At 38.2% G+C, this 72089-nt stretch overlaps 2 long non-coding RNA genes across 2 annotated transcripts; one reads left to right on the top strand and one right to left on the bottom strand.

Annotated features, from left to right (window-relative positions):
* Positions 1–7932: 7932 nt before the first annotated feature.
* Positions 7933–11333, bottom strand: LOC148223754 (uncharacterized). Its single transcript, XR_015804092.1, has 2 exons — positions 10883–11333; positions 7933–10210 (listed from the first exon to the last, which is right to left on the bottom strand). It is a non-coding gene; the product is annotated as an uncharacterized LOC148223754 (long non-coding RNA).
* A 24956-nt stretch (positions 11334–36289) lies between these two features.
* LOC148223753 (uncharacterized) lies at positions 36290–52730 on the top strand. Its single transcript, XR_015804203.1, has 4 exons — positions 36290–36469; positions 50738–50831; positions 51369–51468; positions 52363–52730. It is a non-coding gene; the product is annotated as an uncharacterized LOC148223753 (long non-coding RNA).
* Positions 52731–72089: the final 19359 nt, after the last annotated feature.

Here is a 72089-nt window from a genome sequence, read left to right as displayed (position 1 = left end):
TTCCTTATCTTCTCTAGCAGAATTTTTGCACCCTTTACTAAAATTGTAGGTCACTGAGACTGAGCATGTTCAGGTGTCACTGGGAATAACCATGTTCATGTGTAGGAAGTGATTAGAGAGGTTCAAAGTTGTGCTGGAATGTGTTTGTTCCCTTCAGGGCTTGGTTTTTTGTTTTTTTTGTGTTTTCTGCTAAAAGTTACAGATCCTTTAAGTCATAACTTGACCAAGTATAACCTCCAGGATATGGAAAGTCAGACTTGTTTTGGGGGCTATATCAAGCCTGTTTATGACAGAGGATGAAAAGGACTGAAAGCAGTGGTAGCCATTTGAGACCCTCTGAGAGCCCCCCTGACCTCCAGCTGATGCTCTAGAAGGACATGGTCCTTCTAGAGGTCTGTTATATCTACTGGCTCTCACCAAAATTCCTGCACATTTCCATATAAAGCAGAAATAAATGGATGCTTGTGTTTGCATAATGGAAGTCTGTCTTAGGTGTCTGCTTCTATGATCTGAAATGTTCCCTAGGCCCCAATTAGATTACATTAATTAGATTTACATCAGCTACAATGGAGCTTAAATAGTCTGCTTGTGTAATGACAACTGCAGATAGACACTTAAATTATGTGTCTAACCTTTCACCAAATCCAACCCCAAATCAGTCATCACTAGGAGTGAAAACAAGAAGTCATCTATGGTCAGGGGAGAGCTGTACAAATACTTTTTCAGTCTTTTTTACCATAATATTTTTAAGTTTGATATGTTAGTTGTCCTAGCTTTTACTCTAACAGAGCCTGTTTTTTAAAAAAAATTTTAAAATATAATAATTTAAAAATCTTGAATTTTTTTAAACTCCTTATTGAAGACCATTTAGACTGTTGCCAACATTAGATCCACTGTATATGTGAAATGTGTTTGTGGCAATGGACTATGACTCTGGTGTTCTCATCTTCCCAGGAGTCTGACTTCCATGAGAGCACATCAGGTAGATATAATTTCAAAGAAAAGAGGCTGGGATTGAGGCATTTCCTATCCACAGACCCTGTCTTGGGAGCAGTGGGATCTTTGGCTCTTCTAGCTGACATTGGCTTTTGGATCCTCTCTGGTTCATCCCACTAACTAGAGTTCCAGCTTTTTGACTGATCCCAGTTCTTACAGCCACTAGCTCCTGCAGTAGTGAGGCTGAGTACGAGCATAGATTTTCAGGAAATAAGTCTTCACATTGCCACTTGATATCCAGATAAAAATATTCTTACAGCCTTTAGAGTCTCATACAGACTTATAACTCTTTTATCCACTTATCTTCAGTCTACTGACTGAAATTCATGGGAGGTTGCCTGGTTTCAAGCTCTCTAACCCTTTGACAGAGGATAATCTTCAGTATGTGGCACTGATTCATAAGCTGTGTTACCTCTCAAATGCATGTTGGTCGAGCAAAACTCCTTGCTGAGCAGGGTACAACTCAATGCAAGTGTGGTGGGGCTAGAATGAGACTCTTCAAATGTAATTATTACAGATACAAACCAGGGTGCCAAATAAGATTGAAGAGCCCCTATTACAAAACTAGATAACCTACTTAAATAAAATATATCCACTTTGGTGCTTAAGTAGGTAAAAATTCCCTACTTGATTGCTGTTACTGTTAATACTGTGTTACACTATTATGGGCTGTGTTGCCCTATTATGGACTAGCCAAGAAAGCAAACACAGATTTTCCTGGTTGATAAATCACCTAGAGACAGACTACAGAGTAACTAGTTGCTGAAGTTCACCCCATAGAGGTAAGGAAGAGTAAGAGACAGCAGGTAGGATTCCCCCCAGAATGGTACTCACAGCCCCATGCATGCTCCAGTCAGACTTCAGAGGATTAATTCAGCACCTGTGTTGGTGTCAGAGATCAATAGCTCTTGGACTTTTATTTATGATCTCTTTAGTGAAAAGCTCTGTGGCTCAGCCCGTGTTGTGCTGATTCCTATTCTCTTGTTCCTGTGAACTCCAGATAAGAAATGCAGGTAGACAACATGCTCTAGAGAGATGATGTACCTTGAAACTCAGGATATTTAGATACTGATTCTAAGCAGTAGTACCCTATTGCTTTTTCCTTTTTAGTTTGTTTATTGCATTGGATCCATGGGGAACTGATCTACATTGCCTGTAAGCTAGAAAAAGTATGTTGGCGTGTGTACAAAAATGATTACAGGTGGGTGCAATGTTTTGCAGCCAAATGAATTCCCTGACACAGCTGAAGAGGGGACAGGCATGCCCCAGGACCAAGAGTAAATGCTATGGTGAAAGGAAGGAGAAACTCCTTTAGGCAGTGCTGTTGCTGCACCTTCTGTGTTTTAAATAATTTTGAAATTCTTTATTCAGGCACAGTGGTAAATATGAGAGATCTAAAGATTATTTTTAAAATAAATACAATATACATGCAAAGAGTCTGCATTACTTGTTTGCTAACCAGCTACAAGTTATGCTTTGGGATTTGACACACACACATCTGTGCCAATATCTGTACTGTTAGCATGGCATCCTCGCCATGCTTGGATTTATTCTGACTTACAAATTGCTTTCTGAAGTAGATTTTATAGTAGATTTTTCCCCCTTAAATTGAAGTTGGGGCAGTTAACCTGCAAGTCCTTTGTTCTTAATTTGATGTTACAGATAATCTAATATTTATTTAGTCTTACCCATCTAAAACCAAATCTGCTGGAGCAACTGAGGACTCCTCTGTAAGTTGTTTCATATAGTTTTTATGCTTGCTGGTTTTGGCTGTGGTAGAGTTAATTTTCTTCACAGTAGCTGTTATGGGGCTATGGTTTGGATTTGTGCTGAAAACCCTATTGACAATTGAAGGATGTTTTTGTTACTACTGAGCAGGGCTTACACACAGTCTAGTTCTGCTCCTCACCCCAACCTGCCAGCAAGGAGGCTGGGACTGCACAAGGATTTGGGCAGGGACACAGACAGGACAGCTGACCCCAGCTGAAGTAAGGGATATCCAGACCATATCATGTCATACTCAGAATACAAAGCTGGGGAAAGCAGCAGGAAGAGGAGACCATTAAGTGTGATGATATTTGTCTTCTGTTATGCATGATGGAGACCTGCTTTCCTGATGATGGCTGAACACCTGCCTACCCAGGGGAAGTGGTGAATGAATTCCTTGTTTTGCTTTGCTTTTCTCTACCTATTAAACTGTCTTTATCTCCACCCATGAATTTTCTCATCCTTACCTTTCCGATTATCTTCCTGTTCCCACAGGGGCAGGGCTGGAGGGAGCAGCTCTGTGGGACTGAGTTGCCAGCTGGGGTTAAACCAGGACTGTTTTTATATTATTTGTAGTTGTGTGATGAAAAAAGACGGCAAGTAGTAGTTGCTGGATATGAAATGTGCCCTAAAACTGTCTGGCAAAAAACCACTAGATACTATCCAAACGTATTTGGCATTACAGAGGAGGCTACTGACAGAGGCTCTACCAATCCTATTCAAGGCCTATATAGGATTTGTTCTTTGCAGAGGCTGCATGATAAACTCTTGACTCTGCAAAGTCAAGATCAGGAATAGCTCCTTAGTCTCAAGGTAGGCTCTGTTATTAGATGGTTTTCAGCTACTTTAATTAAGCTATCTGCAAAGGAATGCTTAAAAAAGCATGTTGATGAACAGCACGATTATTTACAACATACTTAACAAACAGAGCAAGCACAGATCTTTAGAGTGAGTGCAAAGTGGGATCCTGTACAGCCTTCTATGGGCCAAAATCGTTTATTCATTTATCCAAAAGCAGAGGAAAAATTCAGGCTGTGTAAAACAGGCAGAACTGAATTTCCATTGATTACAGTGTAAAACAACTTTCATCTCAGGTGAGTGTCCAGCTGCAAAATTTATATAAAAGAATTTTAAAAAGAAATATAAAAGAAATTTAAAAGAAATTTTAAAAGAAATTTTAAAAAGAACCAAACAAAAACAAACCTCTGCTTTCCTAAAGTAATGGAAATTGTTCTATTAGAAATCACAGAAACACTGCTCTCCAAGACAGTCTGGCTTTCAAGTAAAACAAGTGGTCCAAAAGTTTCATTTAAAAACTGAAACACAAAGAGTAAAACAGATAAGTAGTAGAAATGAGTTCCCATTTAGTTTAGTTTTGTGAAGAGCTGGGCACAAAAGCAAGGAAGAGAAAGAGTAATTTTACTAATGAAATGTGCTCACCTCTCAGGATGGGTGCATGGCATGATAAATGATTTCAATCTATAACCTTTTCAGTTCTCAGTAAAATTGTTCTTCCCAGACAAATCATCCACCACTGAACTGAATTTCCCAAAGTTCTCTGAATCGGTGATGAGGGTCCAAAAATCAGGCTCTGAGCACATGCCCAGAGAGTTCAGTCTAGTACTGGATTATTCGAGGTTATCATGACAAAGTATGTATTCCGTTAATATTAAGACATTAAAAAACATTATACAAAGCTAAAAGAGAACGGGTTAGACCCTAAATATACCCTAAATACCCCAAAGGCACATTTGTATAAATAGTTTACAAATAGTATCACTCTCTTACTGGGGAGTTTGCGTGGTTAGTGGGTGTCTCTATTCTGTACAGTGCATTCATTAGAGAGTGTTGAGAGATAATTATAAGTAAATTATAGATACCTGAAGATGCAAGTATTTTACAGCATACCTCTCTGTGTAACTGCTCTTCACTGGTGACTGAGTATGTGAGGTGGCTTTTCATAACTCAATACTGAGCTCAGCCTGGAGTCCAATGGTGGCCAGCAACACTTTAAACCAGTTTACCAGGTGTGTCTTGTGAGCTGTGCTGAACTTACTATCATTGGACTCACACTGTTCTCTAAATCAGTTAATTTTACATGTCATTGTTTTAGCTACACAAGCTCTAATCGCATAAATTATGGCAATGTAACCTTTTATACAGTGATACAATCACAGTGACCAAAACAACTTGTGGCTTTATTATTGCTTTCCCAGCTGAGTTGCATCCATAAATTTGAGGCATCCTGCTTCTCTGTGACTGTTTCAGAAGTAAAAAAAAGAGTTCTGAGACAAAAGAAGTGCTTATATTCAGTCTTCTCATTTTTTGGAGGGTGTTAAAAAGTAATCACAGATAAGTCAGCTTGTTCTTTCAGCTGAAAGGGAAGGAATTCTTTAGTTTGCAAACAAACTCTTTCCCACTGTCTTTTGTGCCTCAAAATGTTCATACTAATAAAAATAAAGATGATTTTATAGGTGCAGTGTTTCTTGATGACTTTTTGTACACAGCAAATCTTTCCTATGAGTCCTTTCATGTGACTATGGTGTGAAGATAGACAGCACAAAGGTAACTCATTTAATTAGAGTTTATTTATTTCCTCTTTTAGCTAGAGATAACCTAGAAAATCAGCATCATGTTTCTAACTAGCAGGAAGTATAGGCAAAGTTGGTCAGCCAATTGCAGCTCTACATTTAATTTTCCTTTCTCAAGCACAAGAAAATCCAATGAAGAAAAACATAGAAAAAGCAATGAGGAGAGTGGGGAGCTGCCTTCTAAATCATATTCTGAGGAAGAAAGCAGGAGGGAGAGTGAAATAAGAGGATGCAGGCAGAAATCTGAGAATACTTGAGAAGACACCAAGCCCCGTGCACAATCTGTCCCTTGTCATTCACTCAGTGTGGGCCAGATTACTTTTTGTATGGAAATATATTACACTACTTTAAAAAGGGGCTCCATATAAATAATTTCTAGGTCCAGGAGGTATTTTTTGACAAACTTCAATAGCACTGTTCTTGCTATCCACATTCACTCCTAAGAGGATGGATTACGTTGCTGTTTGAACTCATAGTTCAACACAGGAATGGCATTTTTTGAAATATACACAGAGTTTGCTTGTTACAGCAATTCCTTTTGTTTCTCATTTCACACAGTAACTTGTATATCCATTAGTGGTAAGATGTTCCAAGGGAAAAAATTGTAATTGCACATATTTAAAGGGTACATCATTTACCTTTATTACAACTCTAGTTGCAGCTGTGGTCTCAAAAAATTATCCCAGCGTGCACTATGCTGGTGCAATTAGGAGAAACTGGTTCTTTGTCTTTATAATCCCTCTCAGGATGAGAAATAAAAACACTGATGAACAGAGAAAGCATTGTACTGTCTTATAACTCAGTAAGTCAGCCTGGCCCCACGACAGTTCCTGGAGTAGTAAATCAGACTTGGAGAATATTTTGGGAAGGAAAACCTAGTTAGAGTGTTTGCAGTAAATATAAGAGCTGATGCGTGGGTGTTTCAGTCACAAATCCTGTTATATGCTAATATGATTTATGCACGACACCAAAATATAATTATCAGAGTTAACCCCTGTGTACCTGCTGTATTTAAAATTAAAATGAAGTTATGCTATTTGCACTTTCAGAACAGTTGATCTATATTACACATGAGCATTTAATAATTTAGCTTATTTTTGCTGACTGAATACGCTGTGCCAGTCCACAATTCTTTCATTTGAGCAGTGATTGACATTCTTCTTGAACCTGAAGAATCTTGAATTCAAATGAACTAGCTTAATTGCAATTTCATTTAAAAATTATAAGTTTTAATGGAGATATTCCTTACGTATTCCTTAGCTAGGGAGTGAAGGGTATCATAGCAGATAGTTCGATACATTGTGCTGTGTGAAACTGATGTTTAGCCACAATTTTTCAACACAAGCTAAATTCTGGGGTGAATTTGTAGTAAGTGGACAAGAAACACTCAACACAACTAAGTAAATTAGCATCTTCCAGTGTAGAGCTCTCTTCAGGATCTTGATGTTAATTTGTGTGTCATTCTCTGCTCCAGGAGAAACACTATTTATGTTCTGGACCTCTTTCTGCAGACCTGTTTGCACCCTTTATGGTTATTGGCTTTGTCCTCTCTGGATAGCCTTTAGGGCAGTCCTGGATTTGATCACTCCCAGACCATTTTTCACTCAGTAAGTTTTTTCACTCAGTAAGTAACAAAGCTGTGCCCAGCTTTGTTTAGGAAAAACCTTGCTGATCTGCAGCAGAGAAAAACCCTGACTGATAAAGTTGTGGACAAGCAGGAGAACAGAGAGTGATCCAGCTGCTGAAGTTGACATACTCATCTTCAACAGTGTCCTGGTTTAGGACAAACAGTCATGTTTAGGCTTTGGTGTAGCCAAGCACTCCTGCTCCATTTTTATTTAATACAATGACTACTTCTCTTAACTGGGGACTAACCTTCCTTCCTGCAAACTTCTAGGTGCTTATAAGAGATCTGTTAGTGCAAAAATGGAAAAATTATGCCTACATTTTTGAAGACTAATGGATTCTGGAATGTAAATCCATCTACACACACCCTGAGAGCAGAAATTGTGGCATTGCATATGTCTTCTGTGCAATACTCAATCCAAAAAGCTGCAGCCTTCTACACTTGCAAGTGATGGCAGATATAACTCTATTTTGACCAGCAAACCAAAAAATGTATTGACTTAAGAAAACAGCATTTTTCATTTTGAAAATATCAAAACAAACTGTCTGCAATTTTGAAAGAAAAGTCCCTCAGACCTGTTTGTTTGCCTCTTTTGACTGGCAAAAAGACTTACAAAAACTTGCTGTGAGAAAGTTCATTGTTTTGTTAAATCATTATTTTCTGAGAAGAAAAAAAAAAATTCAAAATCTTCTCAGCCATCCTGCTAATTCCTGATTTTTGCTGCTCTAATTTCCATGGGTAAAGAAGCATGAGCTAGTGATTCCTGGAATTACATATGAGTATTTTAGTTTGTCATCTTGAACTCAGATCAGATTAAAATTCTATGACCTTCAATAGTCAGCATCTTTCTGTGAACGGATTTATTCCTTTCAGTTTGATTTGTGCTCTTAACTTTGATACAGGTTTCTGCTTTCATGAAAGGTTTTCTGTAGTAACTCCTTGTTAACCAAGTTAAATATGGATTTGTAGAGTTTATTATTATATGCAATTCAGTTTGAAAACTCCCATAGTAACTAGACATTTATTCCACATCTCTGTCTTGATCAAAATACTAGAAGTTTATGAGGTGCTGGAAACCTACTCCTTTAATGCATAATCTTGTACTTGGTACTGGACCCATTAGAAGAAAACTGTGCTGGAATCCCATTAAAATGGTCAAAACTGCAGCTTAGCATCTCACAGAACACCAAAGAGAAGACTATAGTGGTTTCACACAGGAACAGGCTGTTTTTCCAAGACCTAGTCCAACACACCTGGCCTGGCTTGCATTGGCAGCACAGGTTATGGCCTGTCCTTAGCATGGCCATCCCTGTAGCCATGCATGGAAACACTTTTCATACAACAGCTTACTGAGCAAACTCTGCCAAGTGCTGCATGCACTAGAGCCTGATGCATTGGTTTCACCACAAAATGTAGAGAGTTCATCAGCCTCATCTTAAAAATGGTAGCTCCAGCCTGCAGGGTGGTTTCTGCAATATTCAATCCCTTCCCCAAGCTCAGCTGGGTGGATAGCAACAAAAGTAGTTGATGAAAGCCTGTGAAAGACACATAAAACAATCTGGAAACCAATTAACAATTTAATTGGCAAATAAACCTATTCTTTACCCCCAAATGTTTCTGAGGATTGTGCAAGTAATGAGGTGGAAACTATTAGCATCAAATAAAATTCCAAAAATAGGACAGCAAAAAAAAAAGTACAAGTAAAAGGTCAAGCTCAAGGAACATGAAAAGCAACATTAAACCTTGACTTGTCTGGCTGAGAGATATGTATGGTTTGAAATCTTTATCTCTGACTAACATACAGCATAAGGCCTGAAGTTTTTGCAGTGAGATTGCTCCTATTTACAAAAAAATTAAAAAACATTCGATAGAATATCCTTTTTTAATTGCAAATAATAACCCCTCAAGCTCACTAGCACAAAATTTTACATGGGCATTAACAGGATACTGATTAAGATTAGTCCTCCCCAGGAAAAGCAACAGCTATTTTACAGAGAATGGAAGTGATAAAGCTTTAAGGTCCTTTCTTCAGGCCATAAACCAACTGCAGAACAGGAAGTTGAGAACCAACTTCTCCCTATGAGCTGATTATTATTTAATGAGCCATCATCATTTTAGTAATGAATTAATGATTAGAAAATTTATTTATTTATTTTCTTGTGTTATCATACTAGCTTGAAGAAAAGAAGTCCACAGGAATCAATGGCTAATTTTTTGAAGATCTAGGCACTAGTCTGCTGCCTGTCAGGGCTGGAATTAAAACAAATTTGCTTCCTTGCAAGTTATATGATGCCATAATAACATGAAATGTGTGAAAAACTTCCAATTGTGATACAATGACAAAGTCATGCAAACATATACAGTTTTTAACTATTGCATATCTCTGGTTTTGTGTACTTTTACATGGTTCAGGTTGAAAAATCACAACTGTGTGGAGTGATATTACCTCCAGGGAACCAGCATATTCAGAGCCATTGAGGGGATTCCCAGGAAAAGTATCATCCAGTTGGTCTTAAAGAAATAGTAAAAGCTGCATTTTTTTCTCCAGAAATACATATGGATATTGAATACCAAGGAGCAATATGAGTTGCTTTTTCTGTAGGCTCAGAAGGAACTGACCGATAAATCTCATTATTTCCACACTTAGGACAGTTGAGTCTGCAGAAAGAATTAATATGAAACTGGATTATAAAAAATTATGTGATATGTCTAGACCAAGCCAGAAAAACAGATTATTTGAGATTGCAGATTGCTTCCACCCAGCAGAACAATACTGGAATCAAGCAAAGAACAAATTCTGAAAACCAGATTAAGAGCTTCTAGCTCTTCAGTCTATCAGATTTTGCTAATACAGAGAGAAGCAGAAGAGCAAAGACAAGTCCCCAGAAAGCCATAGGAGAAAGTTTGGTTCCTGTTTGGTTCCATTTTAAGACTCTTAAAAAAGGACTTCAAAACAAATAATTTACCTTGCACTCAGAGATCTACACAGAATCAGAAAAAGTTAAGTCTCCTTCTCCAGCCTGTTGGTTCTGGTTTTACCTCTGAGGTCCTGTTCTCCACTATGACAATTTCCAGTGATATGTGGGAAATTACTTCTGCCTCTTGATTGTGAGGTTTTGAGGGACAGCAAGTATCACTTTCCTTTCATAAAATTTGCTTCTGCTTTCATTCATCAAAGTGAAAGACTTTCTTCAGACTATGTTCTCTGGCTTCTCCACTCTCTATAGCTCTAGGAAAGACAAGGGAATTAGAAGAGAGAACTCAGTCCCATGAAGTAACAAAAAGTGAGAGGATGATGAATACCACCAATCTTCCCCAAAGAAGGAGAATGACAGACTGGAGAAAAGTCTTGAGGAAATATAAAGTGGATGCTGGACAGCCCAGGGCTTCCAGAACTCTTGGCTCTGATCAGGTTCACTACAAATGGCAAGATGTTCAGGGACTAAAACACAGGATAAGCCTTTTACAGTCAGTTTCAAAATAATCAGTTGTGTTATTCCTATTACAAATGCATAAGAGATCAAATAAAATGGAGAAGTACTTCACCAGGTAGAGCTATCTTTCTCCAAAGCACACTGCAGCCCCACATCCTAGCAAAATATAAGGTCTAAGTTAGCAGGTAATATATTAATAGATTATAAACTAATATATTTCATTAGAAATACACTTGAATCTAGAAGTTTCAAATGAAACAGGACGATTCACCCAGCAGGCTGCAAATGAATCCAAACTCAGCAGTAGGTGCTGTCTCTCACAAGTACAGTCTGTCTTCAGAGTATGAAAAACAAAAATTCCAGCTCTACTGCTCCAGGGCTGCAGTGCAGGCAGCTGTGTCAGCAGCCTCAGCCTGGAGTCTTGAGAGGTTCTCCCTGTTATGAAGTTTGAAAAATATGAGGATCACCTGGTCAGAGCTTCCAGCCACAGGGGTGTAGTTTGGATGTCTGCAGGACTACCATGGAATTAGTCCAAACTCTGCTTCTGAGTTATGCAGCTCTTACCTGGAGCTCCATCAGTCTTCCAGGGCTAATCCAGCTGTCATGTCTGAGGTTTGACTTCCCAGACTTAAATTACATTCTTTACAATTTTTTACAAAAGTCCTTATTGAAGTTACTTTATTTTTTCTTCCCTATAGGAAAGAATTGAAATGACTGGTTTATTATTTATTTTAAACCCTCAGAAACAGAGCAGTTTTCCTATCTAGAGTTCACTATAAAATCTAAAGTTACGCAATTAAACATGTCTACACTTAAAAACATTTCTTCCTCCATCACCTCTGGGTTTCTTTTTGCTCTCCTTAATTTTGTTTTGTCATTGTCCTTCCTTCCTCCCTTCCTCCCTTCCTCCCTTCCTCCCTTCCTTCCTTCCTTCCTCCCTTCCTCCCTCCCTCCCTTCCTTCCTTCCTTCCTTCCTTCCTTCCTTCCTTCCTTCCTTCCTTCCTTCCTTCCTTCCTTCCTTCCTTCCTTCCTTCCTTCCTTCCTTCCTTCCTTCCTTCCTTCCTTCCTTCCTTCCTTCCTTCCTTCCTTCCTTCCTTCCTTCCTTCCTTCCTTCCTTCCTTCCTTCCTTCCTTCCTTCCTTCCTTCCTTCCTTCCTTCCTTCCTTCCTTCCTTCCTTCCTCCCTTCCTTCCTTCCTTCCTTCCTCCCTTCCTCCCTTCCTCCCTTCCTCCCTTCCTCCCTTCCTCCCTTCCTCCCTTCCTCCCTTCCCTCCTCATATAAATGGCTGAGACAAAGGCCTATTAGTTTCCTCTGACTTCTCTTTTCATGCATGTCAGTGAAGGTGTGTTTCCATGGCACAAAGGAATACTATTCAATTTTCAAAACATTTCATTATGTATTTGAAATACAACAAGGTATTTGGGACATCTACCCTCTGCAGCAGCAACTGGAAGCCGTGTGAGATATTATAAGACATCTAACATGGAATAAGATACTTAATTCTGGGCAATTGAATCCTGATCCAGATCATCTTTCTGCAAATTCAGAGATTGCTCTGACACAAATGCTGTGATCGTCTCGATTCAACCACCTGCATCCAATGGCTCAGTCATCAGACCTGACCCTCTGGTGTTTTCTTGCTAAATGCTGATATATTTTAATATCTATGCTTGTGGTACTAGAATAAAGTTGGTTTTGGCCTTTGTCACTTTTAGTTCACAGAAGTAATCAAAACAGCACTCTGTAAATTCTTTGGAGCCTTTCCTGCTACAGGCAATAAGAGATTTGCCACTAACTTCAGCAGAACCACTTATGAGTGCCACGTTTAATTAACACATAATTCAGAGTGTCTAATAGGATTGATGTGTATCTGAATTAAAACAGCAAATAAAATGGTGCTAAGGGATAGAAGCAGAGAACAGACTTTAAATCTCATTTCAGGACTTGAGCGGGAATGGCAGAAAATACCATGGGCTTCACAGAGAGGGAAGAACTTGGCATGAGATAAAAGGCTTAAGCCAGGATTCATTCAACTTCCAGTGCTGCTCAAAGGATGAAACCATCTGAGATTTATATATTCATTGCTTGACTTGCCCATACAAGGCTTTGAATGCCACTTTGGAATTTCATTTTTAGAGGAGATCAGAAAAACTGACACAAAATGTTGGATGAAGGGTCTGCAGGAGGCTTCTGGCTGGTCCACCAGGCTTCTGAGCAGTCAGACATTTTGGGATTGAGAGTGGTTCTCTTCCAGATTCACATAATCTCATTTTGAGCTTTCCCTCTGATAGAATGCAGTGTGAGACAGGCTTTCAAGCCCTTTCCTCTGGTGCTAATCCTCCAGTGAATATTGACTCAGGGTTTTGAAGAACTACTGAAAAAATGGTAAGTCAATGAGCATTGCTCCTTTCCCTGCCCGTCTGCTCAAGTGAGCCCACTGGGGCTAGGAGAAGGAGAAATAAAGGAAAAGAATAAACAAAATACCCCTAAACCAGAAGCACTGTATTTCTGTTTAAATTAGGAAGATCAAGTCAACAGGAGGATAGGCTATTTGTGACAGTTTAAGAAATCCTATTGTTCTTGCTGTCACTGTTACTTTGCTGTCTAGACCAAAGCAAGGGGCTGCTTTACTCTGTAACACGTCTCTCCTCCATGCTCTAATGTCAGGGTAGGATAGTGCCACACTCATTTTTTAAAGAATTGAATGTTGGCATAACAACCCTCCCTTCTCCTCTTGCCTGTGTTTGGAGGGAAGCAGCTGCATTCACCCTGCAGAGGTGTACAGCGAGCCAGAAGCCTCATGCTGCTGGGAGAAGCAGCTGCTTCTGCTTTCTTGGGAGGGGTGCTGAGAATATCTGGAAGCCACATTGCCTCTTGAAGAGGTAAAATGCTCAGTTTGCCAGTTCTGTCCTAGTGGGTGAGAGACAGAAGGAGCTCCCTGTCACAGGACCATGACACAAACTGGCAGCCAGAGCTCCCAGATGGGAGCCAAGGAAGCAAAGAGCTGCATAAGCTCAGCCTTGGTGTCTTGCCTGTGTTTAGGTCCCAAATAGCCATTTGGGCTATTCACATAGCCAAGGCTATGTTTCAAGGTTCAAATTCACATTCCCACTTTCTTTCCCTCCTGCCAGTTTTGTCTCTGCTTGAGTCTTTTCTGTTGATGTTGGGTTAGGAATCTCCACCCTCTCTTTAGCAAGTGTTATCTGGAAAATTGCAGAATTCGCAGCCCTGGGAATTAAGATTTTCAGTACACTCACAGGCCAAGCAATAAGGGCTTCTTTATGTGTGTCACAGGGCAATGTTGTGTGGAGGATCTAAATTTCCTGTGTTGTCTCCTTGATTCCCTGATTGCTCAGCAGGGGTATCATTACTGGGAGGCATTAATATCTGATATTTAGACTAGGCAAGAGCCAGAATTGTTCTGTGTACTAAGAAGAGGATGCTAACTACTGACAGTCTTAGCAGCCAGCTTTGATTCACACTGACATACTCTCCATCCTTTCCTCCCTCCAGCCCTCCTCTCACTTTCTTCCACTTTCACTTGATTTCTGTTTCACTTTTTTTTTTGTCTTTTAGGATTAAAGATGTAAAAACTTTTCTCAATTTCTCTCTCTTGTAGAAAATATCCTGAAAGCACAGATTTTAGTCAATATGTCATCAATTCCTAGTGCTGAGCAAGAGATTAATATTCCAAGTATAATATACAGTTTGTTACTTTGGGTTAAAGAGGTTATTACAGGTTGCATATAATTACTATTGCTTAGCAATTTTATCTAATATTTGGTGCAAAAGTGTAGTAAAGATTAATTAAGGAAGCAAAGGAAAATCCAGCAGGAATGACGTCTGAAGCAACAGTATTTGTTTTATGTGAGGCACAAATTCTGGAAAAGAATGTTCTGCTCTTCATCATAAAATGGAAATAAGTATCAGGGAAGTGAAATGGGGAAGAGCTGGTAAGGGTTTAAGGGTGGTGTTAGTGGCATGACTAATCAAGCAGAGAGAATAAATTGAATAAGAGTCACACTTTCTACAGAGTCACAAAATGATAGAAATAGAACTGTCATTACAGATGCTAATTAACAGGGCTCAGTATCTCTCAGCTTTGGAGCTCATACCAGTGGGAAGTCTATGCAAAAAGCAGCATGAATTTCACACACCCTGACTGTCCTGAAGAAATTCCCTGTGGCTGCCAGTGGCATAACATTGTCACAGACTGCTGTTATTATTATTTTTGAGAAAATATCTTTCCATGTAAAAGCACATTATTAACTTCTCAAACTATCAAACATATATATATATATGTAACTCCCTAATAAGTTTACATATTTTCTGTGCCCATCTGGACACAACATTAGTAAGGTCAAAACTTGATTATTGCATTCATCTCCTGGTAGGATGTCACAAAATGTGAGGATCCTAGAGACAACTCTTCTCTTTAACTCCATGTTAAATAGTGGTTATAGAAGTCTTCCAGAAAGGAAATCTAGGTTCTTGCATGTGGGAGTTTTTTGCATCAAAAAACTCTCGGTAGAATTCATGCTCCATTTTCAATAATCACTGAATAGGAGGAAGTTCAGAATCTTGTAGGGATGTTCATGTCATACCATTGTTTTTAAGGGATAAATGAGATCATAAATTTGTCTGTCAGTCTGATACTGATCTCAGGACTTGAATAGCAAGGATTTAAAGGAATGAGATGATACCAATTAATAAGGAAAACAGATATTGTTGAACTGACTTTTATAGAGTCATCTGAGTAAGTGTCTAGAAGGCAAATTAATGCTGAACAGGTTTATTTCTGTTGGAATGCCCAGAGATTAGCTATTTGATCTGTATTATTCATGGTATTTATAAATGCTTACAAACTAAATGCAGTCTCAAAGCTGATAAATTTGGTGTTGACTGCAAGGTCAGGAAAGTAGGATGAAATAAGCTGATAGGTGGTTGATATAGAGTTATTAAAATCACCTGTTAAAGAGAGTTTATGTCAATAAGAGTAGAGTAATTTCCCTTTTTTGATCCTTTGGGAATCAGACATCCAAACCTGACCCCTGAGTTCTCTTTGTGATCAGCAGAGAGCAGTGCACACCTCCAAAGTGTTTCTTTTCATCCTAGAGGATGATGATGATGGTAACCTTTTTCCCCTTAATCAGCAAAGAAACTGCTCAATCCACTTATTGGGGATGATTTTGTCCTGTGCATAAAGAGAAGTGATGGCTGATGGTTACATGCCCGTATTTTCAGATTGGAAGTAAGGCATTTATTTTTAACAACAAATGTTATTTATTTCTCAAATGCTTTAAGGATAGTTTCTCTAGATCTTGTATAAGGTTTTTGCATAATTAAACACGACTAGTCTTCATTAAAACTATCCACATATAAAAAGGAACAAATTCAGTGAATTTCAGGACCTGCAATTCATGAGTCCAGGCAGAAGCTCACAGCACACGTTTTTTGCTGTACCAATGACTACCTGTACACTTTCCTCTCTTTAGGCATTAGCAGTATAAGGACAGGAACAGAAGAATGGGAGAAGGAGCAGTATTGAGCATGATCACTGCAGCAAAACACATTTGACTTCTTTGTTAGGATTTTACTTCACATCAGGAAGCCAGCTGCAGTTTCTGATCAGCTAGGCTAAATTGAATTTTTAAAAAAAATATTTTTGCATGTACATATTTCCCCTCCTTTTTTTTTTTTTTTACAGAAATATGAAGCTGCTTGCCTGTGAACTTTGATTTTCTGTTCTGATCATATCTCCAAATATCAGGCTGTTAGCCAACATTAATATGGCATTCCTACATTTTGTCAGAATAATTAATGAGGATATGCAAAATCAACCCAATACCTATCCCTGGGGATGTCCAACCCTATCTATCTCAAGTCCTTTTATTTCACCCTGTTGACCCCTCCCTTTTAGTCACGCTCCAAATCTCTCCTTACTCATAAATTTTCCTTATGAAGCAGTCATGTCCCATGGGGTGCCAACACTGTCAGTGTGATCCCAAACAGGTTTTTGTGCATGTCAGATAAAGTTTTCTGATTCCCAGAGAATCCATCCCCAGAAGGGTCTAGGCAGTGGCAGAAGCAGGCAGGGGGTCCATGCCCTCCCCAGCCTCCCACCAGCCTTCAGTGAGCTCACTTTTGGTTTTGCTGCTCTGCTATGATAGCTATGAGCTCCAGATCTGAGCATTTCTCATTTTCAGGCAAACTTGGAGTTTTTAAGCTTGGTTTTCTCAGGGAGGATGTGCTGGAGCTAACTCCGGCTCCTTGCCCAGGAGCCAGAGTACTGTTCCAGCAGAGATGAATTTCCTTTGATAGGAAAGTAATTTGCCTCAAAAACAGAAGCAAATTACTTGAGCATCTACTAATAACCTCTCTATTTAAGAACTCGCAAATTAAAATATTTTCTTTATTATATTCAGCTATTTGTGATACAAAAGAAAAAAAAAAAGCCAAATAAAAGTAATATTTTCTATTCCTCCATTTAGGTATGGAACAAATTATTTCCTAATTAATATTAAAGTGCTGCTGGCATTTTATATTGGGGACTGTAAAGGTTATTAAGAAGAAGAAATCACTGTATATACAGTTATATACAAATGTATGGCTTCTATTTCAAAGTCCTGGCTGGGATAGAGTAAAAGGTCTTTAGAATTAATTGTGTTTGTAGAGGAATCTGATGGCATTTTCAGAATTGCTTTGGAGCAGATTTTTCAGATGTTTTAATATTTCCTCTGTTGGGTGCTGCCCATTAAATGCCACAGCTGGGCAGAGCTCCAGAATCCCAGTTCTGCCATTGATCCCATTGCACAAACCACTCTACTTCTCTGAGCTAACTCTGAGCTTTTCAACCTTCAAAATGGAATCACAATGCTGATGATAATGTATTCAAAATGTGCTAATAAAGTTTATGCTAGTCTAAGCTGGAAATGATCAATGAAGGTAGTGTTCATCTCTCCTGATATCCATGTTACCTCTGTGTGACTTGTAGGATGGTTTGGTTATCTGAAGTACTTGAAGTCCCTTTAGAGACTGGTGAGAAATAACCAATCCTAAATCATAGCTCATCTGATTTGGATTAGGTGTCGACCTTCAGATAGGCTTAACAAAGAAAAAGAGATTCCTACAATATAGATATCTAAAGAGAGAAGATGCCAACACTACCCAAAGTGATAAGCAGTCAGAGCCTATGGCTTCTAGAGATTTAGATTCCTTTATCCATTTTATATTAAAGAGTTTTATCTGGATAATTTTGCTTCAACCTGCATGCTCAGAAGTCAGTAATAAAACACTGGGTCCTTGAAATACCCTCATGTCATGTCACTTAAACAACTCAAAGGTTGGTTTTCTCCCTTTGCCTGAGAAATAACTAAAGAACAAAGCTTTCATGAATTCTCATTTGCAAACTGTAATTGCTTCAGGAATAGAAACACTTAACACATATTTCTGACATACAGTTGGTTTTTGTTTTTGTTTTTGTTTTTTTAAAGAGGAAAAAAAATCCCGTCTAAAGAAAAAGCCACCACCCACTCCTGGAATCCGTTAACAAGACTCAGACCTTATAGTAACAAATGGAAAGGTTCTGTAGCCTAATTTATTTAGACTCTGATGCCCAATCAAAATTGTGTAAAAAGATGTCAGTAAATATACAACTTTGAATCACAATATAGTTGAAATGCATGCATATGATACAATTTATAATAAGATTTACTGTAATTGCCATGCAGTTTTTATGCCTCCAAGAACTATGTGAAGCATAAGGATTTACTAACTGTGCTGAATTTTCAATATGTGTTAGAACTATGGCTGTACAAAATACAGAATCACAGAATAGTGTGATTTGGAAGGAACCTGAAAGTTCATCTTGTTTCAACCCCCTTCTCTGTGCCAACCTTCCACCAGAGCAGGCTGTTCCAAATTCCATCCAACCTGGCCTTGAACACTTCCAGGGATGGAACATTTACAGCTTCTCTGGGCAGCCTGTGCCAGTGCCTCCTCACCCTCAGATTAAAAATTTCTTCCTAATAGTCTAAACCTGCCCTCTGTCAGTTTAAAACCATTTGCCCTTGTTCTATCATCACATGCCTTTGTAAAAACACCCCTTCAACTCCCTTCAAATACTGAAAGGTTGCAATAAGTCACCTGGAGCTTTCTCTTGTCCAGGCTGAACAATCCCAATCTCTCAGCCTTTCCTCACAGGTTTTCCACCCACCTAAGCATCTTTATGGCCCCTCTCTGGACTCGGTCCAACAACACATGGCAGTGAATCTTCACAGGGGCTCACCTAAGAGCTTCCTTCTTGATGTCAAAACAGAAACCAGAGCCTTCCTTTTTCTCTTAAATTCCTCAGAAGCCCAAACCTCAAGACAAAACTCGAGGTCAAAGACAGGGTTCCCTCTTTTCTCTGTCAAAACCTACAGTTTAACCACAGAGTTCAGAACTTCAAGGCAGAATTAACATATTAGAGAATTATTTAGTCTCACATGTAAAGGGTAAGGAGATTAACCTCATCTCACTCGAGTGATTTAGAAGTTGTGTATTTAATTTGACCATGCTATTTAAGATCTTTTGTAGTCAAAGGGAAGAGAGGAATTTCTGAAAAGGTAACTCCTCCCATGGTAATGAGATTTATGCACCTATGTTTCTAAGATAAGCAGGACAAGTCATTCTTTGGAGATACCTGTCTTTCCTGATTGATTAAAAAGAAAGCCTAGACAATTAGCTTAGGCTTATCAGCTTTTAAATGTCTCTAGTTAGATGAAAAAAAGGAGATCCTAAGGCTGTAATCTAAGGTAGTGTGTGCTCCAAAACTGTAGTTGTAGCAGGTACTTAACTTTTGCTTATGGGGGAAAAGAAACTTCAACTTTTATCTTAACTGCACACAAAATTAAGAGCAAAGAGCTAGGATTTTCTTTTGTGTGTACTGTTATCACAGTTGGCAAAATGAAAGCTTTGTAATGAGGTTTTGTTTTTCCCTCATAAAAATTTCATTGAATTTCTACTTAAATAATCCACAAGGAAGAGATTATTAAGACAAAGCATTTTCATTTATTAGTACTCTCAATATAGTGAGAAGCAAAGATTTAAATGTTTCCTTTATGACATATTTTTAGCTATATATACTAAACTATGCTATATTTTAAGTTAAGACCTTTGAATGAGTCCTTTCTGTTTTATCAACAAGACTTTTTTAGTGGATCAGGCAATAGCATCTTTAAATATAGGTTCATGGGAAATTATGGCCCAATTTATATTGCCAAATATAAATGTAGAAATGTCAATATATGAAATAAATGAAGATTTTTAGCTTCCACAAATGTGAAAATTAGTTTAATACATGTTTTTATGAAAGTCAATATATGGCTTAGAAGAGAAGACAGTTCTCTAAAAAGTTTACAAATTAAAGATGAAAAGGGAAGATATTCCCATTCTCTCTGAACAGAAGATTAGTGAGCAAGTTATAGATAAAGAAGCATAAAACATCTTATCCAGTTCAATTTCACAGGGTCAATATTTACAAATACATATAAACCCATGTTAACTTAACCTGCAGGATATATTTTTTCAGGCACAGAGGAAGAAGGAAATTTATTCAGACAGAAAAAGTTTGAAATCATGTTCACTCTTTACAATGCTTGGGAACAAACCAACCTACATGTAGGAAGGATAGTTTAGCTGAGAAATCAGATTCTTTTTCTTTGTGATTTCCAAGGTAAAATGGAGGCTCAACTTCTTTGTGGATTTTGGTTTAATGCTAACCACTAGAAAACCTGAAAACACATATTCTTTTAATGTGATAGAATCAGTAGAAACAAAGATGAAATAAAGTCTTTATGAAAGTCTTTATGCTCAGAAAGTCAGATAATAATAACTTCTATTAAGCTGATTTTCAACCATTTGAATTTCAGTTGTATGCTGTTTTTACAGAAGACTCATGTCTGTCTCAGACACATCGTTCTGAATCACATTATTGGACAACTGTAACAACTGCAGGTGGAAAATATTTATCTGAATCAAATAAACTACTGAAAATTTATATCATAGAACTGTAGAAAAGAAATTTATTTCTCTTTTCAAAGATGGTTACTTTGCTTAATTTCTTGGGAATTTAACCTGGGAATTTACATTGAATAAACTTGAAAATGTTTCTTCAATTGCTTTTTAATTATTTTCTTTTTCTGTCTCTCATTTTTGTATACTCTTCTGAATATACATCTGTGAAAAAAAATTGATATAATAATTTAGATTACCTTGGATAAATAATGTCTTCATTTTGATCCTACCATATATATGGATTAAAAAAAAAAAAAAAAAAAAAAGAAAGGGAAAACAACCCTACCTTGGTGTAGATCTTCTGCCATGTGACCATATCACAGACTGGGAAGCATGTGGCAGTGTTTCTAATATCATAAACACAACTATAACTGTTTAGTCAGAGACATTTTGAATTACAACATTTCCTCCTTCAGGTCTTTGGATTCAATTCAAAACTGAAGCCAGTAGATGTTCCATCATAAAATCTGTGACTTTTATCCTTCAGTTTAATTCAGAATTTTGCTCTTAACCATTCATGAAATAACAATATGCTTTGATAAACGTAAAATACCAGTTGCTTAAGAAAATGGCATTTGATTCAATAGTATTTTCTTTGAATAACTCTAATTATCCAATTAATAGGTATTCAAAATCAAAATGGATGCAATTGAAAAAAAGCTCAGAAAATTAATAATACCTTGAATGCATCCTCTAATCTCTTTAATAACAAAAGCTCACAGTATTTTTCTAAGTTTGGTAAGGAAATTACTTGGTTATTGTTCCTACTTAAATTAATAAGGTTTTTGCTGTTATGTGCATTTTCACATCACTGCATCATAAATCTTGGAAAAGAAATATTCTGAAGTGGAATTATAGAGACAATAAAGAGGACAGGGGAAGATCTATGGACATCATCTATCTGGATTTCTGTAAGGCCTTTGACAGAGGATCCTAAAATATCCATCTCTAAATTGGAGAGATATGTATTTGATGGATAGCCAGATCAGTGGATAAGGAATTATCAGGATGGTTGTGTCCAGTGAGCACTGGGCAACAACTTCATCAGGGGCCCATATTTGACCCAGCACAATTTCATCTCACAGAATCACCAACAGGACCCTAAAGGTCAGGCATGGAGCTGGTGAAGTGAGTCCAGAGGAGGATGATGAGGATGGTCACAGGGATGGAGCCCCTCTCTTACAAGGAAAGGCTGAGAGAATTAAGGCTGTGCAACAAGAGAAGAGGAAGGCTCTGGGGAATTTTATTGCAGCTTTTCCACACTTAAAGGCAGTATATAAGAAAGATCAGGACAGAGCCTGTTGTGATAGGGAAAGAGGCAATGATTTTAAATTAAAGGACCATAGATTCAGATTAGATATAAGGAAGAGTTTTTTCACTGAGAAGGTGGTGAAACACCGGCAGAATTTTCCCAGAGTGGTGGATGCCCTGTACCTGGAACAGGGCTCAAAGTGGCCTGGTCTAGCTGAAGATGTCCCTGCTCACTGCAGAGGAGTTGGGCTACATGACCTTTAAAGGTCCCTTCCAACCCAAACTGTCCTATCATTCTATGACAAAAGAAAAAAGATACAATTATTTTAAGGATTCAGATATGGGTTCTGCATATCAATAGTAGACATATCATGAATTTAGATCTAAGATATGCATTCAGACGTTCAGATAGTGAGAAGCTGTTTTGCTAAAGTGCAGACATCTCTGCAAACATCTTGTACATATCCCTCTTCATTTAATAATCCTGAAGTAAGTTTCTTCCTATCACTGGAAACAACAACAACAGCAGCAACAAGACTTACAACTTGTGTAAATCTACATAAAAGCTATTTTTGTACCTGATTATGTCTTGGGCATGTTTTGGTGCACCCTTGACTGCCACTGATAGAAATTTCTCAGCCCCCTGTAGAGGAAGGCTCCAGTCTTGGAAGGCCAAGCAGAGGAGAAAGTGCAATGTTCACAGCATGTGCTCTTCATGGACCACATCCCAGCAACATCAGGATTTTCACAGTATTCCTTTGAGACATTTAGCTTCCACATCACATAGCTGTGCTGAAGGTCAGCACAGGGGATAGAGCTTCAATTTTCTCTCATCTGGAGCTTCCAAACCAATGCTCTCTGTGGATTTGTGTCTCTAATCTCCCCAGGCTGCAGATACTTGACCAACTTTTAATCTCTCCCTGAGCTCTCTCTTGGGGCTCAGCCTAGGCATCCACTGAACAACCTGCCCCAGGCTGCTCACCTGACTACATGAAACAAGGGCTACCAATGCAGTTGGGGTCAGGGAAGAAAGGAGAACTTGGGCTAGACCTTCCTTCTGTGGAAATAAAAGTGGTTTCATTATTTCCAGAGTAAAAATCCCATGGTGTTTTATTCAACAAATATGTTTCGACCAGTAAAAATACACCTTAATGAGGTTTATGCACTTTAATTGAAGCTCTTGTGAAATTATATCTATGTTTTTATTTCTTCTTATTTATTTTTTTTTTAATTTTAGTTTTCTTATATCCTGTTACAGCCCTTCTTAAAAACTAATGACCCAGGCACTCTCCTCCTGAGGTACAATAAATGAAAGGGAACAGATAAGAAAATCTCTGCATCTCCCTTAGAGCCAGTGCATCCTGCAGATCTCTCCCAGTGGTTGTCATTAGCCCTAATGGAAAACAGCTGAGCCCCAGCCCAGCTCCCCTGGTCTTCACCAAGCAGGTAGTTGTGCCTGAAAGGGGATGCATTTGCAAATATCCCTTCTGTGTTACAAGTGTAAGTTATTTAACCACACAGACTAACTTTAGTGCTATAGGGATAAGGTAAGATCAAACTTGTCTTCAGAAGGCAAACTTATCACTGCATGAGGAATTTCTTCTTCCCCTTAAAGAACACATGCATAATGTGTGCAAGGCTGATGGATGGATTTATTTATGTCTGGCATCTCATATATAAAGGGCTTATCAAGGAAATGTTTGATACAGGAAAGATACAAAGATAGCTCTAGGATGAAGCATAGCCCATCCTTAAAAAGGCACCTAGCATAGGTAGGATGATTCATTATCTATGGTGCCTTCCTCTCTCCATTGATGATATGAAAACTAAGGACATGATTCATCTGATCTCAATCAAATGTCAGATTAGAGGAGAGAGGAACTGCTCCCCTAAAATATCTGTTTCTCCAGTGATGACTATAAAAGAAAAGAAGAATTATGTTCTCAAGGATGGATATTCACTTTCAGTTAGATGAACAACACCCTATTTATCTAAATATGTGATTCTTGGGTTTCTTCACCAGGGCCAGTTGAACTTGATGATCCTGCTGGTTCCTTTCCCACTCAGAATATTTTATAATTCTAGGAAATTTTGTAGGACTGAAGTTATGTGTAAGATCAATTCATTCGATGTCATTGCACACCAAGAATGCATTAAATTCCAGTTGTTATAAGGTTTCCTCACATTGTTTCTAGACTATTTTTGGTCTTTTTATGCACACTGCATATCATATTAGCTCCTTATTCTTTAGCTGATTTTGAGTTACAACCCCTACACAGAAAATGATTACAGTCACATTGGATGAGACCAGAAATCCTCTCTGGAGTGATGGCCTAGAGAAGATCTTTTCCAGAAGAGCATAAGAACCTGGAAACATCTTTGTCACCTGTTACAGTCCCACAGCAAAATAGTTGTAGCTCAGGCACTCTGGAAGTTGAGATTTATTTCCAAATAAATTTTAGGCATTACTGGAAGTCAAGGTTTAACTCTGAGCTGGATCTCCATTAAAAGGCAAATTTCTCTGACCAAGATATAAACAGATATGCGTTCCTTTCCCATGAGTGTCAGGAAGTCCCTGGATGCACAGATTACACCATGGGCCCTGTGAATGCCAGGAGGGAGCCAAAGACAGGAAAACAGCCTTGCCTCATCTGTGCTAACCTGATGGGCTGGGTATCTGAATTTGATCAGGTCAGCATGCTGGAGGATCAGACAGACCTCAACTTTGTGCAATATTTTATCTCCAGCTCAAAGTGCTTTAAAGCTCAGAAAGTCATTAAACTCCAAGCTGACACAGGGAATGCCTAGTGGGATTAACCTTCAAAAACTAATTACCAAGGAGATCAACAGAAGGCAGCCTGTATCACCACTGTTGTGACAGCCTACCAGAGGAGTGAGTGGTGTCAGAAAATGCTGAATAAAAAATCTGCTTCACTGCAGATCCTTTTCCCATGTAGGTAGAGTTTTCCAAATGATTAGCAATGAGAGATCAATGGAATTCAGGTTTCTAATTACAGATAGGGGTCTGGGTGCAATTGCTATGGTGAATGTTTTTATTTTATCCTTTTTCCTGTAGTTTATAGGAAAGGTTTTGAATAAAGTATTACACTAGCAACTAGGAAGGATCAGCTCCCATATTAAAGAAGAGGGGTCGGCCTGGTTCATCTCATTTAGACACCCTCTGAACAAATCATCCTGAAGTTTCAGTGATGATTAATGAAGAGATAAAGACATGACAAATATCTGATTTGTCTGAATCATTTAAGGCCAATAACACCATCAAAATGCATGCCTTTTTTTTCCCCTCTACTTTATCTCTCTTGAATATTAAAAGAGTCTATGATGGCTGCCTGGAATATACAGTAGGGGTTTCAAATGTAAGATGAATTCCAACTGCATTCCAACCATACAGCACAAATAAATGCTGGGCTTATGAAAGGGGCAGTATTCCATCAGCTGCCAACCCTAAACCAATACAGACTGATATTACCTGGAAATCTGTTAATTGCTCCTCAGATTTCATGTCCCTTGGATGAACCTGATCTCAGGTGGTATAACAAAAAGCCAGGCAGCAGATTATGTTGCACACACAAATATAGACATGTAGGTTGTGTGTATGTGTGTACACCCGGGTATAACAGCACAGTATTAAATATATAATATTACATATTATTTTATATAATTTTTTAATTTATTTATTGTATATACAGAGAGAGAAATGTTTAATCACCACTAACTCCAGTTTCTGGACACAAAAGTTTTAGAGTTATACAAGTAAAAAAATCCTAAAGAAACAAAGAAGACTGGTTTTCTCAATTTTCTACAAATTCTAGTAGGTTAACAATCTCTCTTGAATACCAAGGATACTAAAGCTTGAACAGAATATTGGAAAATAGAAATCCCAAAGTTCATACCAGCAAAAGTAAAAAAAAATTCCAGTTAGCTCAGAACTCTGAGCAGTCTTGCAAGCCAAACACATTTCCAAAAGCTACCATCTAGTTGATGCTGGGATAAGAATTCTGGGAACACATGTTAGTTATATAAATATTTTTAAATCAATCTGATGATAGCGCTAGTTCAGACCATGCCCTGACTTTAAGAGATCCTCAGGGAGGACTCAAAATAAATTAGTGCATTTAATTACCTTCCTGATGTTCCCAAATAAAATAAATGTCTATTGAATTTCCCCCCTCAGTTTACATCTAAATTCACAAATGCTATTATATTTTAATTAAAGTTAACTCATTTTTCCATTTGGTAGTTATTCTATCTTATTTTAGGCGGGATTTTTTTTTGTTTGTTTTTTGTTTGTTTGTTTGTTTTTTCCCTATTATTCTTACAATTGAATAAAGATGCTAATTGTTTAGCATTGGATTAGTTTGTAATAAGAGCTGACAGGCCCCAAGGATCCATTCTGCTGTCTAATACTCAATGGATGCAGAACAATCCATAAGGCAGCTGGGGGGAACTTGTCTGTCACCAGGAGTGAAACTCTTCATTCACAGCCACAGACTGCACACTGCAGTGGTCCTGTTTGCTTTGGCCCAGGCAGAATAAGAATTTAGCTTTTACACGACATATTTACATGACTGACAGGCAGAGCTCGTGTTCTGAGCTGTCTGGAGATGAATCAGCTTTGGAGCAGGAGCACAGTACTTGATTGAACATTGAGAGCCTTCAAAATGTTAATAAGGACATTGCACAATATCTGGATAAGAGCAAGGGGATTTGTCTCTTTGCGTTTGACATTTCTAACATTAGAAAGATGATGTTCAGCACTGTCAGCTTATTCATTTGCAAAAAGAGCCTTCGATAATTCAATATTGGATAAAGACTGAAAGAGAATCTTATATCCTCTCAAAATGTGAAATTACCAAAACTTAAACCACTAGAGATCAGGAAAATCAGAATGGAAACGACCAGGTAACTTTTCTGACCCTAAAACAGCAAAGATCTTTATGTGTCCTATAAATTCATAATTTTGTCTGGTGTTGTACTAATGGGACACAAGTTAATCTGAAGGTCTGCATAAAAATTGGGTTCTATTTGTCAATGTTTACTTACATAGTCCAGCTGGAGGAAAAAGTATAATCTCAGAAAATCTTTGACTTAAATTACATGAACTTTATACCAAACCCTTCCCTGGAGAGATGAAGTAGTACAGTATCTCCAAGAAATCTAACAGAATATATGAAACTTGTTTAAATTCATAAAAAGCAAACCAACGTTAAACAGGTTGATATTTATAGTTTGAGCTCACTGACAGACCAGTGCATTGTAAGCTTACCTATGAATCAGGCATACAAACTCTGCTTTCCAGCTGCCTGCTGTGGGGGGTTATCTTCAGTTTTATGAAAATGTTGTAGCCTCAGTGCAACCAAAGTCTTTGAAGTTTAACTGAGCACAGATGTTTTCCTTAGGCTTTAACTCAAGCACTGACAACCAAACTCTTTCTACAGTGTGACCCATGTTTTAAAAGAGATTTCTTCAAATAGTGTAGGACTAAACTCTAAACTTGTTTTCTCTTCCAAAACTCTAAAACTCTAAAAGGTTCAAAAAGAAGGAAATTGATATAAAACTATACGGGCATATATCAGATAATATATCAAGAAAAAAACCCCAAGAAATGCAGAATATTTTATTCTTTAATCTTTTTCTTACTCTGAGCATTTGAAGAAGATATTTTTCAGCAACAATGAAACTGAGTTTATTTGGATTTTATTAAGTTTTTAATGTGGAATTTGTTTTTGCTTGACTTTTAAGCAAGATGCAGGGTCCATGGTATAATGTAATGAATTACTGGCATTCTTAACCCTAGAAAATTTGAAGGCAATGTATTCAGTAAGATTTCCTCTTTTTTTTTAAATTAAATTGATTTTTCGAAATTCTGGTTGATGACCATGAAAAAGGTAATGAACAAGGTTAAATTATTTGTATGTAAAAGTCAGGTAGACTCTTATTCTCAAATTGTCCCACTGATTTCAGATTCACTGGGTCAACATTTGAAACACAGTATAGAGACTGTCTGATACAGTTTAAGGAAAGTAAATACACAGAGAAAATGTTGAAAGTGGTTTTGTAAGAAAGGAGTCAATAGCATAATCTGGGTTTAGCTGTGTACTGTAGAAGTAATTTTCAGAAAAAGACCTAAAGGTACCTATTTTCTGCTCTTGGAGAATGTCACTGCAATAAGCAATAGCTGTGTGAAGAAAACAAGGACATGTGTGCTCTCATGTGGACTAAATAAGCTCCTAAATAAGGGTTTGGGAACTCCAGTGGGAGGCACTGGAGTCAGATACTGGAAAGGACCTTCCAGGTGTCCCAGCTCAGCATCTGACTCCCGGTGGTACCAGCTAAACCCACAACACTGATTCCACACTCCTGTCTCATCTGGGTTTACCAATCCCTAAAGATGGAGAGAGCTCAGCTTCTCAGGCAACCTCTTCTGATGTTTGACTGTTCTTACCCCAGCTAAGCCAAGCTTACTGAGACCAGAAACACAAGGCTGTGTAATGTACAAGTGCATGAGTGCCTGCAAGCTTCTGTGATGCTCACAGCTCCACGTACTGCAAAGATGTTCCCCTGTCTGTTGTTGGTCCTCTCTGAGCCTCAGTGCCTGCTGTGGCACTGGTGAGGAAGGCTGGTGAGTCATTCCAGCCACCTACAATCCAGCAGAGCTGAGAGTCTATTTCTGCACACAGTCAACAGATGGGACAATTCACAAAAGCTAAATTTGGCAGAGTTTACTGGAAGTCTCAACACGGCCCTCAGTCAATTAGGTAACTCAGTCTTATGAACAGAAGTGACTAAGGGCCATTAGCTTATGAGAACCAAAGAAAGTCAACTTCTTAACCCCAGAGGCACAACAACTCTATATAGGTTTCAAAATTGGTTTGTCTGAAGCAAGTAATCAAGAAAAGAAAGAAGTGATTTACTGAGGAGTTTAAAATAGAACAGGTTGGCCAACAACAATAGCTGAGCTCTCCAGAGCACCTTGTGCCCACATTGTACCTAAAACAAGCTTTGCATAATAGAGAGAGTTCAATTCCACATGATTACAGTTATAGGGACCCTGGAGGGAAAAGAACAAGCAAAGAGAGCAGGCTTTTCATCATAATTTATAAAGACTTTAAGGGTCTGTTTAAAATTTTGAAATGCTGCTTACCTCCTTTTTACAACACTTAGAGGTACAGACCTTTGCAGAACACACTATTTAACTGTTTGGGATTATTACTGGTTAGGGTCTTTCCATTTAGCAGCCTGCCTCATTTCCAAACTCTTCATATTTTCCCATTACCATACCAACGGCAAAAAAAAAAAAAAAACAAAAAAAAACCACAAAAGCAAAAACAAAACAAACAAAAAACCCCAAACAAACAAACAAAAAAAAACAAAACAAAAAACCCACCCAACTAAACAAACTTTGTTTAATTAAAGTAACAAAAAGCCCTGAATGCAAACATATTTAAAATAAAAAATAATTTTACAAGTAAATCTGGAAAGTACAGTGCTGGTTCCTCTATTTAAATGGTAAATTGAAAATTAATACTAATGCAGACTAAATCAACTCATCTAATCATGGAATAAAAGATAATTAAGTGGACCTGTCAAATGAGAGTTAGAGCTAAATACAGCAACCCTTGATCCTGCAGAGTAAATCTTGACTTGTATGATTAGTTGCTCTGCTTTACTTGAGGAAATGACTTGTGGCATCACACGCAGAAATTACTGCTTGATCCTGGAACTTGGACTGAATCTGTGCATCTCTGCAGCTCTATGATAGATGTAGAAATGCATATGCAAGTATCTCTTGAATCAGGCAGAATCCAAAATTAAAGTCATATATTCTATTCAGTGTCTAAATGAAAATCTCTGATTATTTGAATATGATATTACTTGCCTCTGGCATGAACAATGACACATTGAATTTCAACATAGAAATGCTATTCTTTTGCATTTTCCATTGTTAGCTCATTCTATTTTTGCTTCAGATAAATCAGCTGTACAACAGAGAGTTGCTGGATGCACTCTCTGGTTGAGTGCTGTACTTTGAGAGACCACTGCCAGTTACAAGGGGTTTGGAAGCAGGTATTGCATTCCAGTTTGAGTCACTGACCTCAAAGAGAGATTGCACTGTGTAAATCCATTGGGATTTCACACAGGTAAAGTCATCTGATCTAGGGTTAAGGAATATGAAGGAATCCTGCAAGGTTCAAGATATTTCTCCTGATATCTTGAAGAATCCATACTGCACTGTCCAGGGGTAAATGCTGATAAGGTTATAAAGGCTCCAAAGTTCATTTGGCTCCAAGAATTTTTCCACTTAGACATCCTGCCTAAACTAATCTTCTAGGACCCCTCAAAAGCCAAAAAAGACGAAAAGCACATATAAGCTATTTTCATTTTATTTCTTTATCTCTCAGCTTAGGGCAACAAGCAGCATTTCTCTCCTGAGGCCATGTGGAGCCCTTAGGCTGAACCTTAACACTATCTTCCAGTGAATTTCCAATGGTTTGGTGGTTAAAATCATGCAGGTACTATTATTACCCTAGGCAGGAACAATATTCATAAAGATGCAACAGAATATTCAGACTGTACAAAATTTTTGGATTAATATTTAAAATGACACCTTATGATCTCTCCTGCTGGAGAACAGGAAACTGGAGAAAACACACTGCAAATAGGGAAAAAGTTAAGGGGTCAATCATCTTCTCTATGTATATCATACAGTCCACATCCAGTGCATGAATTTTTCCTCCCACTACCCTGAAATGCAACAATCAATTATCCTGTAAGAGAGTCATGTATTTTAAATGAGCCTCCAATGAAGGCAAGATACAAGGTTCCTGACATTTGAATTCTCTTCCAGTGCTCTGTGGACTTGAAGGGGTCTATGTTCATAGAAATATATAGAAAATGTATAGGAAAATGACCCCTTCTGAGCACTTCACTTGAACTATGATTCTCCATTAGAAAATGTGGCTTGTGTATTCACAGATGTGCAAATCACATTTTGTTATCTCTAAAAGTTAGTGTTAGACATAAAAACATCATTCTCTCCATTTTCTTAAATTTCTCTGTAAGAAAAAGGGACACTTCATACATGATGTGTGTGCTTCTTTTATTAATCTAGTTTATTTTTGTGTGTATTTATAGTAGAAATATAAAATAATTTTACACTTCTTATCTTTTTTCCTAAACTTTTGATATTTTCAATTTTTTTTCTATTAAAGGCTTTTTTAATTTATTTTTTTTTCTATTTTGATGGAGATGATGGGGATAATGGGGCTTTGAAAAGGAAGGGTTTTTTTCCCAATGAAATTTCTTAATGAAAATTTTAAGTTCCAGAGAGAGGCTGGACCAAATAATGCCCAGATGTTCCCTCCATCTTTACTTTTTATGTGACTCCATGATTCAAGTTGTTAAAAAACAGAACACCAAGTTTAACCAAATTGATTTGCTCAAGTTGGTATAAGGAAGATTTACCTGAGCTCAAAGAAAATTAGATCTTACTCACAATATGCACCCCTACTTCTGAAGTAGAAAGTGGAGGAAAAAAAGCAGTGTGCAACCCAGCAGCTCCAGTTTAATTCTTTGCTTCCCTTTTCACTTCTTCTATGATCTTAAATACGTTTCTCTGTGTTTCAGATTTCTTTAAACAAAATAGTAAAAATTGTCACTTTGCCCAGTGTTGATGTGAGGGGAAAACCATAAAAGCTCCTTAGATACCACAGTTATGCAACTCATATATTTTTGCCACAGATAAAAGCCAAGATACTTTGGGTTAATTCTCTATATAAACACATACTTTTACTTCCAGGGCTGTAAAATATTGCGTGTGGTTGAAAGCTGGAAAGAGACTGCTTCCCAACAGGGCACAAAAGGCAACAATAGAACTTACAAGCAAAATGTTCCATGCTGGAGAATACGACATTATTTTCTGCAAATTGTGCTTGTGAGAACCTGAGAGACACCAGGTTTGTGGCAGCAGGAGGTGCCTCCAGCTGGCTGCACTTTGTGCCTAAATTGCAATGAGGTTCTAACCTGGCATGCTGAAATGAACAGCTCTCGAAGAGTACAATATATTTCTGACCCAGCTCTGCCTCCCAAAATTTTAAAGGTCAATCTGAAAGTCTGAGGCAGACACATTCTACACGCAGAAAAAGGCCTGACTCAGACTAGGAAGAAATAACTTTGCTCTAAGAAATCAGATCAGCTAAAAAAATTGCATTTCCATGGCTTCTTAGCACCTCTGGTTTGAAGGCATGAGCTACCTATAAGATTTATTGGTGTGATAAATACAGATCTTTACTACCCAGCCAATAATTTGAAACTTGCAGACTCAACTGCAAGAGAACGTGAAATGCCATAAAGTAGCAAACCAGATAAGTTTCCACCTGTATTCTGAATCATGGATGCAAAATAGCTTTTAAAAAGTTATGTCAGTCTATTTCCACCCAAGCTCTTGCTACCTGCACAAGGATCTCCCTGCATAGGCATAAAAGTTTCTGTTTCAAATTAATTTTTCATTTTTAAAAGTGCTGAGACCACAACTCTCATTTCTGTTGGTAGGAGGTGTTGGTGTTGTGTGTCTTTGAAAATTAGGCCACTTTTTTTAGGCACATAAATATTTTGGCCCAGGCTTCTCTGTAGCACTCTGTAGATGCAAAGCAGTCACATACTTGTCTTAGGTGGTCAATTAGGATGAAAAACTGGCTTGTAGCAAAAGCATCACTTGTGAAATTAACCTGCTATAACTTTTTTCCTTCTGATGTGCTATAAAAAGCTTGCTAGGTGTGCTAGATTTATCACCGAAATGTCTAGAGTTGGGGAAATGATCCAAAAATCTTAAAGCCCTGGGCTGAGATAAGTAGCCTGTCATAACAGATTTAGCAAGTGATCATGCAAACCATAGGAAAAATACTCAGTGGCATAGAAAGAATGTCCTATTTACAGAAATGCTGTGTTACTTGCTTGTGGTGGAAATCAGAAGATTCAATGCCTTTGGGGTCTATTAAGCAAAGCCTTTAAGTACAGCTGCATTGCCAGCTCTCACTGCTTTGCAAATATTGTAAGGATATTTGTTGCTTTGTGGAAGCACCTGGGTTAGTTTGAGTATTGGGAAATTTTTCTTTTGCGACAAAAATGCAAACTTCTCACCAGCACTGTCACAGAAGGAAACTTGAAACAGTGGCCCAAGTCAAATATAATTCATCCAAAAGATGTGTGTGTGCATACTGTACACATGCATAATATACTTATTTATTTACTTATTTATTTACACACATGCACATGCTGATGATATCAGGAGAATCATGATTCAGGGTAGGACCATGATTAAGATTTTTGTTTAAACAGGATTGTTTCATTGAATCCAGACTGAAGAGCCACAATTGGCAGATATACCTACTAGCTTAGGCACTTGAACTTCCCCTTCATTAGGCAGCAAAAAATGGTGGTTTTTAAATTTTTTTTTTCTAGGGGTAGAAAGACATTTTTAGGGGGATGCTGAAACTTTTCTGCCTTCTAATGAGCACAAAGGGCTTTCTAGAAGAGGGAGATGTGGGGGTGTTCTTATGGAGAACCTGTTTCCTCTCATTTCTCTTGAAAGCAAGACCAAGGCTTGGTAGAAAAATTTGCATCTCATTTGGCCACAATATAGATATCCATAGTAGGATCTCTGTTTCACTAGAAATAGACATGAATGAATGAAGTGGCATTTTGTGCTTAAGAAGATGTAAGTTTTTTTTTTGCCTGAAATACATTAAATCTGGCTACAGAACCTATAATTACAGCTCCTGCTATTACACAGTTATAATTATTGAGGGACTTTGCCATATGTCTTTGTAGCCTCAGAAATATGAAAACCTTGGCATAAAAATATAATGTATAAGATCATTTAAAGGATTTAAAGGCTTCTCATCATAGGTGCTTCTGGTATTATACTCTAGACCAAAAGCAGAGTTCAGTGCCATTTCAGCTATTAATGTTGTGTGTTATTTCCATGGAAACTTCTCAACAAAATTCTCATTGTGAGATCATCATTTAAACCCATTGTTTAAATAATGCTTTTATAATAGGAAGCTATCAAGTAATAATGAAGCAATGAAAAGATTCTTGTTATAAGATTGTCTAAGGAAAGCAGAAACCAAAAGGCAGGCTGCTTCTTGCACTAAAACTTGTATAATGTGTGTTTTGCAATGTGTTATAATGTAGGTTTATGAGGACAATTCAGCTGCTTCTTTGACAGACTAAGCAGACAGGAATAAATTAAAGGATCACTTAAAAATGCTTTTTTTCTTATTTAGAGGTTTTGTTCTTAAAGAAGGTGAAGATCATTCCAGCATTATACTGGATATATAATATATACCAAATAGCAAGGCTGTACATAGATTTCCTAAGCTGGCATGGAAATCCAGGGTGCTACAAGGCAGGCTCTTACATGATGAAAGAATCCCTACATTTCCTAGGTAAAACTGGAATCAATATCCCGGGCAGGAGTCACTCTTTGAAGGACAGCACTTGAGAATCAAAGTGTTTTACAGATATTCCTTCTTTCTCTGATGTCAATAAATGCCTCTGGTCCACCAGGCCATGGGATGGCTGCATCAGTGACAGCTGAATTTTCTACAGGTCACAGATTCCTTCCAATTCTTTTTGTCTTTCTCCACAAGGTCAATGTCAGAGACACTTTGAACTGATGGTTACACCTTTGTGTCTTCTCGTTTTCTTTGTCAAGAACTTGCATTGCATGTTAGAGCATTTTAGGGTTTTTTTCAGAGCATTTTTGTTTTTTTTAATGACTTTTCATTCAAAGTCAATGAAAGTGAAGGAAGAAACATGATTTTAAGAGAAAAGCTAAGTCTAAGGAAAAGTAGAGCTGCAAATCAATAATAGTAGTGATTGTAATTCAAGACAAGGTTGGGAACATGAGGAAGGAATGAATTTGCAGCAGTGCTAATTTTTCTTAATAAGAAAATAAATTCTACTGTGTCTTCTAATGAGATGTCACTGAATGTCTTATATTTGTAAACTGCAAGGTCTGGAGTAATTTTTTTAAATAGTAAGAAACATAGTGAAAATATATTTCTAATTTTAAATTTTATTATTTTCCATATTCTTGTAAAATGTTGTTGCACCAATGTGTGATACAGATTTTTAAATTGCATTATATGTGTATTTCATTTTATTAAATTTTCAATAGCTTTGCTACTCAAGACATTGGAGACTAGTTTTGGGTTTCCAAATGATGATTTTAGAAGGTAATATAATATTAAAGAGTGTCAGGATAGCACATAAATTAGTTAAAAATCCAGATGGGCAACTTCAAAAAACGCTTAATGGTTTATCATTAGTATGCAGTTCTGTAATGTATCTTGCAAAAGACAAGCAAGCTTTCATTTGATGGAGACTGTACTTTAAAAAAAAATATTATCAACATGCACCCATTCACTTTTCTGGCCTCTATTTTCAACACAAAGTAAGCCTAAACAACATCACTGTTAGACTGAATTCACTGAGTTCAGTGTAGAATTCTCCTAAATTTTTTCTTGGTTTGGTTTTTGGGGGAAAGGTTTCTGTTGGTGTTTTCTTGGGATGTATTTTCATAATTCTTTTAAGCCAGAGATAGTTAATTTCCAGGTTCACCCTTTGCTCTTAATTATGAAGGCACAGTATGGCCAAATGAGCCAGTTTTGTAGTAGAGGTGGATATATCCTGTCTTGGGATAATGTGCATTAATAGTTATAACTGTGTCTGTGCTGTTTCATTCAGTGCATTAGCTCTGAAAATACCCATTCATCTTTCATATGAGACTGCACACTATTTTCTTTCCTTCTCTTGGACTGAAATGGGTTAAAAACAAAACTGATCCTTTCTCTGCAGATCATTTTGATGCCTTATTTCATCCAGCTTCCAAAACTCCTAAACTTGTATTTAATTAGGAAATTGCAAATTAATAGCTTCAAAGTTAATATTGACAATTCACAGGAAGGAAGAAGTTGAACTGTGTTCATCACTTCTGTTTCTGGCCATAACACAATATCAGCTGGAGCTCACAAATCAGGGCAAGGATAGAAAATTATCCAGCCCAAATCAGATCAGACCCTTCCTCCCTAATGAGTGCATGGAAAGCACTTTTATTACCACTGATTCATACACCAGTGCTTTCTCATTTTTCAGCTTTATTGGACACTCCTTGGATGCACCTGTAATGTACTTTTGACATTTACACTGGGATGAGATGATTAATTTCATGGAGATGCCTGATAATCTGTGGCCTTACTAAAAGGCTTTTAAGCAGCCAGCTTGGATAAATGTTGTTATTTTGTAGAGATAAGAGGCCTCTGTGCATGCATCAGAGGCTGTGGTTCAACCTCATGTGTTGAATGCCAGAAAACAATTTTCAGAATGAATTCTGTTCCCTGCAACAAACGATTTCCCCCTAACAAATTGCAGGAAGAATGAAAACACCAAACAGGGTATCACAGCAACTCGATTAGCTACAAACAATTCCTTTGTAAGCCTTCATTTTTAATTGCTTTTGTGTCCCTCTCCCTTCATCATTCCCTAGTTAAAGAAGTATAAATGAGAGGTTAGACTCCTTCATGCTTCTCTGTTTAAAGACAGTCAATAATATGCCCTCCCCCTTCCTTAGCAGCTCTTGAATGCAAATTCTTCTTCAGTAAGTGTGACTCAGAGTTACCTCTGGAGATGTGGACTTTGTGATTGCCAGAAGATAATTGCTATGGTAAGTAAGAAGCTTGTTTATTTATTTTGATTGTTCTGTTCTGATCAACAGAAAAATAATAATAATAGAAAAAAATCTGTTGATCTGAGGGTTTACTGAATGTTATTAGAGATAATTCAACCAAAACAAGATCAGCAGCCTGGTTTAATTAGCACTCCAATCCAACAGAATCAAGGATGGGAATTTTTAAACAAGTATTCATTTGCCAAAATTTCTCACAATTCTCTTGAAAAATGAGGCTGTTAAGGCCTCTAAAAATGCCCTGAATATGACACCTTAATATGATACTCAGGAAAAAGCTGGATCTTAAATATTACAATCATTTTATAAAAGAGCACAAAGTCCTTAAATGTTAACTGATTGAAAAATTTAGAAGAGGAGATCTTTTTGTTGGGAAAAAAAAAATGTTTTAAACAAAAATTTGGACTGTGGAAGAGTTTTTCTGGCCAAGTACAGGAAGACAGCAGTATCACAAAATGTGTTGAAGATCTTTGTGAGGAGACAACCCAAGAGCTAAAACTTCTGAACAGAGATAGGAAAAGTCACTGCTGCCTGTGAATATTCTGCCTGGTCAGGGTTGGCAGTGTGCTGAGCTCCAGGATGGGTACCTGGGCAGTCCCTTTCCAGTCCAGGCTGTCAGAGTCTCTCTCCCAATTTACCAAGGAAAGGAAGGACTTGACAGAGCGAGAAATTCCTCTGATGATGACACCCCACCCACTCCCTTTTCTTATAACTGGTGTGGCCAGCAGAGCAGCTCATGAGCAGTAACAGAACCAGTGTAACCTTAGGGGTCATATAAAAACCATAAATTCATTTTAACTCTTTGTGTCTGTGCTCTAAATTCCCATTTATTCTTAGTTTCACAGGGCAACTCTCATCCTTTTGTGATATGCCATGTTGAAATCAACACTACATCCAGGCCATGGCTTTCAACATGTTTTACAGGCAAATGAAATTAAGCAGCATGGGTTAGGTGATCAGTAGGTCTAAACTGATATAACTCTTCATTCCTGTTGCCAAATAATTCCCTGTCAGTGGTGATTTTTACAGACTAGCTCCTCAGCTGCAATCTGTACTAAGAAGAAAGGCTTTTTAATCCTTCATAACCTTCCTTGGAGTAATGCCTTTTTCACAACAGTGGGCCCTGGCCCTGTCAGTCAACTTAGTGCCTGGAATAACAATGAATGGTGAAGTATCTTCTCATCTCAAGAGCAGGCACTTACCTGCATAAATCTCTCATGTAGAGATAAGCAATAGCTATAAACCCAAATGGGCTTTCCTTCTGAAAGGTCAGCTTTTGAAAGAATTTCCTTAGTCCCCTGGAGCCCCAGCAAAAGATAACATTTCCGAACTTGTCTTTTGCTTTCTACTCTATTTAATTAAAGTGCACTGTTCACTTTGATGAAAATATGTTCCCCTCATGATTAAAAAGCTCATTTGATTAGATAATTTTGCATAGACAAGTGGGCTGTAATAAAAATAATAAATTACAATATTTTTGAAGCAACTTTCTCATCTGCTAATAAATTGTAATTCAAAACTATATGGGAATTGACACATCCACACAAAACCTCATCCAGCAGTTGAATGTATTATTGTCACTGGTCACTAAAAATCCTTCTAGGTGGATTACAATCTTGACCTTATGCTATAGAGAAAGAAAATGGGAAAATACCAGTCTGAATTGGTGCCAAGAGACCCTATGTATCTCAGCTAATCTTGTAGTCTGAAATGCAGGGAAGAGCAGTACAAAGAGCTGGACTGGCTTGATGGGAGTCTTCTTTAAAAACTCAATACTAAGATAAATAGAGCACTAATGCTTAAAGACTAAACCTTTCAGTATGATTTCTAACTACCCCAGGTCCCTGGTGGAATTTCCTAATTTGTGTTGTTCTGAGATGACAATGAGCAGAACAAGCTTAGGTGTCTTCTTATTAATCTCTGGTAGTCATGTGCCAAGGTACAAAGAGCATCTTTGGTCTGCTTAAATGATACATGAGAAGCTTGTAGAAAAATTGGAAATAAAACATGTCTTTCCCTAGTTTCATTAGACTCTCCTTTCTTCTTTATTGCTTTGGAAGAAAGGAGAATATTTACACAATAAAAATATAAGTATGTTTAATCTGCAATAGACTAGAGACATTGATGCTTTAACATCTGGGCTGTTTGTATCTCAATGGTCTTTGGGGATGGAAATATTTACTCTCTTACCAAAATTAGGATCAAATATCATTTCACAGTAAAGAAAAATTGCATCTTTTTTCCCTTCTGTAGTATCATAGAGGAGCTGAAATACTCACAAGAAAACCACTTGTGTGACTAAAGATTATAACATTTGGCCTCAAAACCTATTGTTTGTTTTTTGCACTAAATTTCAGTTTCTAAAAGTTTGCATAAATGCTCATTGATATTTCTATATTTCTGAGAATAATCACTTTTTTTTTTTTTTTTTTTCTTTCTGGTCAGTAAAAAGATTGTGGTAAGGAGCTCATTTATTATGTTAAACCCAAGCCCTCAACCTAATTTTCTCAGCTCATCTGGAAATTAATGCCTTCCTTAAACTTGTTTGATCCTGGTGTTTTTGAAGCAAAGGCCATAGTATATATGAGTGACAGGCTTTTATCCCCAGAGGCTTAGCTGGAGTCACCAGCTGGAGTCACCACGCTGTGACCTGTGCTGGGTAAGAGCTGGGTCCTTCAGAGGTAGCAGATAATGAAGCACCAGGCTGCTGCATCAGCTGACTTCTCTGTTCATCAGCCCCAGCTAAAGGTCAGATGACATATCTCAGGTAATAGAAAAAAAATAAACTCAATACATCCTTTTCCCTGATCACTTCTAATGTGAAAGTAAACAAGGTAAATATTTTGGTGCAAGTTGCTATCTAACTGCTGCTGGGTACAGTTCTTCTTTTTATTTTATTTTTTTTTTTTTTAAATATTTAGCCTATCAAGTAATTGCTGAATCTGCACTTAATGCATATGTATTTTTGATATCTAATTGCAAAAGGATAATATATCAAAGTGCTCCTTGAGCAAGAGCATATTCATAAAACCTCTTCTAGGACTGATAGCACAGAAAAAGTAGATAGGATTCCAGCAAAATCCTCAGGTCACAAATAAAAGTGACATGAATCAGAAAGACTCTTTTATGAGAGAAAAGCATGCTAAGGGAGTTTTAAATTACAGGCACTTCAAGGAAAGGATTATTTAGAAATCTCAATCTCTCTGAATTGGTCCTGGAAACTCAGTCTTAAACATGACACCGAGCCACTTCAGTGCATCCCATGCCAGGAGCAGTGAAAACTGAGAAACCTCAGCACTTCAGCAGCTGTGCTCTGTGTGCAGCAGTGAGGAGCAGAGGCTTCAGAGAAACTGAGGTGCTCTCCTGAGACTTAGGGGAGTCAACATTTCATCCTGGATCTGCCACTAATCTGCTCTGAGCAACCTACACCCACCTCTTCTGGTTATTTGAGTGGCAGAGATTGTCACAGCAGAAGGGATCTGCACACGCTTCCCAGGACAAGGAAGCTTTTCAGGGAACCTGACCCAATTCCCTGCCCTGGACCTGGCAGAGGGGTCTCTGGGGAGGTGCAGGCTGAGCCTTTGGGCAGGTTCTGTGCACTGCTGCTCACAGCTGATCCTCCTGATACCTGCACAGCATCCCTGTATCATTGCAGGTGCTGCCTGCACACAGCTGACATTTTCCTTCCCTTCACTTATTTCAACACATGCAGGGAGGCATATTTCTTCCCCTAAAATCAAGAAAAATATGTGTTTCTTTCATTGAGAGGAACATGCTGGCAGCAAAATAGAGTGGAACAGATTAGTGATCTTAAAATGGCACATTTTAAAAATCTAGTTGATTTTTCATATGCAATTAACAAGATACTGGTCTATAAGACATTTCTATATGTTGCTGTATGCCATGCACATTTAATATTATATTACCAAAGACGTAGTACTATTCTTTAAAACTCCTCATAAATATAAAATTTATTGGTTTTTTCCTTATATGAAAGTACATACAAAAGTTTGTATGTTAACTTCAGTAATTGCATTTGTATGGAAGTGCTCTGACTTCAGTACATGGACATCTCCTCTCTATTCCTTCCCTTTGCTGCTTGTCATAGCAGAGAAGTAAAATATTGTTTCTGACCATGGGAGCAAAAAATAAATGCTGATTAAGATATTGATTTAAGGCCAAGAAAATTCCAAATTTCGCTCTAATGGATTAAAAACGTGCAGTTTGAAATAAAGCATTACAGCCTGCAGAATGTTCTGATAGAAAAATGTCACCTACATAAATACTCAAGTTAGAGAAATCTTTTAGGCGTTAAACACCTAACAAATAGAATAATTCCCCTTTCAGAAGATGTGGTTTCCATGAAAATTGCACCGGATCAGAGATTTAATTTCTCTTGAAATACCATACCTTACAGAGACAAAGTATATCTTCCATATTTGTAAGAACACATAGTATGCCTGTTAACAAAACATAATTTAAAATAACCCATGTATTCTTCTTCTTTTCCTCATTCTTTTCATTAAGGAACTTATTAAAAACATTTCCATAGTGCAAGCTCTTTTTAAAAAATTACATGATTGAATAATATTATGAGATAGGACAACCCTTTTGTTTCAATAGTTTCCCAAGAAAAAAGAAGTAGAATGATTACAAACTTAGGGAATTCTACTTCAGGAAATTACTGTTAAAAGGGGAGTATCAGAAAGAAAGAAACTTAACCAGAAATGTTCCCTTTCTTCCATCTCTGCCCCCTTGAACAGTAAGATTCCTCATTTTACTGACACACAGAGAAGGCTAACACCCTGTCCAAAATAAAATAAAGCATTGGCAACAAAAGAAAAACTGGAAATTGTCTATTATGCCCTACTGGAACACAATGCTTCTGAGTACCTAGGAAACTTGTAAATAGCCAGGGATACAGAAGTGTTGTGACATTAGCTTGTCAAATATTTCTGTGTTAAAGCTCTTGTTAGAGACTCATCAATAAAGGACTCTCCCCTCTGTGGAGCTGTTTCTAATTTTCTGAATAACTTATTTATCTGTGAAGCATTTTCAGATCCTGAACATGTTATCACCTTGTAATATAAAAATCTGGAATGAAGATAAAAAGCCATATTTCTGCAGGGACAACACCCAGTGGATTGGACAGCAGTGCTGGACAAAGGCTGTTTGCAAATAAACCCACAGGAGCCAACTGCAACCTTTGATCTCCTTACTTAAATAATTCTGGTTTCCTATAAAACTGCTTTTTGCTGCATCAGTTCTGGATAATGAGGAAGCTTTTAGGCATACAAATACTCAAAAAATTATTTTTGTAACTATTTTAATTTATAAAATTCCATCATCACCTAATATAGCTCAAGGTACAATTGCATATACCTAAATATAGTGAAAAAAGAACACAATGGACTTATAGCATTTTGTGGGTATCCTGTATAGTGTAGCTTATTTGCAAAATATATTTGATTGACATATGCAAAAGATAATTAAATGCCTTTACCATGACCAGAAATAAAACCAGGCTAAGTGCAGAATAGTTTTCACAGAAAATCAACAGGTTGTTGGAAGATACTTTCCATCTTTTCCAAAAATAGCTTATATTTTGTCCTTTAAGGAAAGGATTAAATCCTATAGAAAGTGATGATCTGGAAAGGAGTCAAAGATCATGCTTATGAAACTACACTAATTTCTTGGGAGATGGAAGGAATCAATACAAGGGCAAGTGTATATGAAGAGTGTTCAAAAAGGAATATCTTGAAGGCTTTTCCTTTTGCTTTTAGCTGCCAATGGAATTCATTGCTGACTTTAAAAAAATCTATAAGAATATGTCTTACAATATGCACCTCCAGTCCATAGAACAACAGTGAGTAGTGGTTTTGTGCTAACTAGGAATGTGCTAATAATATATTTTTTTTTCAATGAAGACTCATACGAAGCCAGGTGTTCATCACAGCAGATATTCTAAAAATAAGAATGTTCTCAGTCTAGAACCACCATGAAAGACAGAGACTCCCATAAAGAGGCTGACCTTGTATGCAGAGAGTGATAGGAACGGGTGGAATGTATATAAAAGACTGCTACAATTTGTAAATGTTTGTCTGAAGACAGTTTCAGGTGGAGACATTTGAAATTGATAGTAGATGTGTTTGTTTTGTTGGTTTGTGGACTAGAGGAGGTGAGAGATCTGAAACTGATCTGGCAGACGTTGAAAGCAAACTTCTCATTTCAAAGAGAACCACTCTAAGTCCTGTATTTCTAGAAGCCTCCATTTTCTCTTTATGTCTAGAACTGAGAGCCATTTGACATAATTACATAATGGTTGCCTTTATTTCTCCAGTTAATTGGTAGACTCACACTTTGAAAAATGTCATGCACTGTCTGTCACACCTCATTTGCATTGCTCTTCCTTCTTTAGCTAAACACCTGCCTAATTCCTTTCATTTAGATAGCTGGTATTTTGTCTTAAACCATAAAATATTTGTGTGAGAACAATTCACAGAGGCGTGAAGTAAAGTTGTTTCTAATGGCACGAGTTCTGAGGAACACTGCTCTCTCACATCTCCGAGGATTACATGAGTTTGAGCAGTCCTCTGACCTTCAAAGCTTCTCAGGCAACCAGCAGTCATTAACTCCAGCAGGAGGCCAAGCCCTGAATATTTTGGAATGGGGGTTTGACAGACTTACCTGAGTTCAAAGAGATGTTCAACAGCACAGCAAAGACTTGATCACAAATTTTGGAAGGATTGTTGAGCAAGAAAATAATCTATTTCCCTTTATGTAGATGGGTGGAAAAGACAGGATAAGTCTGGGTGATTGGTATTTGAGGTTACCCACTGTCAAGGACTGTTGTACTGCTGCACTGCTGTGCATAGGCAGTTTGGAGATTAGGTTTTAGGTTAAGTGAGATATTGTCCCCAATCGTGTTACTGCCAGAGGACTCTCAGGGATGGCTTAATGATGGTGCTGGCATGTTCAGAGCAAGTTAGTAAATGAAAAAAAAAACAAGGTTCCCTTATCATCCTGGTTTAAGAGACCTGACAGTACCAATAGTCAGTTTATGTAATTTTAGACATCTATATGATAAGCATCTCTATCAGAGTTAATTATTCAGAATATTTTTATTGGCAAGGGAAGGAAAAAAGCACCTCTAAAGAATGACACAGCTAATGGTTTTAGACATCTGCCTTGAAGCAAGAGGTAATCTATTTCTCTCCACTAGCTATGGAGAATCTAGACAAGTAGCTTATGTTTTGTTCCACTAGGTTTCCTCTGGTGAATATTTGCCTAAATTACTACTACAGATAGAATGCCCAGCCTCCAGACTGTGAGGTGCCTGAATTTCACCCTCTGTGTGAAGTTCAATTCCTCGATTCCTTCTAGGAGTGAAGTTGCATGATTGCAACTTCAGACTCATCCTGGGAGGCTCTTCAATATTCAGGATACACAGACAGACCCGAGGTACTGGGTCTGCACATAGTCCTGATGCTGTCCATCTTTTATATTGAAGATCTTAGATATTAGAATGAATCTTGGGACATCATTACAATGGACCATGCACAGCTCATTTGCACAGAAACCAGACAAGGGTGTTAAAGTTTTAGTCTACTTTCAAGTTTTCTCATGTTTTAGGATTATTTATATGCCCTGCACGAGCACTTGCTGGCTGGTGGACAAAAGGATGTCTACCAGGACATTATGTACAAATTCTTGTGAGGAGAGTAATGGAGAAGCCACCACATGCAACAGGCACAGATTAGATGAATGAATTTTGGGAAATTGCAGAATTTGTGGTGGTCTTTTTGGAGGCCACAGAGAAAACAGGCAGCCCATAACACCAAGATCTGGCAAGCACTGAATGTCTTCTACTGTAACTGGTGGTGTTTTGCACCACTTAATTAGTGGCTTGTCTGAAGTTTATTCTGTCTTCACTCAGAGCCAGGAATAAAAGACACGGAGATGAATTTTCTGTGTTCGGGCTTAGTTGTTTATTAAATCTCATCTAAAATACAGAAAGTTCAGCAACACTTCTAGCCACCAGCTAGTAGCAAGCAAAATGGAGACGAATTCAGCTAGCTACAAGGTCTCTTAAAGCTAAACAGTCCAATAGAGAATTAACACCTTATTATTTATACTTTTGACCCAATAACCAAACCCCTGTGACTCACAGTGCAGCACTAACTGTCCAACCAGAAACTACTGCCTTAAATTATGAAGAAGAAAGATGAACATCAAAAGGAGACACCACCCAAAATCCTCCATCTTGTCCCATACCTATTACTATATTATAAAAACCTCAAATTTAAAACCCTTAACTGCATGCCTGTGATTTTAACTCCATCACTCAAATTTTGAAGCCTTCTCCAAGGCCTCAGGTCAAAAGGAGTGTTCCCTTGGGGGTCAGTGTTAGAAAGCACAGAGAGCTCAAAAAACCCAGGTTTCTGGAATCCAACATTCTCCAATTTAAGCTACTTTGCATCTGTGTGGGTCAAGTTTTTTACTGTTATTTGTTTATTTATTTGGGTTATCAAAAGCATGCTAATGGCAAGTAAAGTTGTTGCTAGAATATTATTTTAACTTAGAAGAGCTTTTTCTTTGCTTCAGCAGGAATGTTTCAACTTACTGACACAAATTCTGTGTCATAGGATTTTCTGTGTGAGAAGGACAAACATTACAAACTTGGGTGGACAGATGAGACTAGGTCAGCAAGTGAGGCAAGAGATGACACAACAGAGAAAGCTCAAACCCCATTCCAAATCCAGAAAGACTATTATGTATCTTTTGCAATACCAAAGACTTCTACTCTCAGAGAATGCTCATGTCTTGCAATTTTCCCTTCCCAAGAGTCCTGAAGCCCATTAGCCAGATTTCTTCCAGCTAAAACTGAGTGTGTTAATCCAAGTGCTAACATTTCCAGCAGTTATATTGTTTCTTTTTCTTCAGATGGCTTTGTTAGAGATTGCTCGACTGAACTCCAGCAGCTGTGCTTAAAGAGAAATGAGCTGCACAAAAAATATTATCTCAATTCAGAATGACAGTTCCTTGTGAGCTACCTAATTTATTAGTCTAAAAGCAGAAGATAATTTTTCACCAAAGATGAAAAGTAACCTCAAATACACATTTGAACAATCCAAGGAGAGCCAACATTCACCATTCTTAAAGAGGAGAAGGGTGCTGGCATCAATTAAAACTTGAAAACTTTGGGTTCCCTGTATCACTTCTGTTTTAGCCATTAAAATTTTACTTAAAGAGGCAGATAATAACAAGTGAATGTTAAAAAATTCTGTTGTGGTGGTTCTATGTAGGATTTTGGGTGAAAGTTTCTACAAAAAAGTCCAATATTATGTTTGACAATGAAAAATAACAAATAATATAATAGCCATTCATTGTCCAAGAGCTTGCACAGTCAATAGATACAAAAGAAAAAAGTTCATTATTTACATACCATGCTCATGTATTCAACTCAGAGTTTCTGAGTTTTGACAGGTATTTGGTTCTGATGAAGGGGGATAAAGCATTCATAGCTACTGAAATTCAGATTTAGGATTAATTCCTGTACAGCTTAGATTGACAACATCAGGATCTTAGCCTTTCTTTAAGGTCAATGTAGGTCAAATGCTAATGAAAGAAACACCTAAACCTTTAACTTCTCTTGTGGCCTGACTACAAGAAGACACAGAGATTTCACAGTGGGAGCTGAGAAAAAGACTAGCTTTCTATATATATTTTTCTCCATGTTGGGATCTTCAGTTCTCAAGAATTTTCTCTAAATGGAGCAACTTTTCTACCTGGCCATTTAAGCAGGTCATTGTTCCTATTTACAGTGCTGAGTGTGGTCAATGAAGCATCAGAAATGTTTTGTGTCTCTACAAAACAAGACAATTTTTCATATTTTCTGCTTCTGTTCTCTGCTTTTTTTTTCCACAATAGGCTTTTATTTTGGGGCCTTATAGTGCCAGCAGGAATGTGCAAAAAGAAAAGACTTCTTCTGGCTGTGTATTAATGCTTGGCACAAAGAGGATCTCTCCTCAGAGGGATTGTATGTGTAATTTTTTAATTATTTCTCCCCCAAGCTTCTCATCTGAAAACTGTCATTGTCTGGCAGTTCTGCCTTGCCTAGAGCCAAGGTGAAACTGAACTCTGTGCCAGCTACCTACTACCAAAGCAGATAAGCAACAAGGAAGTGAGCATTTCCCAGGTGCTGTTTTTCAAGGCATCATTCCCTCAGAGAGCCCTGGAATGCCCGTCCATCCTGTGTCTGCTGACCTGTGCCTGGGGACAGTTGCCAGAACTGATTAATCTCCAAAATGGATTAACTTTCATGGCTTCTTCATATCACTAGTGCAGGATAGATTGAATGAGCAATGCTGTGAAAGATCAAACACGTAAAAGAAACTTCGAAATGGAGCATTTGCCCTTCGTTTTACCCTTCCCATGAAATAGGGCTGAGTTGGCTTTAGGATTGAATCCTTTCCAGCTGTCTCCAAGGGCCCTGCTCTAAGTGGAAGGAAACACAGGGTCAGGTACACTGTGTGTAACCTCATTAAGGGAATCAAAATACAGCCAGACAGTGAAGTGCTGAAAAGCCTAAGTCAAACCAGAAAAGCACCAGAAAAAGACAAATGCTAGTATGCCTTGTCCACTCTAGTATGCAAAGGTATGTATTTTTTCAAAAACAGAATATCAGACCAATCTTCAGTAAATGTGTTTCAGGCTACTTGTATTAGAGACTGGTTTGTACCTGCTAAGATCTGATTGTGAGTTTTGCTGTGCCCCTAAACCCAGTGCTGCTCTCCACCCAGTCCAAGGACATTGGCTCTTCTCCCAGGTGATTTCCATCAGTGCCTCAGCTCAGATCGACAGTGCATCTCCTCATCATCACCACGCAGACACAGATCCAGATTGCAGATGGGGCTCCTAACACACAAACTGCAGTCCTTGAGGAAATCATTACACCAGAATAATATGTCAGCACTTAATTTGTCCTAATTGCTATCAGACATCCAACCCGCAGCACCAGAGCTAGCCTGAGGCAGGTACAGTGGAGGTGCCAAGTGCTAAGCATCACTTTGCCTTCATACTGGGCTCACAGCTTGATAATGTAGACCCAGCCATTTTTTCTGAAACTAAAATTTCTTCACAATCTTATTTCAGCAGCTTTCTCCTCTCCTCTGTGGTGGTGCCTTGCCCTCCATGCATGGTACATTAGTTTTGTGCTTTATATCCTTGCCCTTCTGTGAATACCTGTCATCAAGAGTAGCCAAAATCATAACAAGATAAAAATAATAAAAAGATGCCTCTAAACTATGCAATAAAATAAGTAAACAGCAAGTGGGAAAGATCAGCAGCAATGCATAGGGGGGTGTGACAAAGCCAAGAGGCACAGGGACTCAGCTTCCTGGGACTTGGAAGCTGCTAAGAGAGCAGTTTTACACTCCAGCCCCAAAGCAAGTACTGTAAAATTCCATTTGAATTTTTTTTTTTTTTTTAAGCTGGAAGCTCAAACACTGCCACATGCTGATAGTGATAAATCCAAAGAGGCACAACCTTTGCAAAGCAATTTTTATCAACACTAAGAGGATGCTGCCTCAGCAGCCTGGAAAAGCAGAAAACGTTGAGCTTCCTCTAACACATATGGTAATTTTTGCTAAATTTTTGGATGACTGGTGAATTTAATGCTGTATTGGGGAGCTTTACAGATAGTTGTGTTCACTTCTAATTACTGAGAAGTTAAAAAGGTAAAAAAAAAATTAGCAAATGTTGATAAAATTGTTCATGCCCTTGGGCAGGGTGTTACACTTGTTAAAGGCCTTTCACATGAGTTGTGTGCAGTGAGGGCTCTGCCATGCAAAATCACTTTATCAGTTGAGGGAACAATATTGGAGAGCTCAGCTTGCTATAATGCAATGAAACCAATAATATTTTAAACTTCTTTCCTGCCCATTAAACAATGATCTCCGTCATTAGGTGCTTAAAAATGAAGTTTTTCTGATACAGTGATCAGCTCCTGCTGAAGCCAATGGAAACCATGGCTTCACTGGTCTCTCAAATGAGACTGCTTTGTATCTGCATCTGGTGGTAGATTTGGATTCCAGTCCCAGAGGTCTGACCCTACTGTTCTGTGAACTGCTGCAGCTATTAATACTTTGAAGAAAAGCACAGAAAATCAAGAAACTATTTGTATGATCAGACACACATTCACAAAAACTATTGAAAAAAGTCCAAGCCAGCTGAGATGTTGGCTATAATGTGGTCGAATTCAATCTTGGGATTAGCTTGTGCTTTATAACTACACTTATGTCAACTGGAGAACAACTTAGAGTTCTGCTTCCATGTTTATCTCACAGGATTCAGGCTACATAAGTCGGGGCTTAATCCTGTGTGTGGTTCAGATCCAGAGGTTCCTCTGCTCCTTTATGATTTTCCATCTCACAAGAGCACACTTATTTATACCTACAGAGCAGTTCCTACAGAGGATGTGATGCTGCAGGTATTTTTGGGACTGCCTCTCCTTTTACCCATCACCCTTCTACTCGAAACACTTTCCAGGTTATTGAATATTTACCCTGATTCTCCCTTATACCAAAAGAATGCATCAAGTGCCCCACATCCTTCACATGACCCTCTTCCCCAGGATAAGGATGTGATTTCCTGGCCTCACTGCTCAAATATTAGCTCTTTCACATGTTTGAGACCCAAGTTTTCTTGCTGTCTCCTCCACTCTTTGGTGTCCTTTTTACATCTCCCCATACTGGGAAGTGAAGCAGGTCCTGCCTACCTTCAAACTGCTCCCACTTCCCAGATCTTTAAATCAGGACATGAACTCATGCCCTCCATTTTGCACTTCTCTCTTATGATCCCATCTTGCACAGGCAGACAAGACCTCCATCCTATAACCCCTCACATCTTTCCTATTCCTGATGTCCATCCCAGCTTATGAGTTCCCTAACATTTCTGTCTGCAACCCCAGTCACGAATTCAAGTTCCCAGATGGCAAAGCTGCTGCAGAGCGAGCACCAATTAGTTGCAGCTTTGCTGTTCATTAAATATTATTGCTTTGGGGTTTTTTTTTGCAGATGGGGACACTGAGGTCAAGGATAAATCATCTGTTAATTTCTAGAACACTTGGAATGTGGCTTGCAGGTCAAATTCAGTCCCTTCAAACAACTAATTGGGTTGCCTGGGTCATATGAAGGACACTTGAGAAAGAAGGTGACAGAGAATGAGTTGGAAGATAGAAGAATTAATCCAGGAAACTGGTCTCTACTGTTCTCTTTAGCAGAACTTTCTGCTCTACATCCCTTTGCTATCTGAATAAAAATGCATCTCAAACTGAACCAGAATGCTGACCTCCCCCACAAGAGATTAGTGGCACTCACCCTGTGCCAGTCCTTGGGTCTGGTCCCTAACACATATTTACACATTTGCTGATACAATAGGCCAGAAAGTCACAGTGCCTGCACCTTGAACACAAACATCTTGTTACTATTGGTTGAGGACACTGGCATGAAGGCTGAGAATATATTTAGGTATATCCTGACTCAACATTTCTCCCAGGAGGTGTGTTTTCTTTTTGTATTTTCTTTTACTTTTCAGCTCCCTCTTTAAGGTATTAGCAAGACTGTAATATGAAAATATTTGTAATATTTTCATTGAGTTAACAAAGAGATGAGGAGAGCATAATTATATTTACTACCTCAAGAGAGAAAATTTGTTTTGGAGTAGAAAACTCACAGGCAAAATTAAGACATTCTTACTTGAAGGTAATGCTGGTGCTTTGTAGTGTTTCTGCCACAGTGTCACCATGGACACACTATCATCTTGCTGGAATTCTGAAGATGTAAGCAGCTGACATTCCAGCAGTCAGCTCTACATGTCACTGTAAGTCACAGAAAATAATGGCTAGCAAAAAAAGTGGGGTTCCACAAAAAGGAAAAGATTTTTTTTTTCAAGTGTGCTTCAGGAAAGAAGAAAAACTTATGACCACAGTATTGGAAATTATCAAAATAGAGAATAAGAGGGACAAATGTGCAAAGATCCTGTTTCCCCAGCTGCAAGCTGTTTTTTTTCTTTTTGCAGCAAGGGCAGTGGTGTCTGTGTTAGTCTGTTGTGCTCTTGACTCCCAGCTAGAATTGTGCTCTACTTTTCATGAGGTTTAGTTACTGACATGGCTTAACACTCTATCTCTGTACCTTGTGATAAAATTGATGAATTTAACATCCCAGTTTATCAAATTCTGAAATACAGAAGATGACTACTATTGAGAGAATACGGCTTGGTGCAAGCCACAGAGCAGCCACTATTAATGCATTCAAAACTGCCTTGGATCCACTGTCTTTAGGTAAGTCCAGCTAAATCTCAGAAAATTCTCAGGAGGGACCTGGGCTTCTCTTGTGTGGTCTACAAATTAAAGGCTAGGAAAGGTTTCACCAAGTCTAGTCAGCTTAAATCCCTCTACCCTCAATGCACACAGATTTATTATGTGCACAAAGTGACCCAAGGGTTGTGATGTCCTTATTGGTCATGGGAGTAAGATTAATTTGAACACCTTAACAGAATTCCTACATTTAGGCAAAGGGAATTTAGCTTTTACAAAATATAAAAAATACAGCTAAGAAAGCAAGTGAACAAATCAAAAGACCCTAAGCCTTCAGAAAACTTCTACTGAAGAATTGAAATGCAAACCAGATCTGTGAATTTGAAGCTCTAACAACAACAAGTGCAACAAAAGCTACTGAAGAAGCTTTAATTCTGGACCAATCTCCTGGAAAAGAAAGTATTAATGTGCAATCCAGGAAGGGGGAAACTAAAGTTACATCTACCATCTAACTAAAGTTACATCTAGGACTGAGAACTCTCCTTTTCTTTGTATCTACAGACATAAACTTGGATGAATGTTTTAGTTCTACACACTCTCAAGAGTCTTAAAAACATGATGGCAGGCATGACCTAAACAAAAAAATATAGTTCAGAAAGAGGTAAGGAACATCTAAGCCGTGTTTTATACTCTTCCCAGTAGCCAAGATAGTTTTTCTCTCCCTTTCCCTCAAGGAATATCACCCTCAGCTTTAGATACCTGAAAGTGATTTCTATCAAGGCCAGGATCTTACACCCTTTTCACAGGCAATGAATAAGAACTGATGCTACCAACACACACTTTTATAAGCTATGCTAAAGCTGTGTTAGAATTAAAGTCTTCTCCAATCACAACCATTTTGTGAGTGTGGGATATATTAAGTGACTCTGAAGGTGCACACAAATGAGAATACAGATACCTGAATTCTAGGTGTCCTAGGGTAGTTGAATCCGTTGAAAAATAACATTTGTTTGAGGATATGGACTTCCCATTATCAGTACAAATACCAGGCTGCTTTGGGTATTATGCGTATACTTGAATACTCAAGTCTCACAAAGCTTTCTTTGCACTGTCTTTTTCAAGCATTTGCTGTTTCAAAGGGTTAAAATACAGGACTGATGGGGGCTCTGAGTCAATTCAAGCAATCAAAGATCCTTGATGCAATATTTCACTTTTACCCCCACTGAGCCCAGCTGTATTTGGTGACCTTTCTGCATAGATGTTTGTGTCTCAGCACTACACAAGAAGAATGTTTATGAGGACAGGGAATAGTGTTGCCAGTGAGGAGGTCCAACCCTGTGACCAGGGAGAAGAGAAACAAAGATCAGCCCATCCAAGGGATGCAGGGGAGAGGGAGAGTCATTCCACCACTGTCAGAGAGCAGGACCAGTGGACTGAGGTGGGGAGAACTTGTCAGTCCTAACTTTGCCCTGATCCCAGAGGTCCATCTGACAGGGCTGACAGTCCATGATGGCTCATCTTTTTCTAATGTGGCTTGTTTATGCTTCTTTTTCAGCTCTCAACACTTGCAATACATTGTCATGCCTGCTGTCCCTATATGAATTCATGCTCATCTTTTCCCCTTGTTTAAGAATGAATTAAAGAAAGCAGAACCATGAACTTAATAAAAAAGTGTAAAATTTCTCCTCTGGATGGAAACACATCTGATAGGGGTTGTAATTTGTTTTTTTTAGTATTAAAAGACTGCTGTCATCTCCTGCAATTTGTGAGCCCCATCTGAGCAATGAACAGCTTGGACTTTCCTGAACTTACATTTGTTATTATTAAAGAGATTTTCATAATGGCTGAGAGTAAATGCTGACACTGACTTGAGTTTGTGATTTTATTTACTTACTTGATTCTTATTTATGATGCCTTGGCCACATAGTGAAGCTTCTCTCAGTACTGAAATAAAGAATCATTAGAATTAGAAGGAAGCAAAGTAAAATAAAGGTGATATGAATGCTGTTTGCTTGCTTATTCATTTAAATTGATTTTTCTTTACTGGCTGAGAGCATCTATCAAAAGAACAAAGTCAAAAAGAAAAGAGAAAAGTTGACTTTGGAAGCAGATTTCTTGCAAACTATTAAGAGTTACATGATCCACAATATCGTTGTTTCCATCAATGGTAATGGCAAGTTTTTTGCCATAGATTTCAGCAGAGAATAGCAACCATGAGAAATCAGACCAATAAAACAAATGTCAGCAGTCATAATTAGTGCTTGCCAGCACTCATAATTTCATCAAAGTGCAGAAATCAATCATATGCTTATAACTCCTGGAATTCCATCATTATGAACAATTTCTTTTCAATACTCTGCATGACTGCGGAAGAAGTCTTGTAACTATGAATCCCAAATGGTAAAGGAATAAGCTCACACATCTGTAATATGTTAATTTTGCACTGATCTCATGAGTTTGTTGTGCATTGTGTACTGAAATAATTAACAATCTCTTTTGGCACACCAGGGGCCAGATCTTCAGGTGATAGAAACTGATCAAATACCATTGATTGCAGAACAGCAGCTGCATTTGCCAAGCAGCTGAAATTACAAAGTTAATTTAGAAAAGTTAAAAATATCCCTTGTCTATATGAATTGTGATATTAATGTATATTTTGACAGGATAGATATTCTTGCGATTCTCTAGTGGTTTTGCTCTTCATCACACCTGTTTTTCTGATTTCTAATTTTCTATAATTTAAACAGATATTCTCTTCCTATATTTATTTTTTGCTGCCTTTAGCTTGTACAGACAGATTTGTTTCCTCTGTTAAGGTATGTTGGTACCTTTTTCCCCCACTGAGAACTCAATGCTCCTTGTGGTTCTCATCCAGCCCAGGGTATTCTAAGAACACATATCATTCATTTTTGAAAAATGGTTCAAAAACCTGCAAGCAATGAAGTTATCACCTCTCAGGAACCTGCAGTCTTTAGGCTGAGGGATCTGGGAAGTTTTTCCTGGCCTACTCTGGCAGTGTCAGATATTTTGTGCCTTGCCTGCCTGCTGTAAACTGTTCCTGCCACTTGCAAGAGAAGCAGAGAAATGTGTCACCATGACTCGAGAAGGTCAGTTTGTGGTCCAGCTTATCAGCTTAAGCAATTAATGAACCCTAATTTATGCTCCTGTTCTGTGCTGTAAATGCTGCTGCTTTAGGTGGGGTCTTGTCCTTGTGGATTTGGTAATGAATTAAGCAAGACAGAGGAGCCTTCACTGTTTGTCAATAGTGTCCGTACAGGTGGGACCAGACCTGGGAGCACACGTGTGCCTGCTGGGGGGACCTAACCTGACCAACCCCCCAGCTTTGACTAATTAATGAGGATTTGAGGAGGGAGAATGAAAACCTCTTCATGGCTTGAGCTGGTTCTTAATCCTTCACTTAAACCAAGCATAAAAAACATTTTAATGGTCTTTAATTTTAATTTTGGAGAGGAGGGAATGTCTCAGTTGACAGCTATATCCATGCCTTGGTTTATAAGTGGTTTTTAACTCACACTAATTTGAATTTTTAAAATCGTGCAAAGACACTTGCATATAATTTCCTTTTGATAAGGCTTCTTTCTCCCACTTGATTTTGCATTACAATTTTCCTTTTTTTTTTTTTTTTTTTTGTATCTTGTTTAATTTTCATCTATTATTTTCTTTCTTCAGTTCTGTGTTTTTTCTTTCTCTGACTTCTCCCTGAGTGTGTGCACTACCTGTGTTTTATGCATTGTGGCACACTAAGGTGACACTGGTGCAAACAAGTGAGACTTTTCCCTAAGACTGCCATAGGTAATATACTTTGTCTTAATTTTGGAATTGCCAGTTGAATGCTTCCTACATAAATCTACCATTAGTCCTAACTGAGGCAAAGTATCCTACACAGAAGGAGTAGAAGTATTATTATTTAGTGGTGAATCACAGATTATATTTGATCTTTCTTCTCCCATTTCACCTACAGTCTCTCCTGCAAGAAGCCTCTGTTGGACTGGAATTTAGTATCCTCTTTGCACAAATGGAAACAACTAAATGATCCAGTCTCATTTGGTTTTATGTACTTCAGTTCTTGGCTACCCATGGACCTTTTGCTACAGGCAAAGTGACTGACTTTTCCTTTTAATAAGCCTTAGTGCTAAAATGGGTTTTAGACTCCCGAAGAGCACAACATGAGCAGGGGCTTTCCCTACCTGTCAGATGCCCTCAGTTATACTTGTCTCTTGTGCAGTGAAGCACAGGCACTGTGCTTGTCTTTATTCCCACTTGAAGAAAACTTTGCATGCAGAAGGAGTGATGGCAGAAAGGATATTTCTTGGCATACAAAGCCTTGTTAAAAATGTTCAGATGCAGATGCAACGTACAAAGATTGAGCTTCCAGAATGATGGTGAAGTTCTGTTCAGTAGCTCTGGCCTCTGCCTTGTTTTCCTTATATCACTACAGAAAATATGGTTAAAAATTAAATTATTGTAATAGGCTTGTAAATTTAATGGGTTTATACATGCATGCACCCACACATGTGGGTATCAGTCTCTTTTCCCAGGTAGCAAGTGACAGAATGAGGGGAAATGGCCTCAAGTTGTGCCAGGGGAGATTTAGATTGGATGTTGGAAATTTTTTAACTGAAAGGATTGTAAAGCATTGTAACAGCTGTTCTGGGAAGTGGTAGAATCACCATCCCTGGAAGTATTCAAAAAATGTGTGGATTTGGCACTGGAGGACACAGTTTGATAATGAACATGGTAGTGCTAGGTCGATGCTTGGACTTGATTACCTTAAAGGTCTTTTCCAATCTTAACAATTCTATGATTCTATGATTTTGATATTTTAAAAGCTTTCTATAGTGTCAGAACAATAAATTGTGCCAAGGTACTGATAAAATAATCCAGCTGGGGTAGTATGCAAATGTATAGATTTTCAAATTGCATAGTCCAACAATACAGCACAGAAACCATATTATAATTTTAACACATTCTTCTGGAGTTTTCTTTATGTCCAGAGCCCAGAAATTACATGAGATTTATTTTTTCCTGATTGTGCCAGATTATTCTCATTAACATCACTTGGAAATCTATAAAAATGAAAAGACTGCTGCTCCACAGACAGTCATAGAGCCAGGGAAGTTACAAACAAAGCAGCATTTGCTGGAGAGCAGACTGTCAAGCAGAAGTGACAGACAAGGCCAATTACCATATGCAAATAAGCCAGCATTCTTTTTTTAAAAAAATTTTTAAAAAGCTATATTTGTCAAAAGTACTGCTATTCAGAACCAGTTCTCTGGCAGGATGAAGCCTGTGGAGTTTTAGGTTTTATGAGATTTTGCATCATGTTTTTTTAGAATGGTAAAATGTATTGTTGCTCAACTCAATTTTTCCTATGATTTTGCATATTTTCCCCTGTTTCCCCACAGGAAAATGTTGAGTGCATTTAAAACAGATAGTTTATTGCCATTTTGAATCTGGGCTGGTCCATCTACTCTGCTATTCTTTCCCAGAAAACTGCAGCTGCTTTAGGGAAGACATATGTAACTCTGCAATGAAATGGTTAGTCTCACTTTTTTCCTGCTGTTCTTGGGAGGAGCCTTTCTCTGGATGAAATCCAAAGCAATATCCTAGCTGACTTAACCATGGCCATGGCTTTGTTCCCTGCCTCCAAATTATTGACCTAGGTATTGTGTATGCTCATAGCACGTTTCTGGTGAGAACACCAGAAAACTTATTGAAATACACTTGGAATTATTATCTGCTCCAGTGATGTCCATTTACAGAGTGATTGTTCTACACTACCCTTCCCTACAGTCACATGAATCCAAGTGAATTCATACAAGAATAAGAATGCACAGTCCCCACAGGATTGCTGAGCTGTGGAAGTTATTAGGAATTAAATGAGAAGAATTGGAAGTTTAGTAGCTATTTCACACTGTATCTGATATAGAAGCTAATATTCTGTACTTCTAAGGGATATTGAGTTATCTCCATGGAAGCACTGGGTACTATTTCAAAATTACTTTTCTCACACATCTGGATGGGGCTGATGTTATATTCCTGCCATCTCCCTTGGGATGGCCTAGCAACAAGTCAGATTGGAGAACTGCTTTCCAGAAAGTTTCCCTAAACAAACATCACCTTCCTTCCAGCTAAGGTTATTATCCTAAGCTGCTCTTAGAGAGTAAGAACACCAGGACCCATTGAAAGAGAAAAAGCAGGGAGGGAAATGATAGGCCAAGCACAGAAATGAGGTGGTACCACTGATTTTTGTGGCACTGCATTCAGCTGAGAATGACTGTGGGAGCCAGAAGCAATGTGGAAGAAGAGCAGTTTGGGGAAGTTTTAGGAACAAAGACATTTTCTGTGTCACTTATTCTGTACATGCAGCTTTAGGGGTGTGATCTGGAAACCCACTGACAGTGGCAGCTCCTCCACAGGAATGTGCAAACCTTGGGCTTGGGATCTGAGTGGCCCTTGGAGACCTTACTGCTGTCCACTGACTACAGACAGCTTCAGTGGCTGAGACTGTATTTGTATAATGTAGATGTTCAGAGAAGCTGGGCTTTTAGTGCTGCTTCCTTCAATACAGAGTACCCATAGCTCTTGTTTAAAAGTTTCTTTAGCCAGTTTGGCTAACATAATTAGCTAATTATCACAGTAATTGCCATTCACCATGGCAGTCAAGAGCAAGTCTCAGTTGTTCTGAATCCTGTGGAGCGGATTAAGATGATCACTGACCCAGAGAGTTCATGGACTTAAGAAAGTCAGTGAATGGTTTCCCCAGAGAGAATAAAGGCAGATTTCTGGGAATAAGATCCACTGCTTGGATTCCTGTGAGAAAAGTGCTAACATATTCACCTCCTGCTCACAATCTCCAGCATTTTTCCAAGCTTTTAGTCTCCAGAGCAGAATTATGAAAGTTATACATTCTTGTTTGCAAAGCTGCTGTCAGTGCTTTACTAGCAGTGCCCCAGTTGAGCATATTTCACTGTGTGCAATGGCTGTATTTAGTGAAAGCAATCGTGCTGACAGTCTGCATGATGGAAACCCTAATCTGTGCAGTGTCATGCACTGTGCATCACCACCAGGGAATCTCTAGTGACTCGATATTAATGAGAGGGAAGCAGTGGCACTGTTACTATTATTTATGATTTATCCTGCTCCACAGATGTGTAAGGCACTTTAAAAAACAAATAAAGGAGGTACCCCTGCTCATAAGCATGCAGAGCAGCAAGGCACAGTTGGCATCCTCATGATTTCTGCTGCAGAGGCTCTAAAGAAAGAAGGCTGGGAATCAGTGAGGACAGCACCACTGTCTAGTGCTGTCAGAGATCTGGGTAGATGGAGAATAGTCAGCATTGTAGACCCCTGAACAGACAGAAGTGTTAAAAAAACATGCAGATGTAGTTTAGTGGTGGACTTGGCAGTGCTGGGTTAACAGTTGGACTCAAAGACCTGAGAGTCTTTTCCATCTTTAAAGATTCTATGAAAATTCTGCTTATTTTTTTCACTACATTGTGTTCTAGTGTCTCCTTCTCTCATCTAAGATTAGGGTTTAATGCACAAATGATATGAAGAATAAACCCTAAGGCCCAGGTTTCCCACTGACACAAACCTAAATTATTCCCCTGAAACACAGAACATAGGAAAGCAAAAAATGTGTTCACTTTCTCTCTCATGCAAAGAATATCTCTATGCAGGCACTATTCTAACAGCTAAGAGTGAAATAAAATATTATTGTTATTAGTAAAAATAACCTCTTGACTTCTGGGTATTGCTCTATTTTCCTCTTTTGTAACTCCGGTTTGTCTGTGTAACAGGCAGTGACAAAGGGATATAAAATATATGCAGGGGACATTAGTCATTCATCTCCTGCTAAATTTTGATCTTAAAGATAATAATAAAAAAAATCCAGTCTGCATTCCAAAACTGCTGATTTCTCTAGTAAAAGGTAATTTTTTTCAATTTCCTCTCTGTTTCTGGTGCCAGCTTCTGTGGTTTTCAGCTACCAATGTCTATTGAGGCTGGACTATTATGTCCCAAAGTAAAAATGACTATGAAAGAGCAACTCAGGAGTTGCCTACATGTTTCATTTTTTCATATGTAGTCATGATCGAGACCTGTTCTTTTCATCTGGCTAATGACTATCCTTGGTCTGAAATAATGTGCATCTTCAATCACTACTAACAAAAGGTACCCAGAATTGCTTGGGCAGGGGTACACACAACAAAAATGAAAGAAACCTGATGAGATCAAGAAGACCATTATTAGTACAGATAGTGGTTTGGCATGTCTCATGTGAGATGTTTAACCATTAATCAATCTGTGGCTTCAGAAAGGTCTTTGGATGGGAGAAAGACATAACCTCAAAATTAGGTTTTCAAGTCCTAAACTTATTTCCTCATTTGGTTCAAGAGGGAGAAAAGTTTTATGGTGTTCATGGTGCATTGTAAAATATATAAATTTATTCAATCATTTCTCAACTGAATATTCTGCTTAATCTTAAAAAAAATCACTCAAAATTGTCTAGTCTCTACTCAGTTTCCAAGAACACCTTGATTTCTTCACATTACTGTAAATTTTACAAAGCTAACACCCCTCTCTATCCCGATTTTAGCTCCTTATCATATATATTGCTATGACTCTGTCTTTACTTCATTGCTTTTTATGTGACATTATAGAACAGCTTGCAAAACATCTGGCAGTAAAGGGCTTATATTTTGAGGCTATAATTTTGCATGAGGAACTTTTAGAGTAAGTTTTGGATAAAAGTCATTGTGAGAGTATAGTACTTTTCACTATAATAAGAAGAAATAATTCCTCACGGAAAATATTTCCTCATGAAACCAAAATCTTGAAAAGGTTAGGGTTTGTTTTTTTTTACCTTGCTAGCACAAATGATGTTATAACAGAAAGTATTGGTTCTAAATTTGCCATAGCTGTAACTTTGCAAAAATTTATTCTGGTTTTGGAGGAAAGAAGAATGTTTTTTCCAACAGTACACATCCACTAAAAGCAGCACATCAAATGGTTCAAGGGAGTAAAGTTGTGCTGAGCTTGGTGAAGCCATGCTGATCTATTGCTATAGCCTAACAACCCATTCTGGGCACTGTAATAAAACTGAATATAGTTAAATCATATGGTAGGTAGTGAAAACAGTGTCACACATTCATAAAGCCCATGAAAAAATGTGATGGGTAAGTATGCCCTGATGCTACTGCAGAAACACAGGAAAAAGCATGAGCATTACTTTTATGACAATAATAAGGATCAATGTGTGGAGAAGCTATTGGAATTAAAATGATGAAATAAAAAGTTTGCACTTATATCATACATTTATTTAATAAATGAAACAGAACCCTTTATATAAATCTCTGAGAATTTACAGACTTGCTTGTGCTAAAAGAAAGATAATTCAGACACAACCAGCTTTCCAGTCTTTTTTATACCCAGAAATGTTCCCTCTTCCAGTATATGAGATAAGAAAACTTTTATCTAACTTTTATTTTTTTAGTCTCAGTGGTATGAAAAGAAATTTCAATAGTTCTAGACCTGGTACCTCAAATATGGGTACTATGGAAAGTTATACATTAAATTTTTTTCCTCACAATTAACACATAACAACCTGGGCTGTTATATTTGTTTTTTAAAACCAAAGTAATCAAACACAGAGGATCAAAGTCACTGGGCTCATGGCTTTATGAGGATTCATGACAGCATGCATAGAAAAGTTTAATGAGCAGCACAGACATGGCATATCAAACACAATAAGTCACCGTCTAATCCAAAGTACAATGAAACAGTTCAAGTTTAGAATTAAGTATAGTTACAATGTAAGAAAGGAAAATCTTTTGTTGAGTCTCTCCCTTTTACTTCTCTTTCAAAGTAACTATAGGATATGCTAAATGCAGGACGAGACTGAAAATCTTTGTATAGAAAGGGCAGAAAATACTAAAAGAAAGAATCTTTTAAGCTCAATGATATATATTTTTACTTTTTTTCTCTCCCCTTTTCTTTTGACCAGCCTTAGGCTGGTGCTTTGATCTATATTTCAGTCACCAAGGTCCCTTATCAGAGAAAACACAAAAAAGGGACAGTGAAAGATACAGATAGAATGACAAATACATGCACCTTGAGTCACTACAGAATGACTTTTCTGCTCTTCAGAGTGAATTCTATCTGGAAACCATATGTGCAATGGGAATGGACCAGAGCTTTGCCCTGAGGGCTTAACCAACTCCTGCTGATTGCAAAAAAAGCACTTTTTGATACATAGGCTGATCAGCTTAAGATTTCAGAGGATAAAACAATAACATACAATGTCCTGACATTCCTTGGATGCTCCTTTTTGTGCTCCCCTCCTTTCCTTCGCTGAGAGCAGCTTCTCTGTCCCTCCATATGTCTGTTTCCATGTGTGTGTACACCTCTGTGCCTTCGAGGAGTAACTTTTATATGCACAGTGTGAGATATATAGATCAAAACTACCCCTAGCCCAATAATCTGTCTCTGACAGACCAGGGACAGATGCCCAGGGTAAAAGAAGAGCCAGAAAGCTTTCATTGCTCATGTTTTACAAGCCAGAAGCAGAGGTGATAGCTCTATTATGTCACCCTCAGTATATTCTCCTTTCAGACATAAGAGGCACATTTACCATAGTAGTAATTTTTAGCATCAGTGGTTTTCACATATGTGTAGGGAATTACTCCAGATTGCCTGCTTTGAACTGTGTGATACTCTGTCATATTCTCATGACTTTAGGCTCATGTATCAGAAGTTGATCACTCTTCACCTCCCCCTTGTTGTCCCTGCTCTGCACCACCTCTTCCCCAGGAGTCCTGGTTCACCTCATTGTTTCTTGCACACATGGCACCCACACCTTTGAGCAGCCTACCCTGCCCTTTTCTGTGCCTTTCCCATTTCTGGCTGAAACAGAATAACCAGAAATGCACAAAGCATTGAAGGTGCAAGCATATCACAGATTTATACACTGGCATAATAACATCACAAGAATCACAAGAATCACAAGGTTGGAAGAGACCTTCAAGACCATGAAGTCCAACCTGTTTCCTGACACCTCAATTAAACCATGGCACCGACTGCCACATCCAATCTTTTTTTAAACACATCCAGGGATGGTGATTCCACCACCTCCCCAGGCAGACCATTCTAATACTTTATCTCTATTTCCGTGAAAAGCTTTTTCCTAATATCCAACCTATATTTCCCTTGGTGCAGCTTAAGACTGTGTCCTTTTGTTCTGTTAGTGCTGCCTGGAGAAAGAGACCAACCCCACCTGACTACAGCTACCCTTCAGGAAGCTGTAGAGAGTGATAAGGTCACCTCTGAGTCTCCTTTTCTCCATTCTAAACACCCCCAGCTCCCTCAGTCATTCCTCACAGGGTTTGTGTTCCCCTCACCAGCCTCGTTGCCTCCTCTGGACGCGTTCAAGAGTCTCAAGGTCCTTCCTAAACTGAGGGGACAGAACTGGACACAGCACTCAAGGTGTGGCCCCACCAGTGCTGAGTACAGGGGAAGAATGACCTCCCTGCTCCTGCTGGCCACACCATTCCTGATCCAGGCCAGGAGCCATTGGCCTTCTTGGCCACCAGGGCACACTGCTGGTTCATGTTCAGCCGGCTGTCAACCAGTACCCCAGGTCCCTTTCTGCCTGGGCACTGTCCAGCCACACTGTCCCCAGCTGTAATGCTGCAGAGGGTTATTGTGGCCAAAACGCAGGACTTGGCACTTGGATTTATTAAACCTCATCTCACTGGACTCTGCCCATTCATCCAACCATTCCAGGTCTCTCTGCAGAGCCCCCCTACCTTCCAACAGATCAACACACGCTCCCAGCTTAGTGTCATCTGAAAATTTACTAATGAAAGACTTAATCCCCTCATCCGTGTCATCAATAAAAACATTGAACAGAACTGGCCTCAGCACAGACCCCTGAGGGACACCACTGGTGACTGATCCCCAGCTGGATGCAGCACTGTTCACCACCACTCCCTGGCCATCCAGCCAGTTCTTAACGCAGCAAAGAGTGCTCCTGTCCAAGCCATGGGCTGCAGCTTTTACAGGGAATGCTGTGGGAGACAGTGTCAAAGGCCTTGCTGAAGTCCAAATAGACAACATCCACAGCCTTTCCTGCATCCACCAGGTGGGTCACTTGGTCATAAAAGGAGATCAGGTTGGTCAAACACGACCTACCCCTCCTAAACCCATGCTGGCTGGGTCTGATAGCCTGGCCATCCTGTGAGTGCTGTGTGATGGCACTCGGTATAAACTGTTCCAATACCTGACCAGGTACTGAGGTCAGGCTGATATAATTACCAGGATCCTCCCTCCTACCCTTCTTGTGAATGGGAGTCACATTAGCCAGCTTCCAGTCATTTGGAACCTCACCAATGAGCCAGGACTGTTGGTAAACGATGGAAAGTGGCTTTGCAAGCTCATCTGCCAGCTCCCTCATCACCCTGGGATGGATCCCATCTGGTCCCATAGATTTGTGAATATCCAGGATAATAGAGGGACCATTCTGCTCCCTGACACCATCTACCAACTCAAGAGGACAGTTGTTCTGGGGACAAGCCATCCTTCCACTGAGGCAAATAAGGCATTAAGCACTTCTGCCTTTTCCTTATCTGCAGTCACTAAGTTCCCTCTCTCATCTAGTAAAGGACAAAGGTTGGTCTTACCTTTCCTTTTGCCATTAATATATTTGTAAAAACAATTTTTATTATCCTTTATAGAAGTCACCATTTTAAGTTCAAACTGAGCATTGGCCTCCCTAATTTTTTTTCCTACATGTCTATAAACATTTACCTATTTGTTCTCTATTGATTTCCTGATATTTCCTAAGGTTTGATTTGCTTTTTGACTTCTACTGAATATTGAGTTGATGTTTTTACAGAACTAGCTACGATATTCTCAATATCTCTCTTTTGAAAGATAATAGTCAGCCCAGAGCCCATAATTTTGTAACTAAAGCTTTATTGCTTCTACCTGTGTAAATTACTTTCCATTTATCCCCATTGAATTTAATTTTCCATTTTATCTCTCACCCTCTTAGCCTTGTGCAGTCTTTTTGCAAATCTTTGCAGTCAGCTCTCAGTTTTACTAAGCCAAGCAAATTCATGCCATCAACAAAGTTTGTGTCCTCATTCTCTTCACCTTAGAGATTTGTGCACTTTCCTTGTGTTTTCAAGCAGCTGATTCAGGGCCATAGTGCCAAGCAAAGTGAGACAAACTAGTCTTCCTCAGCCTTGCTACTAGAATTATTTGTACTTTATGCTTCCAAATTTTGCATAGCTGGCTATGGGCCATCATCTTTCCATATACTTTTATCTACTTTTTCACTTCTTTTTGTCATATTTATCCTCCTTATAGAGCAACTGCATTATTCATCTTTGAACATGGACAGGATTTTTGTATGGAGTTTGGAATTGATCTGTTTCATAGAGAAAACAAAGCTTTCTCCAAAATGATGTTCAGCTTGATGGTAGCTACTGAACTTGTGTAATGTCAAGCTAAGAAAGCAGAGAAATGGTGTTGCATTCTTAGCTGACACATTGGATAATGGGGATCAAGGCACATTAATTTTTGTAGCCAGTAATACACACTGAGTGATATGACCAGCAGCACATCAACCCTGCTAAGACCCAATGGTCTGGCACACTTCCACCTGAGTCAAGAGTAGGTGACTTCAGAGCAAAGTACAGAATGCAGCTCTTGCTCTTGCTTCAGGACTCATAATAAAAATACCTTAACTTCCTCCACACAAGATTTAATTTGGTCACAGTCTTTCTCAAGTATAATTTCTTTGGAAATTTGATCTTGTTTCTTTTTCTTGATCTTTGTGGGTGGTTGGGTTTTTTGAGTTTTTGGGGTTTGTATTTTTGTTGTTGTTGTTTGTTTCTGTTTGTTTGTTTGTTTTTTCTCTGCAGATATTCCTCTAACCTAGAGGCTCAAAGAAATGACATAAAATGCTATCTAGTGAACACACAGACCACCCTCCCAAAGTTAATTAGCAGGTAGGAACTCTGAACAGATAGTTCAGTGGTACCATTGATAGGGTGATTTGGTGACTAGAACACCACTGCCCTTACAAGTTCATGGAGATGACTTTAAGGTCCTTCATGGTTATCTCAGCTCTTAACTAAATCCACCTGATTTGCATGTCCAACTCATGTGGTTAATTTACTGAGCTTTTCCCCTTTCAGACTGTCTATAAATATGCCATCATGTCCTCTTAACCTTATTTAAACTTCCTGAAGCACAGTAACAACAAACTTCCCACCACAGTCAGCAGCAGATTTCAATGGAGCTGCTCATGAGTATGGACTCTGCGATTTGGCACAGACAAAAAACTCTGGTGTGGAGGCTACTGCACCTCTAACCTCTTCTACAGTAAGAATAGAATCTTATTCCTTCTCCTTTTTCCCTATCTCCTAGTGAGGTCCTAATCCATGTGAAGTTTTAACTCTCACTCCATGGTTACCAAGTTTCCCTAAGAGTCTCTTCTAAGGGTCTTTACCAAAGGTCTTTTGAAAGCCTGAATAAATTTTATCCACCATTTCTCCCTTATTCACTATTTTGTTAGTTCTGAGTGAGTGTTGGCAGCTTAGAGAGCTATTATTTGGCCTTGAGAAGCCCGAGGCTTCAGTCCTAGCAGGTTGTATACATTAAATTAATATATAACTCTATCTTTCATAATTTTCTTGACTATTTTTCCTGCTGCTGAGGTATGTCCTGTGTATCTATAAAAGACAATTGCCTCTGGCACTTTATGAAAGATTAAGGCAGTCTTGGCTACAACCCAATTGGCTGTGGAAGCAGGGTTTTATTTCAGATTTTTAACAATAAACTGTGTATCTTTAAACAGCAATTCAGCTACTTCATTATTTAGTCCCTCATAGCTCCTAGACAGCTAAGACACAGCAGTGATGATTAATTACTATGTAATGTGTTGTGTTATTCCAGTACCTTTTTTCCATTTCTGTTTTGTGTTCTCAGAGAACATCTCACCCTTGCTTCATGTTGATAATAGCACCTATTTAAGTTATTTTTGTAAATGTGAGTTTAAGCTCAGTAGCACAAGCCAATGTATTTTTTGCTTATCACTTCCTGACATTGTGGAGACGAATATATGTTACTGACACCACGTGAAAGGCAGAGGTAAGCAAAGGGGGAAATGGAAACAAAATAAAATAAATACTTCATGCTACTGGTGAGGGCAAATCTCTTTGAGACTGGTCCAAATAGTGCCCTGGTCAACCAGCATAAAATAGATTTACTTCGAGTCCAATATGTATTTGAAGAAAATTGGTGTAATTTCTTGAGACAAAGGAGAAAGTACACCACTTGAAGCTCTGGCTCATTTATTTCAATTAAGTTATTCTGCATTTATGTGGGTGTAACCCAGAACAGCATTTAGTTCACTGTTAAGGCAGTAACTCTGCTCCTAATCCTGTGATGGTTGGTAGCAAAAATAATCTGTGGGATACTGGCATGAATGAAACAGGAGAGGAGAGGAGAGGAGAGGAGAGGAGAGGAGAGGAGAGGAGAGGAGAGGAGAGGAGAGGAGAGGAGAGGAGAGGAGAGGAGAGGAGAGGAGAGGAGAGGAGAGGAGAGGAGAGGAGAGGAGAGGAGAGGAGAGGAGAGGAGAGGAGAGGAGAGGAGAGGAGAGGAGAGGAGAGGAGAGGAGAGGAGAGGAGAGGAGAGGAGAGGAGAGGAGAGGAGAGGAGAGGAGAGGAGAGGAGAGGAGAGGAGAGGAGAGGAGAGGAGTGATAAAACTCTCCACATGCAGAGAAAATAGACTTTATTATTTATTTTACCAATAGGTGGAAATTTACTTGAACCTCTCATTCCCATTGTGCCAGGCACCATAGCAACTTAACTGTGTAGAGGCTGTTGAGGTAATAACCTGTTTGCTCTTCTGCACTCCCCACTCTCCTGCCCCCCAGCTAAACTGTGTTTTGAACAGCCAGACAGCAAGCTGGGGCTCCTGGGCTGCTCTGGCTGGGAAGCAGCACACTCCAGCCTAATTCCTTGTACCCACTTCAGTGCTTCTAGCATTTCTTTGTGCCAAACACAGCAGAATGCAGCACAAAGATAAAGAGAGAGACAATACCTTACTCTAAGAGCTTCCAGCAGAAGCAGGCACCTTCCAAAGAGGGAAATGGAGAGGCCGTTTGCCTGAGCTCTCACTAGAATAGAAAACTAGAAATAGAAAGTGAACTGGCAGGTCTTAAGACCCATATGCCTTTACAATGCACTTTTTTTTAGACAAAACATGTCAGGTAACAATACTTTTCTTAGTTGGGTGCTGGAATTTTTGAGTACTGCTGCCCTAGGATTAATTGCAGTCTTTGGAAATGCTTTGTGTTATCTCTCTATTAAAACTGATGATGATTTGTTTCTGCCTTGCAAGTTTGAGTTGGTTTATTGGAAATTTTATGAGGGTAAAAGAGGTTTATGGGGGTAAAGAGGAAGAATTATCACTGTATGTTAAAGGAAGAGTTATTACCACTACTCATAATAGCAGTGGGAAGGATTATCACTAGCAAAAGCTCAAGAGGATTATTTAGGATTCAGCAATGTACAGTAAACAATCTTTATCTCTTGCAGAATGTCAGTGCATATTTTACAATGTAGTTGGCGTTGGTGATCCATGAAAAAAAATCTGCTGCAATTTAAGTTTAATCATTCTGAATCTTAGAATTAAATTAATATTCAGTTGTCACAAAAGCAGTGGAAAAAAATCTGCTTAAGAAAGGAACAGGGAAAAGCACTGTAATTTCATTTCAGTCTAATTCCAATTTAAAATCTTTGTATCAGCATCCCCTTGGCAAGTTTTCAGTAGACTCATAAGACTCAGCACAGCAGTATGAGCATGCAGATAACAGACAGGAGATCACCAAGCAAACTAGTTTCAAAGGTTCTGGTTTATGTCAAATACTTTTTAAAAAGTACACAATATATTCCTGACTTTCCTACATCACAGTCATAAATATCAATTGATTAAATGTTGTTCTTATTTAACGAAAGTACAGATTCTTTAAACACACTCACAGGCATACACACAAGCTCATCATGTCTGCAGAGATTAAACTGAGCACAGCCAGGATTCAAAAAAAGGGTAACGAAGACAGTATAAATGAAATTTATGTGAGGATTTCTTCCAGTAAGAATAAAGTAACCAGAATGAGGTTATGTGACAAAAACATTTCATATTCAGCTGGAAATTACTTGGATAATGTGAAGATAGGCAGCATATAATACAGTGAAAAGATGTAAAAGACTGTGTAAAGAAAACGAACCTGTCTAGGATATGATAGAATTACATGAACTAATATTAGTTTTGCCCTTGGAAATTTATATTCACATTTATAGTTATAAATTAAAAATCAGATTTATAAATCAAAAATACCCTGAGATGAATTCTGCACCAACTCTTGTCTTGCTATTCACTTCTCAATAGGAGGTTTCAAATCAGCATCTGCTGGAACTTAGGAATTTGAGTCATGCCCTGTTTTCTTTTAGACCTTTTATGTAGCTTTGTTCAGTAACTGTATGGAGTCATAGCATATGTATATATACTACAGCATATATATATATTTATATATAAAATTATGTATACAACATATAACATGTTATGTATAACAACACACAAGATTCTCAATTCTCTGATCAAGGTGCCTCCTTTTGGAAAAAATTCTTGGCTTGAGTAAAAAAAGACAAAATGACATGCTAGTTATACATTCCTCCTCATTTTCAAGACTACATTTGTACTATGAGTTTGTTTTGAAGTCAGTTTTTTGCAATATAGTTATGTTAATGGAAATTAGAGCTGGAATTACAAAGATGGAAAACCATGAAAAATAAAGTTTGGGATGCTCTGGATCATTAAAAAGGATAATTAACATTGTTTTGCAAAAATTATGGAAAGCTCATGCAAATTACATCTTATTTTAAATAAACTTACTATGCATATATACATACTAATTTTGAAAGATGAGTTTCTAATTTTTAGGAAATAAATAAGTTGGAAAATTAATGCTCTCATATTGATGTATGTATCATGGTTAGGAATTTACTATGTTTATGAAACATATTCTCCTGTTCAAGGTACAGATCAATCATGGACAAAGCCACCTTTCCCAAATGCACACAGCAATGTATCTCAGGTCTCACCTGGAGGATAATCTCAGGGATATGCAGTGCAGGCAAATTAATCATAGTGCTGTTCAACCTCCAAAGTTGGCCAAGTTAACAAAACAAGTTAACAAGTGATTACAAAAAAATGTTTGCATGGGGGCAATCCTAGTAAAAAGGACTAGTCACTGACCTACTCTTGGAAGCACAAAGATCTAATTTTCAACTCACACATTGCATCTGCAACAAAAAACCCTGGTTATTTAAGGTGAGAAGGGAATACACCAAACCAGTGGAAGGTAGTTCACACTAATAGCATTGCATCCATACAGATGTTCCAGTGGATCCGTAAGAAAACATTCTTCTTAAAAGACATCTATATCAATACATACTGACAGTCCCTAACACAAGTTCCTGTGAAAAGTTTTCAGTGGCAGTACACTGGCATATTCTGCTTTCATTTACAGGTGGTCCAGCATTACTTTCCTGAACTGTAGAAAACTTGCTTTACATAGAATTAATGCCTTCAGCAACAAAACATCTTTTTATTTTCTCCTTTTGGTACATGGTTCAGGATGAACAAAGCTCTTCCATCTTTCACACAGTGTGTTTCCAGCTTTCAAAGCAACTCTTGGGACAAAGTCCATTTTCTGGTGGGGTTTGGTGTGTGGCCTCAGCAGACAGCAGTGGAAGGTGACCCCTCAGTGAGGCACAGCAGGAAGGACAGAGGGAATGGGATCACTCACAGCCTGAGGTAGTGCCTGACACAGACCACCTTAGCAAGGATGTTTCTCCTTTCTGCTGAGAACTTTATCGAAGCATTTTGGTTTTAACAGCACAAAATTTGCTAACACGGTTCCACCTCTTTGAAATCGCACTTGTGGTTCTCCCGTTCTCCAACAACTTCCACTGAGGTGGCAACTGCCATCAGCTTCCATCATATTGTTCTTTAAATCTTGTTCTACCATGTACCCTCTTTACTTTGACCTTCAAGCCAACCAGGACCATGTGTCCTGAATAACCATGTGACAAACTTGAATTTACTTAGTCTGGGATTTTCAAGGTAATGGGATGAACTCCTGTGTCAAGCAGGGTCTCGGGCAGCCTCAGCCTGCGGGTGCTGCTAAGTCTGCTAAGTGGTGTGAAGATATGATTGTGATAATAATAGCACTGCTGAATCTCTATTGAACTAAGGTGTTCTGCTGCACTTTTGACCCCTGGGCATTTATACACCTCGTCCTGGCTCCTGAAATGTTTTCAGAAGGGTTGTTTGCTGCTGCAGTGTCCTTGATGTGCACTTCTGGAGGCTGAGCCAGCGGGTGCTGCAGTGCTTGACAATCTTTAAATGCTTCAATGCTCTTGAATACCTGATATATTTTGTAGCCTTCCTTCTTTTTGAAGCAGCTTTGAAAATGGTAAGACATACCCAACAGCAGTTCTCAGGCACTTAATGACCACTGCTTCACATCAAGTTGGCAGCATCTGTTTGCCAAATGACAAACACAGCCTGGGTCAGGTAAGCTCTGGGTCTGCACATAACAAATCTGGAGATGAGAAGAGTTGTTTTTTTCTCTCTCTCATAAAGCTGCTGTTGCCATTGCTGTGGAAAGCAATGATATTATTCAAGGTACAGCTTTGTCTTGTCAAGAATGGCAAAGGTGTTTTCACCTATTGTATGTCAAGATGTCTTACTGCTTGGCCTACATCTTTTCAAAGAGTCTTCCTAGAATAAAAAATTCTCTCTCATCTCTTTGATCGCTGCTTTGATCACTTCTTTCATCTCTTAAACAAAGTGACCCATGCTTTCTGATGTTCAACTGGACTAACAAAGCATTTTTAATGATTGTCATTGTCTTCACACATCTCAGGATCTCTGACTGTGCTGTCACAGAATATTTCCTCTTCACTTTGACTTCTATAGATGTCTATGCCTTTTATAGATACCTTTAACTTTTGCTGTAGTATCTAAGATTAGGAGGTTCATGGTGTAGGTAGTGATCAGTAGATAGAGATGAAACACCATTTTAGAGCACTGTGAGGTGCTCTCATTTTATTCACAACATGTTTGTTGCCCATAAATTCTGTATTATGTCTTTATCAAGAAATAGATTCAGTGTTGATTGGTCAGGGCAAAGAGGGAAAGAATATGAATAACAGACAAATGTAAACTAAACTGTGCTTTCTGCTGTATACCAAGTAATCATCACTATTTTCTCTCTCCTTTTTATTGCTTTTAAAGTGGAAAATGTGACTTTGTACTATTATTTAGAATGTTCCTGCTTGTGAAGGCACTGGGACCAAAGACTCATTCTGCTGGATTCTGTGAGCACACAGAGTTTTTGTTCTGTTGTAAATGTTTATTTAATCTTTGGTGATGGAAAACGATGCACCAGTGGCAGCTACAATATATAACACAAATGCAGGTAAAAATGCAGAAGTTATATTATACATATCATATGGAATCAAACCACATCATATGAAATGCAGTCTTTTTCATGACTGAGAGGGTGATTCATAAGCACTGCCTTGATGATCCTGTGCTGATGCATATAGAGTAAGCACTTATTTCTCTCCAGTATATATATATATATACAATATATAGAAAGATTCTAAAAATCACAGTCTCAGCCTTCTGTCTTTGAAACATTTAATTCAACAGTTGCCAATGTTAACCTCATTAATTCCAAAACATTACTTAATGCATGTTAAACAAGTTCAGTTAACTTTATTGGAATAATCTAAAAATATGGACATTATTTCAGCTCAGTTAATTAGAAATAACTTTTAAAGTCGGTAGCTTATATTTTATAGAAATTTGCTTCCTATATATATTTTCATAACTTCACTTTCTGTATTCACACTTTTTTTTTTTTAGCAGAACCGTTCTTTAGCTTTCCTGCTTATAATATGAATTCTGTTTTTGCTAAGAGATTTTATATATTCAAAATTCAATAAAAAACATGTCAAAGGATAGTGCTATAAGGAAAAAACTAGTTGAATTTGCAGAAAGAAATATTTGCCATTTTAAAATATAATGTCATTGAAACCAAGGAATTATTATTAAGGTTATATTAACAATGAAATTACAGTTCTGAAAGTGTAAAATAATGCTTCTTTAATATA

The sequence above is a fragment of the Sturnus vulgaris genome, chromosome 5, assembly GCF_052056855.1.
Source record: "Sturnus vulgaris isolate bStuVul1 chromosome 5, bStuVul1.hap1, whole genome shotgun sequence".
Classification (NCBI taxonomy): Eukaryota; Metazoa; Chordata; class Aves; order Passeriformes; family Sturnidae; genus Sturnus; species Sturnus vulgaris.
The sequence above is the reverse complement of the archived record's forward strand: the minus strand, read 5'-3'. Positions and strand labels throughout refer to the sequence as shown.